General features: G+C 41.5%; 2 protein-coding genes across 8 annotated transcripts; one reads left to right on the top strand and one right to left on the bottom strand.

Annotated features, from left to right (window-relative positions):
* The first annotated feature begins 4,298 nt into the window (after positions 1-4,298).
* SLN (sarcolipin) lies at positions 4,299-6,105 on the top strand. The gene is made up of 2 exons (XM_038141418.1): positions 4,299-4,420; positions 5,446-6,105. Exon 2 carries the CDS (start codon positions 5,554-5,556, stop codon positions 5,647-5,649), a length of 96 nt encoding a protein of 31 aa, XP_037997346.1. The 5' UTR covers positions 4,299-4,420; positions 5,446-5,553; the 3' UTR covers positions 5,650-6,105.
* Positions 6,106-24,880: 18,775 nt separating this feature from the next.
* Positions 24,881-68,256, bottom strand: ELMOD1 (ELMO domain containing 1). Of its 7 annotated transcripts, XM_038143653.1 has the most exons (13): positions 67,687-67,925; positions 52,247-52,341; positions 46,315-46,437; positions 42,930-43,075; positions 42,753-42,781; positions 41,446-41,543; positions 35,807-35,936; positions 32,609-32,742; positions 31,322-31,390; positions 31,015-31,038; positions 28,934-28,984; positions 27,317-27,450; positions 24,881-26,474 (listed from the first exon to the last, which is right to left on the bottom strand). In XM_038143653.1, the coding sequence occupies exons 4-13, from the start codon at positions 43,072-43,074 to the stop codon at positions 26,302-26,304; spliced, it is 987 nt and encodes a 328-aa protein (XP_037999581.1). In that variant the 5' UTR covers position 43,075; positions 46,315-46,437; positions 52,247-52,341; positions 67,687-67,925; the 3' UTR covers positions 24,881-26,301. The 7 variants fall into 7 exon arrangements, with proteins under 7 accessions (XP_037999581.1, XP_037999570.1, XP_037999544.1 ...); XM_038143642.1 differs by lacking the exons at positions 46,315-46,437; positions 67,687-67,925 and adding an exon at positions 68,085-68,256; XM_038143616.1 differs by lacking the exon at positions 46,315-46,437 and having other exon boundaries at positions 67,687-67,924.
* Between the last annotated feature and the right edge of the window lie 3,833 nt (positions 68,257-72,089).

The raw sequence follows: 72,089 nt of genomic DNA, 5'->3' as shown, positions 1-72,089 counted from the left end.
TTTAAGGTGGTATGGAAGAGTGTGGCCTCAACTGCATGTCTGTGACCTTGATCCTTATTGCTGAAATTAGCTTTACAAGCATTTAAGCTCAAAACCCTCTCCATACTTCCATCAGCACTGTCTGGACAAGCAAGTGCAGAGATAGCATATCCCAGTGCATAGCCACGAATTCCCTACTAGCCTTTAGTTGTCTTCCTGGAGAAACTCATTAACTTCAAGGTCTGACATTTAGCATCATGGGGAGTAGTTGGCTTTTAATGGTTTTCTGTAAAGCCCTGTGAAAGACGAAGGCTGTGGCCAGAATTCAGCTCCATTCAGAACAAGTAAGATGTAAGAATATGGGAGCCAAGATGTAAAATACACCCATTTTTGTCTAACTTTCAATGTAATTTTTTTGTATAATTCCATCTGTGGTATTTAATCTCCTAAGGCTATTCAGTGCTTGATTGTCCCTGGAGTGACTGGGTCACCTCTGTTGAATGGGAATTGATGTTTTCCTCACTCATGACCTGACATTTAATTTTTTTGAGACAGCCAGCTATAAAAGTTTAAAATTTAGGCCTCCTTTGCTTTATACTTCTTATTTTGCCTCTCATTTCTGATGCTTTAGAAGTAACTTCAAGTTTTGTTCTTTCTTCTATGTGTTCAGGGTTGCACGTGGTCTTTTATTGGCCTAAGTACTTTGCCACAGAGGGTTGTAGTTTGTCTCACAGTATTGCAACATTTGTCCAGTTGAAAATGTTGTAGAGAAATAAAAGGAGTATCTTCTGAAGTCTAAAATTAATGAAACAACACCCAAAACCTAACAAAAATGTTGTAAGAAGAAAATATTATAAAAAGAAATGAGCTCTGACAGAGAATGAAGAATTATGCTGGCAACAATTCTAAACACCCGTGTGATTCATGGTCCATACTTATACATAGATATACTGCATTTGGTAAGAAAGGTAATGCTGAGAGAAAAAATCAGCACAATATCCTCTAACTGTGTAAGAATGGCTTTGAAAGATTATATGATACTTGATTAGTAGGCTGGGAAGAACGTGAGATAGTCACAGCAACTTTAAATATAGTCTGGAGCCTTAAGTTTGAGTATGCGAGGCATGAAAATGGAGTTTTGGCATGGCCACATGAAAGCTGAGAACATCCAGATCTGTCAGAAAAAGGAGAAAAAGTGACAATGAGAAAAAAATTCAACACTGTATCTAAACCTCTGGATTAGCATTTCAAGTAAAATCACTACATTCATTCTCTTCCTCTCCTTTCTGCTTTCCTAATCAGTACTAAATCACTTGGATAAATAGACCAACTTTTTAAAGAAACAGCCTTTAAGGTCTTTATGCTTTTTCATTAAGAGCAGGAATAAGTGTTTTGTTTTTTTTTTTTGGGGGGGAATTTGGGTGGAGGGGGCAGAAGTTTCAGCCTCTGGTCAATCACAAACTCTAATCTGTGGTGAGTTGAAGTCAGATGTTCAGACACTGGTTGGATTCACAGTTAGCACCCGGGGAAAATTCCACAGCTCAGGGGTGTTTATTGGACCTCCTGGTCAGTGCTAAGCCCCATTTTTTTTCACAAGTCTCTGTGTGTGTGTGTCTGTGTGTACATATGTAATATATAGGTAAAGCTCAACTATTAACAAGTTGGCTGATCTAGAATTATTCATGGAATGAACAAGAGGGAGCCATAAATGCAGCCTGTTTGTAGTGTCTATCTAACAATCCCCATAGACTGAATTCCAGATGTTTGAGCATATCTAGGCAAAGATCATGTTATATTTCCTTTGTTTCTATATACTTCCCCCAGCTACCAGTCAGTGTGTTGGGTTAGATGAACTTTATTCTGGTTCAACTATGAATAATTGTGATCCTGTGTGCCCATCCATGGTCTACGGCAAGATCCTTAGCACGAAAAATGAGAAACATCTATGCCTGTGGAGGTGAGTCAGAGTGTTTATTGTGTGTATTGTGATTAATGACATTTATAGTGCTGTTTCCCTGCTTTGAAGAAGGCAAATTTTCCAGATGTCATGCAGGACATTAAAGAAGAAGGAGATGAACTGGGACAGAGGAGAAGGAGCTCTCTGTCACTGTGGAAGCACAGGGGACTTGAGCATGGGGACCAGAGCTGATGGGTTCTAGGTTTAAAAATACACTTCTGAATTTTATGTTAGCAGGGAGTAAAATAAATCCTAAGGTTTCCATAGCCCAAGGGGAATATTTGGGCAGTGCTGTGTAACATTCAGTAATTAGGGTGAATGGCATTCAAATGTTTAACCTTTTCTCTGGTGAAGATTTATGTGATTCAGGGTGAAATAGATGAGGTATAGCATGAGAAATCCACAGATTTCTGTTTCAGAACATCCCAAGGGAGGAAATAGTCTCAGGTAGGCTCATGGTAGTCATAATCTTGCTTCCCTCTGGCTAAAAGAAGCATTTTCAACCTGGATTTCCCAAATCCCTCTAAGTGTGGCATGTTTGCCCAAGTCTTCCCTAAAAGGCTGGCTCAGCAGAGCAAGCATCGTAACAGGACCCTGCAAACCTACTTAGGCATGTAACTCCTGAATGAGGCAAGGGTTAAAGCCTTTGCTGTTTGATCTGTGCGCTTCAGCACAAGGCTCCCACGCAGCACACTGGCTTTTTTGAACATGCTGCCTGGCTGTGTAGGAGGGCAGTGGCAAGGCAGTCAAACCAATGAAAAGGAAATCTTCTACTGTTCCAATCCCCCTCCCACCTCCACTGATCCCGTGGGAAGACTATTTAGGGAGATCATCCAGCTAAGCCCAAGCAACACTCCCCTCCACCCCCCTGGTTACCCACAGCTATTTGTTTTGTTGTGTTTTCCACAGGGTAGATTTCCAGCCAGCTGGCCTTGCTCACCGGGCCATCGTCCCGTGATGTGAGTGCCAGTGATGATGCTCCCTGTGAGCTCAGGGAGGGGGAATGGTGACAAACAAGCTTGAATACTCTGAGCTAAAATATGTCCCAGCATGCCTGAATATAAATATACAAAAGGCATCAGAATCAATAAATTATCCGCATGCTATGTATGACACAGGTATTGGCAGTGAGAATAAGGTCAGTGTTGTGGCCAGCCTTACACACTTAAACCTGAGCAGGATCCCTCCACTCCTCTGGCAGCACTGTATTGCAGAAGTGACCCTCTGACTTCAGTGGAAATATTTGTATTTTCCAAGTAGGGGGAAACCCATGGCACTGTCTGCTCCCAGTCCATTCCAGCTCGCTCTGCTGTGTCAATTCAAAGGGAGCAAATAGCCACTTCTTGTTCATGTTTACAGCAACTTCTAGCAGTGCCTTGAGCAGAGATAAGGCAATGGGGAGGGGTACAGGCCACGGATCAGTGTCTTTCTGGGGTGAAACACTGCATGGTTGCAGAAATACTTCTCTGCATGCTCAGATAGTTGAAGCATTCACACCAGCACTGAAATTCATTGGGGGAAAAGTATACAAGACTGTCAACAGTTCTTTAAAGAAATGTTCTGTACTTTTCAGCACAAACCACTCCCAAACTTTCCTATCCAGGAAATTATCCTGTTTCAGTTTTTTTGTATTGAAATGAAAAGTACATTTTTCTCCTATTCACTGTCTTTTAAGTGCACATGAACTCAAGAAGCTGTGCAGACTATAGGTATGTGGAACAGCTGTACTGTACTCAAAAAGGTAGATATGTAGACAGGCTCTGTATCCTGGAAATGGTCTTGAGATCCTTAGCTCTACGCACAAAACTCTTCAAGTGGCTTTCTTTCCCTTTCTCCACACTGGGGAAGACACCAACAGGCCAAAGGAAAGAATGTAGTGACAAAACATGGGAGAATGGCTTCCAGCTCAAAGAGTAGGTTTAGATTAGATATTAGGAAGAAATTATTCACTGTGAGGGTGGTGAAACACTGGAACAGGTTGCCCATAGAAGCTGGGTGCCCCAATTCCCAGAAGACCAGGTTGGACGGGGCTCTGAGCAACCTGGTCTAGTGGAAGGTGTCCCTGTCCACAGCAGAGGAGTTGTAACTAGATAATTTTTAAGGCCCCTTCCAATCAAAACCATTCTATGATTGTATGAAATTCTCTGTCAGATCCAATTGACTCCCAAGAGATGCACACAGCTGTGCTGTTAGTACAGCACCGTGGCAAAAGAAGCAAATCTGCCCACAGAGCCCACTGCATAAACAGCCTTATAACCAAATTTGCAGCCCAGCTTAGCCCTTTAAAAATATTTGGGGGGGGTGATGTCAGCACCTGGATTGCCAATGCACTTGTTGGTCTCCACCCTCAGCCTACTTTAGTTCCCACACAGGGACAGAGCATCCAGACCGAGTGGGAGATAGGCAGAAGCTTGGAGGGAAAAATTATCTGCAGTGACCCAAAGTCCAGAGGCAGAACCACTGGGCTCCATTTACCTCCTCAAGGTAAAAGAACTGGCTTACTTATTAGGTCAGATTTTCTCATGCACAAGGACATAGAAGGCTTGCAAAACAACTTGAAAATGTAGGAATTTGTTAACTGCATGCACTAGGCTTTTAATATTTAATCTGCAAACTAAAGTAATTTCAATTGAAACTCTTTGTCTTCATGCTGGTATGGTCCCAAGGCTTCTCATTTGCACCAGAGATGTTACAGCCTAATCTGGCTGTGTAGTTGGAATTCTTTGTCTAGACTTAATGTTTCATTTGTTTAAAGGTTCTTATTTTATTTACATGGTATGCAGAGATTAGTGCATGATATTTGTGATAAAGTATTCTCTTTTCTCCGCATGAACTCCAAAATCATATAAAATCCAAAAATTGCTGTCATAAAGTAAATAAAAGCAATAACCAACAGAAAAGTTTATGAGTACAACTTGAATTTTTGAAATATGAGACTTTTAGCATTTTTCAATTAAATTTTTCCCTGAAATTTCAGGAAAGGCAGAAGTTTATTGAGAAAATACTATTTCATCTGTGGAAGTGACTCACAAAATATGCAAAGTTCTTCAGAAATTAAAATGTTTAACCTTACGTTCTCTTTGTACTTTTAGTAGTAACAAAAATTCATATTTATTAAGCTTTCTCTATAAAATAATAGTTTGCACCTATTTTTTTTTAAACAATGCACCTACAAATACAGGAATTTAAAAACTCTGAACAGTAGTCTATTTACAATGTATACTTGTTGAAATGGGACTTGGGCATTATTTATTTGAAAATACTTGCAGAAAGCAGCATCGATTTCCACAGACTGCTCACCCCTGTGTATTTTGGGGTGACACTGGGAACGTCCTTGCTGGAAATCAAAGAAGGTGATAAGCTGCCAAAGATGGCTTTTACTTCTTAGCACCCCAGTTCTTACTGACTCCTGGCCACTGAAACAACATTTATTTAGACTGACATAAAAAACTCTGTGGAATCTGCCACCTTCATGCATCTGTCCTTTACATATTTTTTTTTTTTTTAAGAGCCTGTGACCTGAAGGTTGAGCTCAAGGACACATCCAAGCAAGTCACTGGAGTTTTCCTTTTGCTCTGCCTGCTGACCTCTGCTCTCTCCTCATTACTCCCAAAAAAATGGAACGTTCCACCCGAGAAATTTGTCTCAACTTCATGGTTGTCCTGATTACTGTAATCCTTATGTGGCTCCTTGTGAAGTCTTACCAGGATTGAAAGACTCAGAAACTCTGGAGGTGATTTCAGTGTGTGCCTCCACAGACATCAGTAGCACCCACAGCATGCCACAACAATTAGCTTTCAGTCAATTGAGGATGTTGTGAATCTTTATTTTTCACTCTCTCCTCTCTGTTGCCTGCGCTAATGTTTGTGATGGGTCTGTGATGGTGTAATTCTTCCAGTCTGCAGTGATCCAGCTGTAAAGTGTAAGATGCTTAGGAACAGCTTGATGTGGCTGTCTCCTCTGGTAGTTTCTGTGAGTGCTGTACTCCCAGCTTGCCATGCTGGCTTGTTTGGCATCAGTGTTGGGTTCTGGAAGGTGTAAAACTGCAGTGTGTGATGTAAAAGTCTGTATTATCCAATGTAAAAGGCATAAACTTGCTTAGCAAAAAGGAATGTGAAACCTCTGCTTCCACTTGCACATTTTGTTTAAATAAAGACCATGTAAAACCATTTTATGGAGCATTCCTTATCCCTCTCCTGACCTGAGCCGATAATAGCTGTGGTACAGTGTGATATGAAAGTGGGGTGGTTTGCTTGTTCCTCCTACTTACATTTCAATTTGTATTTTTTAAAAAGTGCTGTAGAATGGAAACCCTCCAGCATAACAGACATGTAACCACATGTATCACCTGCTTGGGTGATTTTCTGTCCAGAGACAGAAATGGTGCCTGTGGACACGGACTTCAAAGAGAGCCTTTGTCCCACTGGGACATCGTCAATAATTGTGTTTTCTGAAGCTCGATTTCAGGCAGGGATTCCCACAGTTCTATTTTGGGCTGAGCTATTTTTGGAGCAGTGCCTGGAGCAATGAGCCGGGCCAATTGCAGGCATGGGTTCCTGCTGGCACCCCAGCCCAGCCATGAGCCTTGCCCAGAGCAGCATTCCCTCTGGGTGCAGTGTGGCGTGCCAGGTGTCACGGCACAGCCGTAGCCAGCCTCGGGAGGCTGAGGCGTGACTGTGTCTGGGTTGCTGTGATGGTGTCGTCGCCTGCTAAAACATCTTGAGCCAGCTTGAAGAGCCCACAGTTCCTGGGCTTGTGAAATCAGTAATCAAACTCCTCCTAGGAATTCCCCATCTGTCATTTTAATGGCTTCAGAGAATCAGCATCTTCTACAAAGTACAGCTTCCTGTAGGAAGGCAGTTAAGTATGTGTTGTGCTGCTGATACACGTCTCTTTCCCTTCCAGGAGCCTGGAAGGAGCAGGCAGCGTTGCAGGGCTCTGCTCAGCTACCCAGGTCTTCAATGGTGAGGCAGAGCTGGCCCTCACAGGTGGGATTTGGGCCTGGATTTTAGGGAAAGAGCAAATATTCTGTTAGCACCACTTATTGAGGGTTTGTGGTGCTTCGAGTTTGCTAATAAATGAGCTCTTGCTCTGTGTCATTTGTACTGTCCGTCTGGGTTTGCAGTCTTGCAGTTTGTGCCTCCCATTCTTCCAGTCAAGGAATCCCCACTACAGTGCAATGCTAAAAGGTCACCCCTTGTTTATTCTTGTCTGCAAATGAGCAAACTTCCCTCCAGAACTTCTGGGGATGGCAAATTTTCTGAAAAAAAAGCACTGAGACATTGAAATGAACTTCTGTCAGCAATGGACGCAGCCTTTCTCTGCAGCCCACCTTGCACCAGATGCTGCTCTTTTATCAGTATTGCATGTGGTCTGTTTGTGTTCATAAGCTTGGCTGAGACCTGCAAGCAATGGCTAGAGAAGGACATGGAAAATCTATTTTTAAATACCGTGAATACTTGATAATTCAGTACGAAAGATGAGAATCTTTCACTGCCTGTAACTCCCAGAAGAGAGCAATACCATGAGTGAATTGACATTTTTGGGTTTATCCCAGTCTAGCAAATGAAAAACCAGAGGTGTGGTCTTCACTGTCTGAACCAGCAGTGGTTCAGAAACAGTTCAAAGTGATCCTGGCAGTTCTCAGTGTGTAATGAAAACTGAATTCACAGAATGGCTTGGTTTGCAAGGGACCTTGAAGTTCATCTAGTTGCAACTCCCTCTGCCAAGGGCAGGGACACCTTCCACTAGAGCACTCTTTCACTTTACATCCATCTCCTATCATTACATGCCCCTGTAGAATGTTCCTCTCCAGCTCTCCTGCAGACCCCTTTAGGTACTGAAAGGCTGTAGAAGCCTTCTCCTCTCCAGGCTGAACAGCTCTCTCGGCTGGTCTTCATAGGAGAGGCGCTCCAGGCTACTGATCATCTTTGTAGCCTCCTCTGGACTCACTCCAACAGGTCCCTGTCCTCCCTGTGCTGGGACCCCAGAGCTAATGCAACCCTGCAGGAGGGGTCTGAGCAGAGCAGAGGGGCAGAATCCCCTCCCTGGCCCTGCTGCCCACACTATTTGGGATGGAGCCCAGGACACATTTGACTTTCTGGGATGTGAGTGCTCGTGGCTGGCTCGTGTTCAGTTCTTATTATCTGATGCCCCCAAGTCCTTCTCCCCAGAGCTGCTGTCAATCCATTCTCCACCCAGCCTGTATTTGTGTGAAAGATGCTAAGAAAATATTCTGGAGAGTTTGGGCCATCCACAACTTTTAGTCACCAATCTTTTTCAGAGTCAACATGCATCTGACTTTGACAATATGATTAAGGTAAATCACCTTGAACAAGTACCTATAAGTGAGAATACCAGCCTAAGTGGTTGCCTTTTCAGGCATTTCTAGTTTTCAAGCAGATTTTGAATGAGATAAATTACTTGCCTAGGTAATTTGCCTGAAACTGAGGAAAAAGACAATTCAACATTTAGTGCCAGATGCTGTGAAGAGCCAGAATTTTGCAGGTGCACAGGCACATTAATGTGTGTGTACACACAATTTCTACCAAATACAGATATATAAATACAAAATTTCCTAGATTGAGGGACGTTATTGTAGGTGTTTTGTGTGACCCTTAAGGCTCAAACTCTCTTCATTACCTTCTTGCTCATCAAAGAATCCCTGGATAAGAGATGGCTTTGTGGAGGTGCCTGTTGTCATGATTTTCCATCCTTTTGCAGTATAAAGGAGAACATCAAAGGACTTCTGGACTAACAGTGATTTTTCTGTAGTTTATCAGTCAAATTATTTCAGGTAAAATTTTCATTAGAACAATACTTTAGTGTAAGTAGCTGCTCTAGCCCTTGCAGCCTCCCTGGGTAAAGTGTTCCAGTGCTTGACTGTCCTCACAGTAAAAAAGGGTTTGCTTATGTTTAAATGTGTTTCCTGCCTTGGAGTTCGTTCCCATTTCCTCTTATCTTGTCGTTGGGCACCACTGAGGAGGGTCTGGCTCTGTCTTGTTCATGACCCTTTGCTTTGACCCTCTGCATGTCTCTCTTGTGCTGGGAAGTCCAGCTCTGGACACAGCATTCCAGACGTGTCTCCAGTGCTGAGCAGAAAAGAAGGACCACCTCCCTCAGTCTACTGCCAGTGTTCTGCCTGGTGCAGCCCAGGAGGCTCTTTGGCTTCTACTGCGAGGACCCATTTTTGGTTCATGGTGTCCTCAGTGAGCCTCGGGTCCTCTGCAGAGCTGCTTTCCGGCTGCTTGGCCCCTTGTATGCATTTGTATGTCAGCATTTGGCCCACGAGAAGTCTTACATAGCATGCCCAAGACTTCAGTCCTGCACAGTTCCTGCCCATGAGGAGGATTGCCCAGGTGACACTTTACTGCCCCATCCCTCTGCCATCCCACCTCCTTTGCTAAAGGCACTCTGTGCAGCAGGAACTGCTCACAACGAGCAAAACAGCGGCTGCTCAGGACTGACCTGGCCCAAAAGAGGTAATTTTCACTCTGCCACCTAAGCAAGGATGAATTAGCCACACACAGAACCAGAAGTCCAGCAGCAGTCTCTCCATTCACTTTACTGGGCTTTGGATCAGGCTGTAGCTACCTAATTCTAGATGTTCAGATTTCAGAAGCTTGACTCTAGGCCTGGTCATTTGGAATTGCTGAGCCTTTAGCACCTCACTCCAGAGAAACTCAAGACATAGGATGTTCAGCATGCTTTTGGGAAAAATCAGACCACTAGTTTATGGGCCTGGATACCAACCTAGAACAAATTTAGGCACCAAGATTTGAAACTTTGGCTAACCATTAGAAAATTGTTCAGAGGGGTTTACTAGAATGCTTTTACCAATCCAGTATGTTTTCAGTTGCAACCAGTTTCTCTATTTTTTTTTTTCAAGAAAATTGTTTCTATCAAGGAAAAATAACATTTGTCAAAGGCAAATGTCATGTATGAAAACCAACTGTGTCCATTTTGCTTTTGAATGATGTGTCAAAGCTGCTGTAGGCTGTGTGACCTGTGCCTCCTTCTCCATTATTGCCCAGGCTCCAGGCCAGGCAGGCTCTCTATCCCATGTGACATAACCAGCCACTCTCATGATGTGCTACCTCCAAGTCACAAGGTAGGAAATTGTCATGCAATGAGAGAGGTGAGCATGGGAAAAAGAAGTGGCTGACATCAAGGAACTGCATTTGCTGCTTCCTAAGTGGATTGATTACAAACATTTTCTTAGTGACATTTTTTAGTTTGCAAAGATTCACTAAAAATTCCATTTTCTGTGGGGGAAAAAAATGGCACACTGTGTAAGCTCTGTGTTCAGCAGATGGAAATATATAACATGAAATGTGTAAGTGCTGTGTACGTGTTCAGCAGATGACAAAGAAAAAGAAGAAGAAAATGCAAAACCCAGGGTTCTCAGCCTTATCGAGGCAGCGTTCCTGTGTATGCCCAGAATCTTTCTCTGGGTCATGCCAAAAAAAATGTGAAGCATAAATAACTTCCTCGCTATGTAGCAAGTCCAGCACAGTTCTATTTATACAACTGCATTTGGAAGCGTGCCAGAGGCAATAGATGCCCTTGCAATTCAAGAAGAACTTGGCACAATCATAATCTATATTTTGCTGGTGCAGCGAGCTAGAAGGGATCAAGAAGACTGACAGGTGCTGACTTGCTGGCTTGCCATTGCAGGGGCTCCTAAATCACTCTTCACCTGCACAGCTGAGCTGGTTTGCCCCCTGTGTGCTGGGTTTACCCACAGATTAACATCCCGCGGGTCTGAGCTGGAAAAGCCTTTGGCACGTTTCTCAGGGCCACATACAGCTGCCGCTCAAGCCAATCAGCTCTGACCTCCCAGCTTAACAGTTCAGCTGGCAGCTTCTGCAGAGAGATGACAGCATTTTCAAGCAGGCTCTGCTATGCTTATCAGCTAATGCCAATCTCTACTCACACTGGGCTGATCTGTGAGGGAGTGCAAAGAAGCATAAATTTGTAAATGGAACAAACAGAGGTGGTCATCTTGTCCCACTGTGTGTGCTGTGTTCCGCTGGTACTTTCCAGTTCTTGGCTGTAGTGGGTGGATGAAGGAGATGAGTAATAATTTGGTTTTGGCAGCAGTTGTTAGGTAAATGTAGACTCATGCTTCCTTCTTCTACAACTTCTATGGCAGGGCCCAGGAAGGTTTCCGTATGTGCCTGGATGTGCCTTAATCTTTTGGTTTTGCATTTATGCCTTTTGGTGTACCCAGATGAGCGGCCAGAGCTGTGCCTCTCTTCCAAATGACTGTTTTCCTTGTGTTTTAACTCTGCCCTCTTGGGAAGCAGGCAGTGGGTTTTGTAGGTTTTGACTCATCTCGTGGCCAGAGATGTACACAGTCTACCAGACTCATCTCGTGGCCAGAGATGTACACAGTCTACCAGAATAAGGTCCTGCCCTGTTCATGTCTGCTCCACCCTGCTGTCCCTGCCACGTGTATGAAGGCCTGAGCAAGGCTCAAGAATTTGATTCTTCTGAAGATCAAATTGATGGGGTCAGGATATTCATGGTGATCCAGGTATCTAAGTTGCTCAGGAGGAACTTAATCCCTTATGGATGTGTGCCTTGGGAGGAGGGCTCCTGGAGAAGATCCTACCTTGTGCTTATAGAAATCTGCATATTTTTGCATGCATATGGCATTTGTGTGGGTTTGCACATCACTGTGACAGCCTGGCCCAGATGCATCACCCAAAATATCTAGTGGGAGTGACCCAATTCCTTAATCAAAACTATGGGACACATTGAGCAATAAATAATCTAGGATGGATTTTGCATGTACTTCTTTTCCCTGCTGTATTCAACCCTTTTGCTGCTCAGCTTGTTGTTCTCAGGCATCTCTTGGCATAGCTAAAAGCAGGGACATAATTTTTTAATACTTGCAGCACAGTTTCACTGGTGCCTGCCAGTTCCAGTAGGATTGACCTTGTTACCATGTTAGGCAGGATCTGCTTTGGCTTGCTGCAAGCCATTTCCCCAGTGTGCCCCAGAGGAGCTGGGCCTGGCTATATCAGACAAGGATCGGCCCCTCTGTGTCCCTCTGGTTCTGATCTGCCCTCCACAGAGTTCTGTTTTAGCATCACCTGGAAGAGATATGCCAGAAGTAGCTTTAGATCTTCCACTTCAACACAATTCTCAATAGAAGAATTTCACTAAAAGCAGTATTAATTAACACTTTAATGAAGCTATGATTCAGAAACAGTAAGCCTCACACTTTAAATCTACACCTCTATTTCAAACTATGCTTTCAAATTGCTAGGTTCTGAAACTTATTTGGCTTGGAACAAAATAAGTAATGACAATTAATTGAGTTTAATAGACTTCTTTTGCAACAGATTTGTTTTTACAATATCGAACAGTATTTTACCCTATTCTAGTTAAAATAGAATTTTAAATCGAGCCTATTTTTTAAAGTGATTTTAATCTAAGTGAAGTCAGAAGATAGAAAACATTGAAAACAATATGCCTTGTTTTTTTTTCTTTTTTCAGTCTGGGATACTTCCTTACTTAATGATACCTCTGGGTGCTTCAGCCGCATTTTTACCTGTGTATCAAGAAAACTGTGAAACTGAAACTGTCTCATCAGATACAGTCAATTCCATGTCATAATGAGGCTAAATAAAGTCTCCTGTGAAATTAATAAGTGGGAACTTATACCTGTTGTCCCAGAATCGTACTCCTTTTTGCAGCCTTGATTGGGAGTTTTGGCTCTTCTCTATTCTGAGGCTGCACTCAGCTGAGTTCTGAAATTACTGAAAACTCCCTTTCGGGCTTGGGGAAAGCTTGTCTGAATAAACAACCAGCTCCAAATGTGTAGTGCTCAGCTTATAGATTTAAATCATACCATACTGCATTCCCTGACATAGAACAGAGTGAAAGTAAATGAAATTCAGATGGGAAAAAGAAAAAAACAATCAGAAATTTTAACAAGTAAAGGCCCATTTAGCCAGAAATAGAAAAAGACGGTAGGACATGGTGTTAATGCAAATATCAGAAAGACAAAGATGACAATATTAGTAAAGAAGGTGCAGTATGCATTAAGAAAATCTTTATCAAAATAAACTCGCTGTTAGAAAAAATATATAATAACCCTCCAGCCTGACATTTCAAAATCGGGAAAAGTGCAATTAGGACTAAAGTGTCAACCAGAATAAGACACCAGGGAGGCTGTAAGGCAGAAAGCACTGTGGCCATAGAAAACTCCAGCTTCACACCGCCTCCACAAAGTGGGAAAATGTCAAACTGGTCACTAATTCCTGCTAGATTTTTTAGCAACATAAATTATTTCCCCTTGGGCAGTCAGATGTCACAGAAGGAGAAGCCGTGCAGCCATGAACAGAGCACAGGATCACGATCAAATGTTAACTTTGTAGAATGATGGTGTGACAGTGACCACAATGTGCATGAGGGAAACTTCCTTATGGGACTAGGAAGGCTGAAGGAAGAATCAGCAAAGCACAGAGAGGAGTCATGAATAAAATACTACTATTCAAAACACAGAAAATGTATCTACATTGGCAAAACTGAAAAGAACTCAGAAAAGTTAAATAAAAGGTTGTAAGGAGGGCAAGAAAACTGTTGATTAACAGCACAGCAGATGCATTAAAAGCTAAAAATAAAGTACATCAGAAGCAGGCAACCTGCCAGGAGACTGCAGGGTTTGCAGATGATAGATACAGAGCAGGAGCACTCAGAAAATATGCTTGGTATGGGAAAGGTATATTAATTACCTGCAGCAGTGCTCTCTGTAGAAGGGATTAGGAGAGTTTTCATGCTAGAACTTTTATCTGCAGGTGATGAGTAATGGTCTCAACTGATGGGCTAGAAGCCAATAGCATGAGCAGTGATATATCAGCAGGACCAGATGATGTTCACCCGGTGATTTTCAAGGAGCTTGGATATGAAATTGCCTGCCAAGTCACTGTGGAGTGTAACTTATTGCTCACATCAGACTGGTACCAGAGAAATGGGAGGTGGCAGATGAAGTATCAGTTTTTAAGAGGACTGCAGAGGACAGCTGGGCAGTTACAGACCAGGAAGCTCCATTTCCAGTAAAAACCAAACCACAGAAAACCACACAGAGTTCAAAGGCACATAATTGCCTTGGGTTGTCAAGCATTGGAACAGGCTGCCCAGGGAAGTGGTGGAATCAACATCTCTGGAGGTATTTAAAAATGTGTAGATGCGGCACTCAGGGACATGTTTTAGTGGTGGACTTGGCAGTGCTGGGTTAATGGTTGGAGCTGATGATTTTAAAGGCTTTTTCCCATCTAAACAATTCTACAGTTCTATGAATCTAAGTGGAAAAGTCGGCAAGGCTTCTGCAAAGGGAAATCCTGCTCTTGGTATCTATTACAATTCTGAAACAGAAAAGTGAGCCAATCAATAAGTTTTAAAAACCACAAACTGTGATGGGAGAGAAAGGGGAGTTCTCCCTTTAACTGGGTGAAAAATGGAAAGACAGTGGCAGTGAACAGTGAAATTGCATAATAAAAGGAGGCCCGCAAGAGACTGCACTGTTTAACATATTTACAGGAAAAGCAGAAGGATTGCAAAATTTTCGGGTGGTATAAATGTCATAGATGAGGGGTTGCAGAAAGTCATCTGAATGTCAAATCATAAGTGATAAAATGGTAGATAAAGTTAACAAATGTTAGATAGAAGTCAATGAATATGAAGAAGGATACACAGGGAGAAAGAATGTTCCAACACAAAATAATGAGCTCAGCAGACACTGGAATACAGGAAAAAAATCTAGGAATTACTGCAGAGTTCCCTGAACACATCAGCTCCATGGTCAGTGTTGGAAAAATGGAAAGGACAATAAAATCATAAATAGCATTGTAACAGTTTTGATTTGAGGAGAAATTAAGTAAACATAGATCCCTTTACCTTGAAGAAAAAGGTAACTGAAGAAAAGGCATGAGTAATAGCAAATAAGAGCAAAAAGACTGGCTTTTTGCAGTCTCTCAGTCTATCAAATAAATAGCAAACATAATAGCAACATATAAAATGAAGAAAGGCAATTCACAAAGCAAAACTGAAGTGTAAAACTCGAAAGTACAAGATGTTTTGAAAGAAAGCAGAACAGATTCTTTTAAAATGTTTAGACAAATCTGCAGAAGGAGAATGAAAGACATTGAGACCTGACAAATATGAAGATAGGCTTGCTGGCTCCACAGGAAGCTTAGCCCACAGACTGCTAAATCTCAGTAGGTATTCTGAAGAGTTATTGCACCTTGCTTCAGCCAACATCAGGGCACCAATGTGACCAGCCCCAGCAGCAAACCCCAGGCACCTCACTGGGAATGGGGATGAGCCAAACATGACAAAGGAAATTTGTTAACAGCCTTCAAATGCATAAAACATAACAGCAAAGAAGAAAGAAAAAACTTTTCCTTGCACACACAAAGTAATGGGTTTGGATGGTAGCAACAGAGAATTTGGAGCAGTTTTCTTAGTCTAACTAATGGCTGGTTGATTACTATGGTTGATTACTATGCTACATTGCTGAGAGGTGTGGGGCTACCAATGTCAAGAGATGCTGCCAGAGGTCCCAGGGAATGGGTTCAAAAATCCATCAGAAATACTATACAACCACTGTCCTAGCTTGGAGAGGGATGTTACCTCTTAAGGAGTTCCTATGAAAGCAAATGTCAAAGGCTTCTTTCAGAGTTTAAGAGGCCTCAGCCTTCCCAGCCTGGCTCAATGAAGAGGAGGACATTTTACAATGGAGAGAAGTGCTAATAGAAAGTTGCTGTAATTTGCTTACAGGAATGAACAAGGATATGTGAATAGGCCTATCTGCACTTGCCTTTATGGAATTTAGGAGTTGTTTAGGTGACTCAGACAGTGTTTCACAGCACAGCAAATGCTTGCCTCAGGGAAGACAAATGCTGCACTGATTTTATTTCCTCCAGGCTGCTCCTGTCTCTTTGGGATCTCTCAGGTCTGAAGTGCAGGGTCCTTGGCAGAATATCCCCAAGGTGAGAGAATTCATGACAGCCAATTCCTATTCAAGAAACTCTTGATAGAATAGAATCATGAATTATTTCAAGTTGGAAGGGGACCCATAAGGATCATCAAGTCCAACACCCTGCTGCTTGCAGCAATATGTAAAACTAAACCACATGGCCAAGAGCATTGTCCAGCCTCTCAGTGAACTCTGACAGGCAAACTGAGCAAAAAATTACCCTGTACAGATCCAAAGCCCTGAAGGGCATGGCCTCAACATGACTGCCAAGCTCTGAATTCCATCAGAAACTCAACTAAAATTTACCTCATTTGGTTAACAGGGCTTCCTTGGAGACACCCACCAAGCATCCCCACTGCTGTTGTTCCAGCACCCAGCGGCAGCAAAGGGCTGTAACACGGGGACTACCAGCAGCTCGGAGAGGGCTGTTGGGTCTGCCCCGGAGGCCCAATGCCCCAGTCGGTGGCACGGGCAGCGCTGCCGGCCCGGGCGCTGTCCAGGGTGCTGAAGCGGCGGCGCTTCACCCTCTGCGCCTGCCGGGGCGGCTCCGCCCGGCGGGAGGCGGTGGCGGCGCCGGGGTTGGGAGGGACCCTGGCCCCGGGAGAAGGGGGCTGTCCACAACCTCTAGTTGCTTTTTAGAACAAGAAGAGAAACCTCGTGCTTATACCCCAGAACGGTCCTTGGTTGTAACGCAGAGGGATCAACTGGAAGGCAATTAACAATAGAATCAACTGAGTTGAAAGGGATCCACAAAGGTCACTGAAGACCAACTTCTGTCCCTGCACAGGACCACCCCAAGAATCATACCATGTGTCTCAGAGCGTTTTACAAGTCCTTCATGAACTCTGTCAGGCTTGGTGTTGTGACAACCTCCCTGGGGAGCCTGTTCCAGTGCCCAAACACCCTCTGGTTAAAAATATCCAACCTAAACCTCCCTGACACAACTTCAGGCCATTCCCTCATGTCCTGTCACTGGTCACCACAGAGAAGAGATCAGTGCCTGCCTCTCCTCATTGCCTCATGAGGAATCTGCAACTGCAATGAGGTGTCCCCTCAGTCTCCTCTTCCCCAGACTGAACAGACCAGGTGACCTCCACGGCTCCTCATATGGCTTCCTCTCTAGACCTTTCACCATCATGATGGCCTTTCACTCACCATAATGTGAGGCTGTTCATAAAAATGTTGGTTCTTATGGCTTTGAAGTGGTCTTTTGTGGTTTTGGGGTTTTTCCCCCCCTTATTATTCATTGTGTAGTCAGACATCAGTGGTGAAGACTTCGGTTGTGGGGGCCTTGCAAGAAGAAAAGTTTTGAAGGGGGAGTGAGACTTTGTCTTTGAGGAAATAAGAATGCAGGTGAAAAAAAAAACAAGGAGGCAAAACCCAAAGGTGTCAATGGTATGATGGTTAACTCATTCGAAACTAGAAAAAGTGCTGGGCATTAAACAGAGCTGCCCCCCTGCCAGGGGTATCTGACTATCTGCATTTAGGTGTTGTTGTGGTTTAGCCCCAGATGGCGACTCAGCACCCCCAGTGACTCCTTCCCCCCCCACCCCGCCCGCAACAGTGGGATGGAGGAGGGAATCAGAAGGGTAAAAGCAAGAAAAGTCATGGGCTGAGATAAAGACAGTTTGATAGGAAAAGCAGAACCCTTGCATGCAAACAAAACAAAGTAAGGAATTAATTCACCACTTCCCGTGGGCACGTAGGAGTTTAGTCATCTCCAAGGAAGGGATCCATCACATTTAATGGTTATTTGGGGAGACAAACACTATCACTCCAAGCATCTCCATTTCCTCCTTCTTCTCCCAGCTTTATATGCTGATTATGATTCCATATGGTCTGGAATACCTTGTTGGTCCCAACTCTGCCCCCTTCCAACTTCTTGTGCACCCCCAGCCTACTCACTGCTGGCTTGATACAAGCCCTTCTCAGAAATAACAAAAATACCTCTGTATTATCAACACTGTTTCCAGCACAGATCCAAAGCATAGCCCTGTAGTAGCTAATATGAAGAAAATTAACTCTACCTCAGCCAAAACTGGCACAGATGTTGCTTAAAGGTCAGATTTCAAGTGGTGCAGGAAGATGGTGATGTGATAGCTTTAAGCCAGATGAGACACTGTGTTCCATATTCAGTGTCTATATACAGAAAACCACAAAATGCAGCCATGCCAGAGAAGGGGCTGCTTCAGCAGCTGAGACAAAACAATGAGATCATACCCAAAATTTGTGTTTGCCAGCTATAAACCAAGGCATTTCATTCTCAGATGGTATTCTACTTGTCTTTTGGTGAAAGCATCCTCATGGCTGAAGCAGGAAAGGAGAGCATGGGAATTCAGGCCTCTCCCATGCACTGGCATCTCTGAAACCTACATTATTTTGCATGGCACCTCCTTTTCCTCAAATGTGACAGGTAGATGTTATTTGCCCATGTACAGGGATTTTGTGAATTGGGCAAAGCATTGTTTGTCCTTGCTGGAGCATGGCTACTGGGACTCAGTCATACGACAGCAGGCAGCTGAGATGCACTGAGATTATGTAGGCTTGTTAACAAAAAAATTGCTCTCTCTAAACCACAATATTTTTCCCACTGCAGTGTTTGTTACAGACAGTTTATTATGAAGAAAATAAAGATACTGTAACTGCTTTGATCCCAAGAGCAGCAGTGAGCTAAGGTGTCCTGGGATTAACTCCTGGCACAGTGCAAGACTGATGTAGAAGTCCCACTGCTTGTGCAGGTTATTCATCACTCTGCAGCCCCCAACTGCAGTGGGTATTTCAGGCTTACCTTTTTCCTAGATAGTTACATGTCTTATGAATGCTTTCACCTGTGCTGATATCCCTCTCTGAAGTTTAGGCACTTGATATTAGGGTTATATTGATAAAATTTTCAGTAGCATCACAGATGACCTAACCTAAATGACATAGGCAGCATTGCCTCCCACAGTGATCTACCCCAAAGGCAGTTCTCTCTCTTTGGGGAAGAGAGTTTCTAATTCTCATCACTCAGATGTCTAGGAGCTGTCATTACTGTGCCTAAAAAAATAATGGAACAGAACAGTGACATAGATGTTAATCACTGTCGTGTATAAGACTCAAAGGCAGTGATTATAGGCATCCATAATAAATTGAAGAGGATCACAAAAGATACTGTTTCTAGACAGTAATGTTTAATACTTTATTCTCTATTCTTAACTTGCACCTATACATGCAAAATGAAGTGCCAGTATCTCTCTTTGATTTGCAGTTCAGACAGCTCCAAAAGCAGGTTCCCACCATCTCTCTGTATCTTTTGGATCTCTAGCGGAATTAGAAATTAGTTTAGTGCTCCAAAAGCACTGATATTTCACACAAGGAGAAAGTCACTGGCAAGATTTTCAAATAGTCTCTAAGGATATGAATGCTTAGTCCACCCATTAACACAAGAGCACTCACACCAATGATCAAGGAAGGCTTTCTGACCCCCTCTCATGCTGCCAGATGAAAAATCATCTACACCTGGAGACCTAAAACAATGCTTATTCTTTAAAACCCACTGGCCTATGGAACTGCACAATGCCCATTGTGTAAGAAGGAGACCTGGAAAGCAACCAGCCCCAGTTCTGCCAACTTTTACTAGTTCACTGATCATTCAGGTGTGACTTTGTGCTGACCACCAGGGACCGTCAAAGAGACCCCCAGCACAGAAGAACACATGTGTAAAGGGGAGGGAAAATATGTCAATGATTTCAGGGAAATGACCATAATATATATGTTTATTCTGGGGCAATCACTGAATATGTATGTGAAATACAGTATAAAATCAGGAGTTTTCCTGTCCTTGTACTTCCATCCACGGCATTTCGAAGGAAATATTCCTTCATGCCTTCGGACAAATAAAGAATGCCTGATTCTTAATATTACATTGGTGTTAAGGAGTTTATTTTATTTTTACTGATATTTGATTACAGCTTCATAGCTGATGTTCACATCTCCCTCCAATCTGTCTTTTTATCCAGCAAATGAAGGAGAGTAGTGTGCTGGGATTATAACTTCTTACCATGGCTCAGGATCCCCTGTTCTTTGCTGTTGCTGGATTAATTTCTTCCAGTCAGATTTGGAACCAGTGTAAATTTGCTGAGTTTCCCAGCAGGCAGGCATGAATTATACTAACTGAGGCCAGTCTCAGGCATGGACAAAATAACTCCTGAAAACCCCTGTTCTATTCTGCAAGACAGAAAAAGCTGATTCCCCCTGGAGAGAACCTGGTGGGAGGCTGAGGGTGCTTGAGGGGCAGAACAACTCCATGCACTGTCAGCAGCTAACTAGAGAAGCCCTGGGTTGTCCATGCAGCCACATGCTCCTGTCCCTTTCCCACAGCCCTCAAGACAGACACAAAACACTTGGAGACAGCAGCCTTGGCACAGCCGAGCTTAGAGCAGCTTTCCTACCCCTGGTGTCACAGTGGCCTCCTGCAAGCTGGGCCAGGGCATGGCAGGAGGAGGAGGCTCAACAGGTCAGGACATTCCAGAGCAGCCTGCTCGGAGCAGCCTGCCACCGCTGTTCTTTTTTTGCTCTTTTTTTGGCCACAGAGCTATGGAGAAGTGACACTCATATCCTCTGCAAAATGGCTTGCTGACCTCCCACTTTGGCCCTTAGCCTCCCCTCAGCATTTTATATCAAGGCTATGTCTATATCTTAGTGATACTTCCTGACTAGTCTCTTTTGAGAATCACAGACTTTCTTCTCATCTGTGTAGTAGGCACCAGGGATCACAGAATAATAGAATGGCCTGGATTGGAAGGGACACTAAAGTTCATCTGGTTCTAATCATCTCCCATGGGTAGAGACATCTTTCTCTAGACCAAGTTGCTCAGAGCTGCATCTAACCCATCCTTAAACACTTCCAGGGATGGGGCATCCACAAATTCTCTGGGCAATCTGTTCCAGTGCCTCACTACCCTCACAGTATTCCTAATATTTAATCTAAATCTTCCCTCTTTTACCTGGAAGCCATTCCCCCTTGTCCTTTTACTCTTGTGAATAGCCTCTCTATCCTGTAGACCCCTTCAGGTACTGAACAGCTGCAATTAGGTCACCCCAAGGCTACCCTGCCAGGCTGAAAAATCCCAATTCTCTCAGCCTTTCTTTGTAGGGGAGGAGCTCCATGTCTTTAATCAATCATCCTGGAGTCCCTCCTATGAACTCACTCCAACAGTTCCACGTCCTACCTGTGTTGAGGACCCCAGAGCTCAGTGCAGGGCTCAAGCTGGGGTCTCCTATGTCTGCCCTTATTTCCAGTGTCACAGTGCCATGCCCTGTTGTCCTCGGGTTAGGTTTTCCACAGTCACCTGCACGTGTGTTCCTTGGTTACTCTATTAATTGGGCAATATTGCCTGTAAACATACAACAGGCAATCTCATGTCTCTTTTTTCCAGCTCCTCTTGTGCTGCTCTGCTTTGCTGAGCTGCCAGCTGTGCTGGTGTGTGTTGGCCTCATGCTTCCCCATCCTGCTACCCTCCCTCATTCCAAGCTGTAAGCTCTTTGGGGAATACACCACCTATAGTTTTGGCAGTCCTTCAGCACAGTGGAGCCCAGGCCTAGTAACCAGCCCTCTGCCCTTCCTCATAGCTCCTTTGGAGTTTAGCTGCTGACTCCAGTTCTTGCTTGGAGGTTTTAGAGCTAAACCTCTTTTCTAATTATAGTTCTATGTAGAGTAGAACAGTTTCCTTTGCTAGAATAAGTAATGACCTGATTTCTATGTACACTGCTCACAGGGGAAAGCACAAAGCCTGTCCTACTGTATTCCTACAGGATCTGTTAGGAAGAGTCCTGTCTAATCATTGGCAAGTCTTACAGAAAACCTGCTCTGCTGCAAACCAAGGAAAACAATGAATAATTCATTTCCTTATCCATTTCAGGATTGTTTTCTGCAAAACATCTATTTTAATAATTTATGTGATTTTTAGCTGCACCATGCTGCAAACGCAAGAGTACAGAGGGGAACCCTACTGTTTGTCTCAGGGTAGCCTAGAGGATTCATTAATGCAAAATTTGAGCTCCCATTGGAACAACTTCCAAGTGAGGACTGAAAGGTGGAAATCAGGGTAGTGAACAAGATTCAAAGTAGAACAATTCTCTGAAAATCACAGCTCCAGAGGAGTCTTCCTGTGCTGCCAAAATGGTCATGGTGATGTCAAAATGTTGATGATGTCAAGCTTGTTAAGAGCCATCTGGGGGACAGAAGTAAATATAATCAGAGTTACCATATTTTCCAAAGTGTATACATGGTTTCCCTATATCCCCAACAGCACTTGCCAAAGACATGAACTTAACAGTTACAGAATTGCTCTCCAGTTACTATTCCAGGCTGTAACTGGCTCCTACCTTGGTCAGATCCATCCAAGTGCTGGAGCTGTGGATTGAGGTTTCTCCTAGATCTCGGGCAGGACTGACAACAATCTGCAATACCACACTAGGGGACAACCCTGCAATGCTGGTCACTCCTGTGGGAGGGTCAAAAATCTCTGGTTGCATTCTGACAAAAAGGGACAGGTCAGCAAATGACATGTTAAAAGCTAATCACAATCCATGAAGGGAGGGATAAAGAAAGAAATTATGATCCCTTCTAATGGAAGCCAATGTACTATGATGCTACCAATGATTCTTTGGTCCAGTAGAGGCATATCTGGGTTCATTAACCTGAGCATCAGCACTCTGTTCACATGCATCCTGTTCCACCTAACAGCATGTATTTCAGCTGAAGATGTGCTGAAAATGCCCTGCTTGCAGCAAAGTGTTTCAGCCTGCTAAGTCATCACCAGCTGTCTGTGCCCCACAGGGCACACAGTGGGCACAGGTGCTTTTAAAGATTGCTCTTTCATTAAAAAAGACAATAAATTAATCTCCTTTAATGACAGTAAATTTTTCAACTGAGCTTCAGTGCTGCTGCAGGAAACAGTCAGGAGATAAAATTGTCCAAGACAAATCATAGGTAAGGTAGACCTTGTTTGCTTCTAAAAACAGCACGTAGAAACACCACCAGCACCAGAATTTGAAAAACTACCTTCCAAAAGAGCCAATCAGAAGTGCAGCAAAAATATTTCTCCTTCCCTCAAAGGAAAAAAAAAAAGCTACAAGAGTGTCAAGAAGCTGGAGTAGCACTTGCTCTCCTCCCCCTGGCTGCAATCAACCCCCCAGGCACAGATCCGGTCAGCTCTCACAGCCCCTGCTCCACAGATGCTGGCCGAGCACCAAGGTTACTGAAGACAAGTCCATGTCCACCCGTGTTGTTGAAGGAGCCCTGGTAACAATTTAAATACACATTAGCTGGGATAAGAAAATGCTATGTGCTATGTGCTTGAATCTGTAACAGAGAGGAATATAGGCACCATTATGAAAGGATGAATACAGAATTAAAGATCTCCAACACTACACAGCCCTTTTTTCCCTCTGCCTTTAAACAGATCAGGGTACATATTTCTGCATTTTAACACATTCAGTCTCCCAGTATTTCACTTTCATCAGTTATATTTTCCCCTGCTGACCCAAAGCAATACATACTCTAAGCAATGCATGTTCTGCATAGCTTCAGCAGGCTGTCTTGAATTTTATACAACACAGTATCAGCTTTGTCTTACAACATGGCTGTGTCTTTTTAAAACAGCACCTGGGCTGCATGGCATCGCCACTGTGAATTATTTGCCTGAGAAAAATTTGCTGTTAAGAAAGAAAGCGACCATTTACTTTACAGCCTGGGCAGGAAGCACTTGCTGCCTGAGATGAACATGGCCAAGCATGAGCCTGAGACAGGGATAGTTGGTGAAATGCAACAACCATGAAGCTGTGGAAGGTTTTTGGAAAGATCCAACCTAAACCTTCTCTATACTTAATTAAACCAAATTCTGCACCCTGCAGTGAGTATAAATATTGATTCTTCTTTATTGAAAAAACTATTTAATGCTTCACACACCTCCCCCCCCACCATTTCTTTAATTTTCTCCTCTCTAGGGAAAGGAGCATCCAGTTGCTCACAGGTCAGTTTAGATCTGTACTTGTGATAGCGTAAATTCTAACTTTTTTAAAAAAAATGCTTAGGTTTGTATCATGGTAAGAGGTCAGTCTTGGAGAGGAAGGAAGGCAGTGCCCCACACACACCCTCCCTCAGCAGTGCCCAGCCAGTTTTAGGCACCCACCAGGGATATTCTCCGCTCCATGTTTGACGTTGATTTTGAGAACAAAAACACAGGACAAAGCTGAAGCACAAGCGGGCAGCATGATAGGATTTGAAGGCACCAGCATGCAAGGGCTCCACAGGAGAAGGAATTTCACACTTTCATTCCATTAAATCTATCTTCCCACAAGACAGAAAAAATAATCACCCAAACTAGTTGGATTATACTGATACAATCTGACACAGAGCCAGATGACATTTTCTGGTTTTATTTGAAGTTGACACCTTGAGACAAGGCACAACTGAGAGGATCAGAGCAGTAAGAAGGTAGCAGGAACCTTCCATCCTTCCCCCACAACTTCATGAACTCCACTGCAGAGTATTAAAAATAAACCAGAGTAACCTAATAAATTACAGAAGATATTTAAGTCAGAGTGGGGCAAGGAAAGAGAGAGCCTAAAATTTGAAACAATGAAAACTGCTACTAGAAACCTATTTTAGAAGCTTCAAGAGTCACACAGAAAAGTCCTCGAGACCTAACGGCTATAAATAACCACTTTCCAAAATCAATGGTATTAAGCTGAACACGCATAGTTTTTATTCCTTGTATTCTCATGCAAAATATGCAAATGTTAATATTTCCAGTTCCATATTTCCAGATTCATTGGAGAAGACTAATTATTGCAACACCCATAAAATTCTGCTGATTAACTCCATGAGGGCAAGTTTCCAGCCGTGTAGAGAAGTCCTGACCCCCAGCTTACATTTTAGCAAAGAAATGAGACAACTTAAACCCAAGGAGTTTCCTAGGAAGTTGAAGTACTTCCATTTATTTATTTTTATTTTTGTTAGATAAAGTGATGGCCCAAGCAGTAACTAAAATGATATAAAGCACCTTATCTGAAGAAGTTGCAATCACACTTCGTCCTCGGGAATACCACAGAGCTGTTTCAACCCATTTGACCTGATCCATTAGGTAAAACACTTTTCCTCTGTATTTACTGCATATCTCAAAAATAAAACCCACAGTGCTTCAGTTTAGAATGATGTATAATTTATTCATATATTCACAAGTAGTTGGACACTACTCAATTTAATCTCCATATGCAAGTGATTTACACAAACATATAATACTAAAATTGATTGCTTAGAAGGTAAAAAATACCATGGGTATGAAATGCCATGGTAGATGTTGTTCAGTATACTACACAATCTCAGTGTCAAACACTTTTATTCATTTATGGTTTTAGAAAAAAGGCAGTTTGCCATTTTGAATTTTTTTTATAAGTAGTCTGGGAAAAACAAGCAGTTTTGTTCTAAACCTTCTAACCAATTATTTCTCCCAGCTCGTAGGAACTGAATTAACAACCAAAGCAACATTTTCAGTAGTTCAAAGAAAAGATACATAGTTTTGCCTCCCTGAATTCACCAAGCACCACGTGACCAAATCACGTTGCCTTCCAACGTGTGACACAAAGCACTAACCTCTGTGTATGCAAAGGAATGTGCAGGAATCTAGACCATGCTTCAGCACGGTGGTGTTGGTGACAACAGCCTGATGGTATAATTTTTGGCCCCTGCCAGTATCTGTTAGTTGTGAATGTATTCACAGCCCACTGTGTTAGCATCACCAGACCATTTGGTATTCATGCATTTGATCGTAATTCTGCATAAACTCTTCTCACTGAAAGTTGTATCTCATAAGCCTCATTAATTTTGCATTAAGCATATAATGGTTGCATGGAGAAAACTGGACTTAAATGTGTTTGTCTGAAGTAGATTAAATTACATTATCTTCTAGATGAGGTCCAAACATATATTTTGCTTGAAATGCCAGTAGTTATCTTAAAACATACCGAGAAGTTAAAAAGCTTTCACAATACAAGATCCAGCTACTTATTCCACATATACAAAAACACTGCTAGAGAAATACAATTCAATTTTCAATGCTGAATTATGAGGAAAGTCTAAAAAAATAGAAAAACTCTGATATCTGGACATCAATTCAGAAGGTAACACTGCATAATGAGGCAATATGAGCACCCATTTAAAATGAAAAATCCCCAGCAAGAGAAGCATAAGGGGATCGTGTGACAAAAACAGATGAACACTGCGCCAAAAACATGCACACGATTGCCATGGTCATTCAGTATGCTAGTGATGGTCTAACAGTGATCTAAACCAAGAGTGAGACGGTGCTTCCAAATTAAATCAACTGAGTAACTACATATTGATTAAACTTTCTGATGCAGCAAAATGAGGACACAGAGCCATCTCGGGGTTCTGGAGCTGTCTCAAGATTCGCTTGTAAAACTTCTCTCTGACGCGATTGAATTCCATTATGTCCAGTGGATCCTCATCAATCCAGAATTTGTGGAATTCATGCATTAAGTAGCCTACAGAACAAAACGAAGGAAGAAAAGATAAATACTGCATGTAAAGACAACATATAAAATTAGAAACTAGCCTGGAATTAATAATTATGATCTGCACAGAGAATCCTGGTCACTGAGATCTGACACCTCAAGACACTGGGCAGGAACAAGACTAAACCTACTCTGGACAAGGCCAAAATTGGATGAATATTACACACACTGGCAGAATCTCTCACAATAAACACAATAAGTCACTAGTCATCTTGACATATGGATTCACAAATTGAAACATAAAACCAGGGAGTATAAAAAGAGGGAAAGATGCTGCAGGTGCTCATTATCAGTTCCTTGCCTACACATTGAAAAATATTAGAAGTGTTACTCCCACTGTGCAAAGATGAACAGCAGGCCTCTGCTGTAACAGGGATGCTCAAATACAGGGGAAAGAGCTGTCAAAACATTATTTTGGTGGTGGAGCTGCAACTCTGCTGAAGGGTGGGGAGTAACACTAGAGTGTAGATGCAAGTATCACATGACAGCTGGATTTAAGGGGAAACAATATTCAGACACTCCTTAAAGCACATTTGCTTTCTTACTATTATTTGAAAAATAGGAAGGTCACTTGGTAAGATGTTTAGTGCATTTTTTTTTGTTTGTGTTTCTTTATTTGTTTTACACCTAGCTTGGTAGTGGCCTCCATCACAGCCGAAGAGTTGAATCCAAGCATCCTAGACAGGAGAGCACAGTCTCCGTGCTGTGTCAGAAGACTTTATTTCTTTTTTTAAACTTTGGGCAGTAGTATGTTAGCAGAGTTCCAATTATGCATTTCCACCCCTTGCCCCACACTCCCACCCAGCACTTACAGAACGTTTGCTGAAAGTGGGTGAGCGTTGGTGCTTCTGGAGCAACATTGTAGAAATGGGTCTTCAGAGCCCCACTCACGAGCAGGTTGTATGCAAGGTCTGTTATGTTAATGCCCACGATGGCAAAAGAGTAGCTGTAAGGAAAAGCAGCAACTTTTGTTGAGTGTTCACCTTCTTTCATCACAAGGAACACTGATGACCCTGACATTGCAGATTTCATTTTACTGAGATGTATTAATCCTCTCCTTTGTGAGTTTCCAAGGTGTGTGTGGGGTGGAAAGCAAGGAAAACATTTATTCTGCATGCTTTGTACAGCATTTCCCTTGGGAAATACATGGTCACAGTAAAACCAGGAGTTTCATCACTGTGCCAGACTTTTCAGTGGAACAGTACTGATTAATTCCTACAAAATAAGAACAAGCACAGACGTCCCCTTGCTCCTGCACTTGAAACAGGGCAAGGACTCCACATGGTGGCCACGGCTGCAGGGTGACCCATCATTTGTTATTTTTAACTGCTGGAGTTCCCACTGGAACTCATTACCCATAGTTAGGAACATCATGCTTCAACAACCTGTCCTATAAAGACATTCATATGGCTAAAAAGCTTGTGAAAAAGATCCAGTCGAGTCACCTCTAATTTCTCCCTAAAAGAGAACTAGAGACCAAGGCCAGAAAACAGGCAAAATCCTAAATCAAAGCATGCTGGAAACAGAAACAAGAAAATCAGACTCATTAGGCAAACTCTGTCCTGCTAGGAGATATCAGCAAGTGAAGTATATTTAAGCACAACAAAACTCAGAAACAGGAAGTTAACTTGTAAGGCTGGTGCATAAAGAACCTGATATTTCTAGCAGTGACTATTTGCCAAGGAAGCACATAAAGACTCACACAGACATTTAGTCATAAAAGCAAACATGTTTGGATAGTCAGTGATTGAATTTTTTTCTCAGCTAAAGACAGCTGTCTTCTCTAGACTGTCTTAGGTATTTTTTCAACTACCTCTATCAAACAAACAGAAATATTTTCTTTTCTTTTAACCTTTTTTTTACATTTCAGGAGGGAAAAAAACAAACCAGAAGTCCAGAAGTTAACTTCAGCATGAAGTTAACTTGCCTAAGTTTCACAGAAAAATTAAATCCAGGCAGTAAAATCTTGTATTACAGATTTTTAGATACATTCAGAAGGAACATCCTGTTCCATTTCCATGAATAATGCAGTTATAGCAAACCCACTGTTAAAACAGAAAAAAACCCTTAGTACTATTTCTTCGCTATTATGTTTTCCTAAAAGCAGTTCTGAACCTGGCTTTGACAGCAAGAATTGAAATTTGATCATGTCATGTGCTAAGAAGAATTAAACAGATATTAATCACCACACTATATATAGCACACAGAGAAAGCTTCTCCTTGCTACAAAATTTTTGGGTTATTTTTTTCTGAACATAACTGGCATTGTTTCTCCTGTAATCTTTGATCAAAACCAAGGTTGGCAGATGTACATATGCTCACAGAAATTTCCTTTGAAAATAACTAGGAAACACCTTTTCTCCCTCAAATATACAGCACCATTGTTACCTGCTGTGTTTGTAGCAAATTAAAAAGGTCTTTAAACTTACCCAATTGCCTTATCAAACTTTTTCTTCTCCCATTCAGCTTTGCTAAGTTGGCTGAGGAAGAAAAAATAGTTAAAATACAGATATTGCCAAACATTACTAATTGATAAATATTTTCTTTCAACTTCTCTGATGTTATAACATTGACTGAACATGATATTTTACCTTATTTTACATGGCTAATCCCATTTAACACTCCTTCTGGCTGAATGGATTGATATAAACAGACTTGAAATGGGTAACTGGTTTAGAGCACTGCCAACAAACTTGCCTCACCATTACAAAATGTACCTATGTCAATGCTCTTAGCAAAAACTCAAGGTTTTCTAAATTGACCACAAAGGTGATCCACTTCAGTAAAGCTTGAGCTGTACCAGAAGTTGAAATTACATTTAACTAATCAAAGATGGTTTTAACTTTTTTGTGTTTTCAGAGATATTTGTGATACTCATCACTGATGATGAGGCATGATTCACCTGAGGCAGCAAACATGAGAATACTCCTCTGACAGTGAGCTTTTATGACTGGCAAAATTAGCAATCACTCAACAGCCAAAGACAAGGAACAGAGTTTCCTATTATTTTGCACAATAATGCAGTGCTTTTCAAGGACACAGAAGACGCCTCCCTTAAAATAAAATTAGCCAGAGAACAGATTGTTTTTAAACTAAATTTCTGCTCTTCAATTATTTAAAAGAGCTGTGTGATCCAACCAGTCAGCCAACATCCCACTAACCAGGTTTGAGTCCACTGAAATGAGCAAGTTTAGCAGAAATTATTGCCTGCACTTAAAACCAGCTAAAGGCAGGCGCAGAACTGACCCTAACCAGGGGCCTACAACCTTACATGGCACTGGGAGTTTTGCCCTAGTAAGGCAAATCCCAGTTTGCAAGCTTTAGGTCCCAAATTAGAGACAGGCATGTGTGAAAGCATAGTTTTTAGAATATTCTTGAACTTCTGTAAGTATATATTACACTAAAAATAATTCCCTGAGCTTCATGTAAATACAGTATATAAAAATTAAATATTTAAGATGCTAATAGGTTCATACCCATTGTGACCTGAGGGTTACAAGCTGGCATGCATGAGGACAAAACTTCAGCGCCTAAACAGCTTTGCATACAGGACTACACTATTATTTGCTCATCCTCTAAAATCTGAACCAGCTTTGTAGGCTGTGGAATAACACCAGTTAGAAAACCCCAGGTAAAGACTGAATAATAAAGGTGGCACACATAGGATGTGGGCAAGCGAAACAGTTCAACTGAGATAGAAAATCCATCGATGACGATCCCATCAGAAAACAGCACAGCTGCTAAACAACCACATCAGGAGGACACCATGGGCACCACCTGCAGCATCTATCTTCTACTGAATGCTCTGTCAAGGCACGGAAATTGCACATGCTCACACTGCACTCCAAGACTGCCCTTGGTAATCAAACATGCAAATGAAGCACACTAATATGTTCCAAAGGCTTTTTGTCACAGAATTACCATTAGGAACTCAACAAAAAAAAAACCAAGAACCCTGAGGAGATCAAAAGCTTCAGGATTTAGGTGTGAACCAGCTTTATGGATATCTAACATTCCTGGCAGAAGAAAAATGTCTTTTAAGGCAACTGATTTCTATGCAACCAGCTAAGAGGTCTCCACTCCCCAATAATTATGGAGTCTCTAATTGACAAATTACCTACAGCACAGTTTGTGACACTTGAAGGTACCTGATCTCTCAACAGTCAGGGCAATGGAGTAACCACACTGGAACCATCATTACTCAAGGTAGACAGAGTGTGTGAATATAAACAAAGAGGCTTTTCAGCTCTGCTAACAAATATTTGGTCTAGACTACTTATGATTATCAAGTTAGTCACTTTAACCAAGCAAGGTGGTATTCATTTTCAATATATAAGCATGTTCATATCTACCCAGTGTTTCACTGCCCAGTTTGGATCAACTCTAAAAGAAAGAATATGGATCTCTAAGTGTTGCAACAAAGACTTTAAGCTTAAAACACACCAAATTGTTGTTCAGTCTTTATTTACATGTAGTGTCTCACAAAACTTAGAAAAAAGAAAAAAAATACCTTAGTTCCTTCTTAGTGACTTCCCTTTATTATGAAAAAACACAAACAAATTAAAATAAAGGTAAATAAAAACACAAAAAATCACTTGAAATTAGAAGTGAAAACATTTAACACTAAATTTAACTATTTCCAAGATTCAGAATACAAATTTGCCTCTGACCAGCTTTCAGGATCAGTACTTTACAACAGACAGCATGTGGCAATACACAAGGATATGCCCAACAAAGAGGAAAAACCCCAGCCCCCTTCCTCAAAGAGAGCTAGCAGAGTGCTCACTCAAGTTATTGTTTCTGGTCAAAAGCATTACCTGTATTTAGGGTGAAGAGAATCAGTGAGAACTTGCTGAGCTATCTCAGTGTCCCATTCAGCAAAATACCTGCAGACATATATATTTAGGGTGAATTGTTTAAAAAAAAAAAAAAAAACAGAAACAAAAAAAAAGCATCTGAAGTCATACTAAGCTGTCTATACACACCTTTCTAATGGCAGGTACATGTGCTACACAGTATGAGTAGCATCTGACGTGTTAAACTCATTAAACTGCCACTCAGACCCACAAACTGAAAGATTAAAGCAGCCTCCAACTCCAAGTGCACTCCTATATGAGTTTAGTGAATGTGCATTACCAGAGTCTCCTCTCTACCCACCCTACAGAAAGTCAGTTGTTTATGTCTGGAGCATGCCGGGTGCTGAGGTCAAGAGAAAGCAGTCAGGCTTCTTGATCTGGCGGATTCATTAAGCAAGAGTCATCAGAGAAGACTAAGAAATTAAATACATGGTAGGGATTAATTTCAAATGGAATGGAAGTTCAAAGCCAGAGTCAAGAGTCCAGATCCTCAACTGAGATTTACTAGGGAACAACATACGGGCAGAGGATGATTTATGTCCTGCAATCTGTAAAAGCAGAAAATACTTATTTTTTGCCTCGTAAGGATAAGTTATTTTAAGTTATATTAAAACCAAATGTTTCTAAGTTATGTAACTGCATGCAGCAAATACAAGGGCTGGAGAAAATAACAGGCATTAGTCAATTCCCAAATTACAAAGCACAGCTATGGCTGGTGCATGAGTTGGAAGAAAAAAGTGATGTAAACTCACTGCTTAATTTTGAGTATCAAAAGAAATTGAAGTAGTAGTCAAACTACCTAAATCTGACATCAGCGACTTCATATCAAGTGTTTTGCTTAAGAATACAGCATGAAATTCCCGAAGACGCCAGCTGAGCAGTAACATAACTCTACCACCTACATACTTCCAGGGCATTTTGTTTAAGGAGATCTAGATACTGGTGAAAATATACTTTACACTTCCATTCTGGTAGGGAGTGCTAACTCACTGTGTCACAGAGAAATTAAAAAAAGGGCTTAGCAAGTGGTATTCCAAAGTTGAATTAGGAATACTGAAAGAAAGGAGACCCCTTTGAGAAGATAAACACTCCAAAATTTAGGCTAGCAAATAAATTCTTTCATTTGCTTAATATGAAGTCTCTAGCACTTTTATAAATTATTCCCACAGATTTGCTAAAATCTGCAAGCAATACTGATTTTCATGACTTCAAACACACATAAACCCATCTGCAGAGGGACATACTTACACCAAGTTATATAAGCCCAGGAGACCCATTCCTCTAAAGTCTGTTTTAGGATCGTCACCTTGGAAACCAATTTCACACCACTGCTTCGAAATCCGAGCTTTCAGTGGTGAATTCGGCTTCAAGCATTTCCACAACTAGGAAGATTACAGGTAAAACATAATTAAGATTCCACACAGTAAAGATTTTTTTTCTCTCTTCTTAAACCAAGATAAGTTCTGATCACTGAACAGACGACTGCAGTAACATCCCTGCACTGCTATTCCAGCAACCCAAACACAAAATCAAAAGACGTTCCTCTGGATGTGTGTATGTGGGGGGAAATCCCAAACCACTCTGAAGTACTGCAGACATTTCAGCCCTTCTGACCTTATCACAGCTGCTCTAACATCTCACAAAAAGACCTGTTTCGCTCATGCATTGTGCATCAAGGTGGTGTCTGCCTCCATAAGCACAGAGACAGGAATGGGTTGGAATTTGGTTGTAAATCATAGACAGAGCATCAGAGCAGCTTTAAGTCTCTGAGGCTCTGCAGCAATATTTTCTCTGGCATCTTTTGCAAGTCTCTGGAAAGGTTATAAATCAAGAGAGCTGACTTGGCTACCACAGTGTTGAAAAGCAAATTGGACAAGATAAAAAAAAAAAAATCCATACAAGGATGGCATGTTCACCATCATATTTAACTAAGGGAAGAATCATTCATTGATCTCACATAAAAAAATGTCCGAAGTGATTTAACAAGCCAGATCATCAGCTGGAATAAATCCATTTAACTGCACTGGTCGAGCAACTTTAGTGCCTAAATATCATGTTGCTATGCACCTAAAAGCAGCCTCAATTGACATATGACAAATGCATACCTTTATGCACACCTCATAACTCACCTTTTTTGAAGTGTATTAAGAAATCAGAATTTAGAATTAAGAAAGTGTATTAATCACCAGTCACGAATTGGTGAGTACATCCTCAAAAAAAAACACTAAAAGCCTACCCAAGGAAAAGAGCTGTGCGCACATTTCCCAAATAAAAACAGAAATTGTTTTAATTTTAGCAACAGCATTTAAAATTAAGTGCCCTGGGAAGGTTAAAATCTTAATGATTTCACTTTGTAATGACTGCATAAAGCATCATTGTTTAAACCAATGTTCATCCATCAACAGTAAATACAGTATTAATCATTAGTACAATCACATTAAGTTAATCTTTCTCTCATTCATAAAGTGCTCTCCTGGTAAACATGAATAAATGATAGCCATTAGGAACCTGAATTACCCATTGCAGAGATCACTTAGCAGAGTATCTAGAAGGAATGAAAACCAACCAGACTATTCTTACACAGCAAGGATTATATAATGAATTTAAACCCTTGGACATATTTCCATTTGACATTTGCAAAAGTAGAACATCTGCTGTAAACAAGTGCTAATACTTAGGTGAAACTGATACTTTTTTCAACATTTTGACTTAGCATAATGTTGCATAAACTACACTGTTTAATCTCTCTTCAGACAAATGCTCAGTTTCCATTCTGCTTTTATGCTCGTGTAATTATGTTTTTAAAGCATTTACATGACTACACAGCATTGCTGACATGATTCTCAGGACCTTGCCCTCACAGGCTCGATGGCAGGGAGAGACTAAATCCAGCTCCTTGGTCCCTCTCACCTATGATCCCATCCCCAGACCATACTTGCTCTCTGGGCAATGTAGATGCTTGTATTTAGGGAATTTAGGGATGCTTTCCTGGAGCCCAAGGCCCTCTTTAATGTGCAGTGAGGTTCCTGGTATTTTCAGCAACCAGCACGGTAGGCTGCCACCTGGATCTCTCACCTGCAAGACACAGGCTTCCTCAATGGGTAAATCTGTGTGTCTCTTCAGTTAAAACTCCCTCTACTCCCATAAATCTGTGCATTTGGATGCACAGGGGCAGGACTTGAACAGGAAAAGTCCACCTGCCCAAGTCTAACTGATGGTTAGAACACTCCTTCAGGGCAGCTCTGGATTTGGACCACTTCTTGGTGAGACTCCCACCTCCCATCAGCAGGCAAACCTTAAAGGCTTTCCAGACTCCAACAGGAACCCTGACTATCTGAGGCATTTTTAGAAGCAGTTACTTGCATCTGATAGTGCTTGTATAATATGCCTAATGGGATTTTTGGAAGATCAAGTTACTATGGTAAAATTTCCAGAAGCTCTCTCTGTAACTTGTGCAAAGCCTTGAACTGCCAGCTACATCATGGAAGGCATCTTTGTCATGGTCTGGTATTGTTAAAGTCTTCAGTATTTTTGTCTTAAATTGAAAATGAAAACCCCCCACAAGCAAACAGGTAGTATGTTTTTATAAGAACTCTAAAAATTCTCTAAGAAGGCATTTTGCTTATAGCCAATAAGCTCCCTATCACTTATTCTATGTTTCTTGGCATTTCTCTGGAGCATCTTGCAATAGCTACAGTTAAACCAGGATCAGGACCAGGGCTTGCTATTAGGCTGTTTTCCAGAACCTTTTTTTTTTTAACAATTTCTTTCCAGTATAAGAACTCTCTAGCTCCTCCTCTGCTTATGGCTTCAAGACAGAAAAATTGCTTTTATTGTCTGCTCCAGTGCAAGGCTTTCCTGAAAGCATGAAGGAAGTAAAACCCAATTGTTATGGTTTTCCTGACTCTGCATATATTATCGAAAGAATAGTTTCATTTTGTTTTCGCTTGAATAAACATTTGGTAGCTATAAATGTGGAAGTCATCAACTCTCACTCTTCCATTCCACACAATAAAAACCAGAAGTTTGCCATTGGTATATACAGACACTGCCCTCAAAAATACAGGAAATTGAAGAAATAAATTTGTAATTTGGTTAATAGAGAAAAATACCCTTCTTGTGTTGGAGAAGGTGTACTGAAGTAGGACATAAAGCTACTGTTCCAGAGCTCATTGCAGATAACATCTCTGTGCTCTAAGACCTGTGTTATCCAGAGCCTAGACATAGTCCTGCCAAGGGAAATGCATTTATCAGCCAGGGAGTGAGCTGCTTGCTTGGCAGATGTTACAGCCAGACCAGATTATAATGCTGTGTAGACTTATCTTGAAACAGGTGCACGATGGAGGAAAGTGACAACAGCTCTCAATATTTCAAAGAGGTTTATGAAGCAGGCTTGGGAGCTGCCATGAATAAAGGATGCCCTCTAAGCACCTCTTCAGCACCTACCTTCAGCAGCATTTCCTCGTGCTGCGGATTCTCCGAATCGTACGGCTCTCGGCGCAGCTTCTCGACCTCTGCAATGAGGTTTCTGTAGCCCACAATCTGCAGCAGGCATGCCTGAAGAGACACTCCCAACCTGAGGGTGGGGGAGCAACAAACTCCAGCTCAATCATGTATAGCCGTGAAACAGCGCTGCCGTGTACACACACAGCTAATACACATGACGAGTGTTACATCCATTAATTGATAGTCTAACACCTCAGTTGCAACAGGAAAATTTCCAAGAGATCAATATTACATTAAACAAGGGCATAGTCTCATTTAGTGCCTTCCTTAGATGATATTTGGGATATTTCAAAACCGTGAACTGTGATTTTTCACACTGAAATCACATTATAACTATACACAGCAGCATTGAATGCCTATAACAAGCACATTACTGAATCCTTCTCATTCCAATGACAGCTTCTCAAACAATTCCCTGGGATCAGAGAAGTGAACTTGAAAAAGGCTGAGGGGGCAAAGAAAACTCAGCAAAAAAGCTAAAAATAATTGTTTTGCTTCTCTGCCACTAAAGCTAGCATAAAGAAGCCAAAACCCTGAAGTAATATAGTTTCAAAGATCTGCCTCCAGGCAGATTTGGCTTTTGTCTCTTGTTAAGAATCATCACAATGGTTCTCTTTTCATTATAACACAGATTTTTGTGTTTCCTTTTTACATTTTCTGATGCACCATCAAAAAAACCAAACCCAACACACATGAAATAACTACCCTCAAAAAACTGTAAACCAAACTTATAAAAACCCACCAGAAAACTCTGCACCAAACAACAGCTTTACTTTAAGATTTTATAATACAAAATGTAAGTCATGCAGTATGCAACGGCCATGCCCATAGAAGTATTTGCTTATGTATGGGAATAAGACCTTTAATATTTTAGTAGTGTGTAAGATTATTTGAACACCTGGTATGAATTTGGAGGGCAAGCTAAGTGTGCACCCTTATTCCTCTGTGGAACACAGGCTGCACTGATATTAAGCTGCACAGGTTCCTTGCCTGTGGTGCTTGATACACTGAAACATTTTGTTTATTTTGTAATACTCTTACATTTTCTGAACATAAGGATTTTCACTGCTTATCTTTTGAGGCAGGTCCTGCTTGTCTAAATTGATCTCCCTCTATGGCAAGGTGACCTGCCTAGGATGAGAGAAAGGACACGGATATTTTGTACCTCAACTTTACTAAGGCATTTGACACTTTTTTCCTCAGCATTCTGCTGGAGCTGGCCGCTCGTGGTTTGGGTGGGTGCACTGTTCAATGGGTAAAAAATTGTCTGAGGGTGGTAGGGAATGGAGTTACATCCAGCTGGGGGCTGGTCACTAGTGGCATTCCCCAGGGATCAGTCTGGGACCAGTTCTGTTTAATATCTTTTTTGATGATCTGGATCAAGTGCACTCTCAGTCAGCTGGCAGCTGCTACCAAGTTGGATGGGAGTGTTCATCTGCTGGAGGGCAGGAAGGCCCTGCAGGGAAATCTGGGCTGGCTGGATCCATGGACCAAGGCCAATTGTAGGAGGTTCAGCAAGGCAAAGCACTGGGCCCCCCACTACAAGAGAGACCTTAGGGGCTGGAGCGTGTCCAGAGAAGGGCAGCGGAGCTGGGGAAGGGTCTGGAGCACAAGTGCTGTGAGGAGCAGCTGAGGAAGCTGGGGGTGCTCAGCCTGGAGACAAGGAGGTTCAGGGGGACCGCATCACTCTCCACATCTCCCTGCCAGGAAGGTGTAGCCTGGTGTGGGTCGGTCTCTTCTCCCAGGTAACAAGTGATAGGACAGAAGGAAACGGCCTCAAGTTGCCCCAGAAAAAGTTTAAATTGGATATTAGGGAGAATTTACTTCACCAAAAAGTGTTGTCAAGCCCTGAAACAGCCTGCAGGGAAGTAATAGAGTCACCATCCCTGGAGGTATCTAAAAGATGTGTAGATGTGGCACTTATGGAAATGGATTAGCGGTGCATTTGGCAGTGCTGGGTTAACTGTTGGACTTCAGAATTTTAAATCTTTTCTAACCTAAATGATTCCACAGTTAATCTACAGAATCAGAGATGTCAGCATTAGTCCATTTCTCATGCTTCAATTTTATCTCATTTGAAGCTATAACCCTTTCAGACAGAAAAGCCTCCACAGTATTTTCCATCCTTCACTGTTTCTTTTTTGGGTTTTTTTTTTGCTTTTTCTTTTTTTTTTAACATGCTTCACTTGCTATAGCCTCCAGTTTTACAGAAAGGCTGCATTTCAAAGAAAGCTGAAAAGCCTGACAGACTGTGAATTGCTGTGGAGTATCACTAAATCACAGCCATAATGTTTTTAACTTCTTTATAGCCTCAGTTTAGAGCAGCAGAACACAGGCTGTGCCAAAGCAGAGCAATTTTATATTAAAAAATACACGTTTTTAAGATACAAGGGGCACAACACATTCAAAGTAAACCATTTTTGCATTTTATGTAAAGGCAGTCAAAAGCTCCACACAATGTTATTTGGGTGAGGGGGTGGGGGTTGAATTAGATTCCCACCTTTCCTTTTCATTAATGCTTTGATATTCTTGCCAAACACAGGATGTGGGTGAGGTGCTGACGTTCCACACCTCCTCCTTGTGATCCTGGTGCTGACTGTGGCTGTCCTCAGAGCCCAGGAGCAACGTACCTGGCCTTGCACTCCCACTGTACTCAGCTCCAGGTGCTCCACCAGATGGAGGCAAGTCCAAAACTGGAGCAGGGGAACTAGATCATCATTAAGTTCTCTCCCAACCCAAACCTTTCTGTGATTCTATGTCTGCTTCCATAATTAGTGTAGACTGCACGTCACCACCAGGTTATTCAACCTGCTTGCTCTTACTGCTAAATATACACACTTATCTGAGAGGCACTGATAAAGGAAAATTACTGTGGGATGCCCTCTTCTCTTTAGATTACAACAGCCCACAGCCTTCAAGAACAGCCAGTGCAAGCACCCCTGGGATGCTAATTCAGCTCTGCAAAGATGCCACATTAACAAAAATGACTGCATACAGATTTGCAGAAACACATACAGTACGACACGTCCCCTTGTCCTTACCCCAGGAAATTTCAAGTCTCTGCTATCCAACACAAGGCCAGAGCTTCTAAAGAAGATTGTTTGGATACAGGTGTTTTATGTTCAAGAGAAGGCAAGGCATTGGATTTTCCTTAATCATGTCTAAAAAAGCAGCTGACCTGCTTTTGCTCAAATTTCTGTTGAAAACATCAGGATAAAATCAATGGCTGCATGTAAAACTTCAGTGCGGATGTCTAAAATTTAGCAGAAATATGATTAATTTAATATAAGGACAATTTAGTGGCAGAGCATGTATCTATGTATGTGACCTCATCTTGCACATTTCAGGCCCCCATTCCTCACTGCTTTAAGAAGATATTTTACCAAATGGGAGGAAATGCAAGGGGGAAAGGGGATGAGAGACTCAAAGGCATTAAAACACTGAATGCAAGCATTCTAGTCTAAAAACAATCTAGCATTTGTCCTGTGCTAAGCATATGAACACCAGCTGGATCAAAAAAAGATAATTCAGGTGATATTTTGTTTGGGTTATTTTTTCCCTCTGTGTGGTATTTTTAGAAAATATTATCATAGATTCACAGAATGGTTTGGGTTGGAAGGGACCTTAAAGTTTGTCTCGTCCTAACCCCACTGCCATGGGCAGGGACATCTTCCACTAGATCAGGTTGTTCAGAGCCCCACTTAACCTGGCCTTGAACACTCCCAAGGATGAGTCATCCAAAACTTTTCTGGGCAACCTGTTCCAGTGCCTCACCACCCTCACCATAAAGAATTTCGTCCTAACATCTAATCTAAGCCTACTCTCTTTCAATTTGAATCCATTCCCTCTTGTCCTGTCACTACATGCTCTCCAGCTCTCTTGCATGGTCTCTTCATGGGCTAGACAGACCAGATCACTAAAAATGTAACCTTAATGTTCAGGGTCCTGGTTTCAAGCAAGTTGAAGTCATTTGCACATCTGCTCTCTCTCTCTTCTGGAGGAGAACATTTCTTCAGAGGCCAAAGGCATGCCATGAGAGGAATCAGAGGGTGATCTCTGGTGTTATACAAAATAATAATTAATTTATTGTTTTCTTCTGAAATTATTCTGCCCAGTTGCCCGTGGGTCCAACACAGAGAAGCGAGTACTTGGATCACCCTGGTTGCTAAACATTGCAGTTACTGATGTCCACAGGCCAGGCTCTGAGCTGTTTACATCCTGCAGTTTTTTCCTCATTGCTGGGTTTTTTTCCTGAATTTCAGCAAACAGCATGCTGTGCAACACAAGAGTACCAGGGCTATGATGCCCTCCTCAGATGGCAGCCTTTCAGGAAGGCCTCACATCTGCTTGAAGCGGCTGGTCTTTCATCACCCTCCCTTTGAAGAGCATGTGGGCTGGGTCAGGACACACCCCTGGAAAAGCTCTGTGCTCACATAAAAAAAAAAAATTCACAGGGCTTCTCACCTATGAGAATGAGGGGTTCTCTTTGTTTTTGTGTTTTTGTTTTTTGGGGGTTTTTTGTTTGTTTGTTTGTTTTTGTTTATTTTTTCCCTCTTATTTTCTTCCTTTCTTTAATGGTTGGGTCACCATTTTTTCAATTCTTGGGGCTGTGGTCACCACCACAAGAGTTGTCTCTCAAGTTAGAGAGATGCAGTGTATTCTATTTCCTTTATGATCAGTGAAGCCTCATTTTAAGACTACCCAGTTACTTGTCTTTTTAATGGGGGGTGGGCTGGGAGGGAGATTCCTGTAATGAGACAAAAAAAATTATAATTTTCCAACTTAGCTCTTGGGCTTTGTTGTTGCAGCAAGACCATGGGACCACCTTACCTGTTGATAGTGCTGACCAATTAAAAGAAAAGCAGCTATCAATTTTTGGATGCCCATTTTTAATTATGTATACCAACTTCAAGCCTGGGAAGAGGAGTGAACCTCAGACAGATCACCTGGATAATACAGCCCTCAACTTTCCTCCTACTGATTCCTGACCTAGACATTTTGTGCCTTAAGCTAGGAACTGAAAGTTAAGGCAACCATAAAAGTGTTATCATCACCTACTCTTGAAACAGACATTTGTAAATTTAATGCGTGGTTATCAATCTCTTCTTACAATAATAAATATTAGCTGTATTATTAAAACTTCTGTTTGGATAATTAAAGGCAGTTTTAAAATGCAAAACCAGCATACATCTGTATCAGCTAAAACAAGATGGTTTCTTCCCTACTCAAAAGACAGCATACATCTTTTCCAAGAAGCCATCACTGTCCCTGCCAGGACCTGTGGTTTGGTGGCGTTTTATCCCTGGGGAAGTGACCCCCATAAATCCATGCATCAACAATCTACTAAGACAGAATCTGGTTGATAAAAGACTCAGGACTTGCTTATTAAGTCACCATAAAAAAATCATTTTTACATCAGTTTTTTGACATCAAAGCTAAAATTAGAATTTTATGCTGAGAGACAGAATTAATCTTCAACTCCTCTACCACTATAACTCTAGAGAACCAGTTCTCCATGGACCCAGGAACTGAGAAAATCAGTAATTCCCACTTTCTCTGTAAGGAAACTATGAACTTACTGTGGATTTATATCTGGATTAATCCTTTTCAGCTCCATGATGTCATCTATCGTTTTTTCAATAGCATCAGGGTGAACATTTACTGATGTTTGCAGCCGCTAAAAAGAGGTTTTAAACACATATTAATTCCTACAGAAGCTATTACTCAACAGAAGTTAACAGTGATGAATTTGGTATCTGAAAGCTTCTGCATTAAGAGCCCAGAAGACCCAACTCAACATCTGTATATATCTTTCCAAATTATTCAACCCCACTGACTCATTTCAGAGCACTTGCCCTGTAAGAACTTGAGTCCCTTCGCCCTCATAGTCACTTTATTGCATTTCTGTGGTGGCTGTCAGTGAAGATGATCAAAGGCCTCAGTGCAAACAAGAAGCAGCTTCAGACCATCCACCTAATTACACTGGAATTGACAGCCTTCATTTGACATTCCCTCTCCCAACATGCTGCAGTAACACAGCAAAATGTTCTATCCTTTCTTTCATATGTAATTGCTATTTGTAGAAATGCCCCTAGTATTCAGTATTCAGTATTCAGTATTCAAAAACCTCAGTATTCAAAAACCAAAATGCCATCTGAAAATTTAAGAGGCTGAATTTTCTTGTGCTTTGTCTCAAAACTTCACAACTACTTAAACCCAAATTTTTAAACAAGATTTTGTCTTTCTGTTTGTGCTAGAAATACATTTGGAACTACTATGGTGAACTAAGAGCTGAATGACTTCCTTTTTTGGTAATGCTGAGGCCAGGTTTTCAATATCACTGACTCTTGTGACAGAAAATTTAAAGGCTGAAGGATGTTCTTTAACATGCACACAAATGCCTTAGGGAACAACTCAGGTTAGCACAACCACTGGTACAGTAAAAGGATGAAATGAAAGAGGCTTTTCTCCATCAATGTATTTAAAAGGAAAAGAGGGAACAAAGTTAGGAAAGTTGCTTTCCAGACAAAAACCCTGACATTCTAAATCTGCAAGCAACTGACTGCAGATTACAGATGCTCTAAGACAGTATGAGGAATCAAACCAAGAACCCCTAAATTACAACACTTCACTCTCATGAGCTCCACCATGGCAAATTGTTCCCTTGATTCCATCATTGCCACAGTGGGCCTGTCCCTGGAACACAGGACACTCTACGCAACTTTACAAGATCACCTGCTATTGCAGACACAAGACCCTCTTCAGGGGAAAATGTAAAATCATATCAAAACTTAAGGTGACTTTTTGGGGTAAGCAAACACCAGATTGAACAAACCAACAGCACAGGACATCATAGAAAAGGTGAATAATGAGATCTTTCACTCACCTTACTTTTAGAACCTTTCAGGGATGCCTCTGTAAGGGAACAGTATTCAAAAGCATCATGTCAGACAAGCATGTTTACATTGGATCAATTTAAACATTTCTTTCTAGTAACAATATACAATTTTGAGCACATGCAGAAGGTTACAAAGGCATGCAGAACTAAGTATATTGCAGTTACCTATTTTCATAGTTCTGGCAGCTCCTGGTTTGGTATTGTAACAGATCCTTTGCAATTCACATTGACCTGTTAGTTTCCTGACCACGAACTTCAGGCAGCGCCACAAGCATTTGCAGTAGAAGTACAGGCATACCTGGACAAACATCCTGGCAAAAGAAGAAGCTTGAAAATAAGAGTCTGGAGCAGAGTTTGTTTCAACATGTTCACCAGCCAAACAGAAAGTACTTCCTCACCCCAAATTCCCGTTGCCTAAGGGCACCTTCAGAGCAAAAGCAGCAATCACACTACAAACATTTATGCCAGCAAATGTTAAATTGGGTTTTTTAGTATTAGCCAACAAAACACTCCCCCACCCTCCAGACTATATAGTTCCTACCAATGCTTTGGGGAAGCAGGACTACATGAGAAGGGAGTACAGCTCACCCTGATATAATGGATGCTGAGAATCCAGGAAGACATTACACCCGGGCTTAGTTTTGCCTCAGCAACCACCTGCTCCAAGCAGAATGCTTGGTTATCCTGACAAACTTGAAATCCTAACAGCATTCATGTCATGTCCCTAAGAAGGAAAATTAAGGCAATCAAAGTTTCTCCCCTTACAGAAGAAAACATGTTTAAGAACCTGTCTTGAGGACTGCCAGTTCTTCCCAAGACCAGCTGTTACATAGCAGTGATGCCACACAATTTCTCAAAGTACAGAACTGACAATAAGCCCTTATGTAGCTACTGCAACTGGTTTTGAGTCCCAGCAACAGAAGAAAGAGATGGACAAACTGGAAGTATTTCAGTGAAGATGGTAGGGTTGGAGCACAAACCCTGCAAGAGAGGCTGGGAGAGCTGGGCTTGTTCCACCTGAAGCAAAGATTCATGGGGATCTAACAGCAGCCCCCAGTGCTTGTGGGAAGATCTTGAAGGAAATAGATCTGGGCTCTCGACGGTTCGGCACGGCCAGCAGACAAGGGACAACAGCCATAAGCTGAAACACAAGAGAACCAGCCTTGCAAGGAGAAGCTTTTTCCCTCGAGGACTGTGAGGTTCTGGCACAGGTTGCCCAGAGAGGCTGTGCAGTCTCCTTTCTCAGTTTTTTAATCTTTGACTGGAATAAGCCCTGAGCAGCCCAGTCTGACCTCGGTGCTAACCCTGCTGGGAGAGGGAGGTTGAACTGGAGACCTGCTAAGGTCCCCCCCAGGCTCAACTGGGATCCTACAAAAGCCTGAAAAAGCCTGCATACATGACAAACACTCAATTTTAAACTTGGTTAGCATTGAAACTGCTACCAAAGCCCACATATTGCTACCACAATTACATTACACAACCCAAACCCATATTTTAATAGGAAACAACTTTTTTTGAAATAATTTATCTTTCTTGTTTCTATGGGTATGATGGCACAGATCCTGCCACATCACCCAACTATCTGTCAACCTCCTGGGATGAAGAGGATGGATCCACCACATGGATCCACCCACAATCCCTGGGTTCAGAAACACATCTCATAAAAGACAAATTGCAAAGAACTAGCAGTAGGAACATTGCCATTTGGACGTGGTCCTTGGCTACAGGTGGTTCTGCTAGAACAGGGGGATGGATTAGATGGCATCTACAGGTGTCTTCCAATCTCAACCTCTCTGTGATCATATTCTGTGATTATATTATATGAAAACATCAATGCAACTTTGATATACTAGCTTGCCAATAAATATTCACAAATAATTTGGTCCATTATGTTGTAAGCCTGTGTGTATGCATATTCATCATTAGCCCATTATTTTCTGCTGTTGATGCTTTCAAAGGACAGTTATTTCTTAGGAGACCCTATTATCCTTTTCAATAGACTGCAGTGATTATTTCAAAACACTGAATTCCAGATACTCAAATCAGTTATAAATATGCATATGTATGTATGTAAAGCTTGAAGAGCTCCATCACTTCCTAAAAAACTTCCTGAAGGGCATGGTATAGAAGGATGTTCAAGGAAGGGAAGATGAATTAAGGTGTGTTAAGGTCATAAGCAGAGTTTAATCTGCTTTATGTTGGCTTCAGCTTAATCACCTTTGAAGGAGGATTAGGCTATGTGAACTAAAGACCTTTTATGTCTAAATGGAAAGCATTCACACAAGTATTTAAAATGCTTTAAAAGCATCCACTTTATCTGCAGACTTTCAGTTTATTCACTTAGTACTCCCAAATGCCTGCATGCAGAAAATCTCCTTGCTTTTATTCACCAGGAAGCCTCTGTTTTAGAAACAAATTGACACCTAAAGAATGAGGAATCAGTCCCATGACGGAACCAAGTTTTAGACAAGAAAATAGTTTCAGGTGCTGACATCAAAGTGTTTGGGTACTCCCTCATCCCTGGCTCAAGACATACCAGAACACACTACTGTGAGGAGTTAATTTATGCTTCACAGCAGGTTATCACCTTCAGTATTAAGAAAAACACCAGTTATGAGGAGGCAAGGCCATCATGAGTCAAGTAGCCATTCTTTAAGTTTCCAACAGTCAGAAGTAGAATAATAAAATCAACACAGAATGATTTGGACCTTAAAGACCATCTTGTTCCAAACCCGCCTGACATGGGCAGGGACACCTTCCACTAGACCAAGAGGAATTCAAATAAAACCTATAGCCATTCCTTAGTGTTAACAGCACAACTCAGCTCTGTAGTTGGACTAAAAGCACAGGAAAACACCAATCTGGAAGGCTGAGTATGGTAAAACAAAGTCCTGAATTTTCATCATATATTTGTAGTAGAAATTAGAGTTGCTTTCTTCTGGCCTGCTTTGTTTCCAAATGTTAGGTCTTTTAAAGGAAAAAATACATAAAGTTCATTTATATGGAAGATGAAAGACTCATTTAACTTCATGTTAACAGTCCATGTAAGACTTGCTTTTAATGAGCAAGATAGCTCCTGTAAAAACCACACATCCTTTAAGAAAGTTCATGCCTATACTTAGTTGCCTCCAATGCTAAAACACAACAATCCATTCCATTAAAAACAGTTTTGAGTACTATATTGTGGATAATTGAATAGTGTGTGTTGCGGATAAGTTTTGGGGACTTAGAGGAGGGAAGGTGTCAGGTGCATTTGAATTACATATTTTTGCCTTAGGCTCAATGACAGATATGCAAATTGAAGGAAAAACTCCAAATGGGATAGACCTGTGACCACATAATTGCAACCACTTTCTCTACCAAAGTTCTGCTTTGGCTGTGGTTTGCACAAAGACTAATAAAAATGCATATACTAAAAACAAGACAGTGCAGCACACAAACACTACTTCTGTGATTCACTAAAATATGCTTAGCAGCTATTACTAATAAACCAAACACACACTAATTTTGACTAGGCAGCTTGTAGAAGAAAGTCAACTTTTGTGGGTACCTTCAGTTTTTTACCACTCATCCATCTCAAGCTTACAATAGTTGAAACCTTCCATTTGTAACATGAAAGACAAAAAAAGTATCACAAGCTGTTTATGAAAGGGAATTCTTGCTTGCAGAAATCCTGTAATAAAAGCACACTAGTGATTATGCAAGGCAAGTTTTATGCTAGCCCCTATGCACTGTAAAACAAAACACAGTGTACCATGAAAGGGAACCCCCCAAAAGCATAGCCATGAGCTTTGGCTGTGGCACAGTGGCATTTATTTCTGGTTTGTTTTAGAGTTAAATTCCAAATCTCCTCTCCATTCAATATCCTCTGTGCTCTGTTTTTTTTTTTTTTTTCTTCTTTTTTTTTCTTTAGTTTGTTATTTGTTAGTTTTGTGGGTTTTTCCCCCACCTGCTTGCCTTTGCAGGTTTCTCAGCACAGAAAACAGTTCATGTGGTCATGTACAGCATTATTTCAGATCCTCAAAGGTGAGGTCTAAGAACAGAAGTATGACAGAAATGAAGGTGTTCCTCAGGGACTCACTCTATTCTTTCCTATTTTAATCCAACTTCCTTTCCCCTCCTGTATTCCAAGCAACTGTATAGACCTGCATATATGTGTTTATACATGCATTAAAAAAGTTCATATGAACTTTTATTCAAGTAAAATAAAGAAAAAACTGCGTAATAAGATGTCAAATCAACATTCAGTCCCCTTGCCAAGGATGCTGCATGGCAAAACCGATCAAACAACCAATCTCTATCAGCAATAATGGGGCTCAAGAGATTCTGGTGTGCTCTCTTCCGTGACAAAGAAGACAAAGAAAGGGGTTTCTATAATTGCTCAGATCCTTGCAAGATAGGGAGAAATGCAGAGCAAAGCCAGCACAAAGAGTAAGAGTACTGCGGCAGCAGAGACAGTGCTTCTATTTTCCACAGCATGTGCTGCTCTGCCTGGGGAAAGAAAGCAAGTGGCCAGAGCACAGAGCAAGTTACTTCACACCCCAGCACGGCACAGGGAAGGACGTAAGTGGTTTTCAACAAGGGGTTTCCAGGTTTGCCCTCGACTAGCCCAGCTGATGCTGGGACAGTGTGATTAAAATGGCAAATGCAATGGCTATTAGAATTTACATCTCTCTCCAGTGACACTATGACATCACATTTTCATGAAATATGGCTTTTTATTTAAAGGTGACTGCCTCTAGGAGATAAGCACAGCCTTCTCCATGAGAAACTGTCAGAAGCAAAATTAAGCAAAATTTTCTGAAGTTGCCTAATATTTCTGTGAAGCTCCTTCCTGTGTAATCTGCTCACCTAAATATCAAGATGTATGTCTGATGCAACATGAAGTACTTCCTGAAGGGAAGTAGAGATTAATTATTGTGCAACATTTATGAAACTAATTAAATAGACAGTGTTTATTCCCTCTTTCAGTAATTTCAGAACCTTTGTATTTTCAGAGCTAGTAACAAACACAGGTATTCTGGGTAAAGAAACCTTCATCTAGATACTCAGTGTTAGTTGCTGGACTTAAAACTGGGGGGAAAGCTAGCAAACTCCTGAAACATGAAAAAAAACCAGACCAAACCAAACTAAAAACCAAACCAAACTCAACCAAACCCAAAGAAAACCACACAAACAAATAAACAAAAAAACCCAAACAAGCCAAAATGCCCAGCCCTACCAAGAAACCCCCAAACACAAAATAAATCCAAAACCCAAAACCCAAACCTAAAACAAAAAATCCCTCACTGCCCCAAACCCACTAGTTTAAGAATGAAATAAAAGTTACTGAGCATACTTACACATAATTTTCTTTCCTGTGTGTCGTGTTTTAGGTCCTATGGATACTGAAGATTTTTACACAACTATTTTTCCTGAAGGATATGTTAATCTCAGATAAGAGTGCATTACACATCAGTGTTTCCTTTCTGAGAATTCTAATTACTGTTTGAGAAGTCAAGGACACACTAGTCATGGCTGATCAGCTGTCCAAATGGCTGAGCAAGCAAGTGATACAACCCCTTTAGGAGCTCATTAACTTGACTATCTTTGGTTTATGTGCATATATACACAGTGTATATACAAGGTCAACCAAGAAGTGAGGTACCAATCACCATTTCTGCCATAGGCAGACTGGCTACTAGCTCCTTTAAAACACAAGAAATTGCTTTCATTCTGTGCCTTTGCAGACATGACAACTGAAATCCACCTTATCTCCCCATTTAGAGATAGGAGCAACTCACTGTGGCAACCAGGGAAGACATAGGAATAGTTTTTAACAGCAGCTTTCCACACATTCACTGCTGTTGCTGTTTGCTGATTTGATTTTCATTTTATCTGATGACTCCAGTACATTTAAAATCTGCTAGAGCTTACAGTTTGCTTTGCAGTAGAGCAAGAGAAGATGTCAGATTTCTAGGATTTACTAAAAAACCTGTCTACTACAGTTGGTTCTCCAAGTTGTTATTATTTCAGATGTTTAAGATAAATTACAGTCAAAGTAGAAGTGTTGCTGACAGACTTCTCAGAACCCCTTTACAACAAAACGAGAAAGCCCTGAAAGATTGAGTATTCAACTGAGAAACATTTTTATTTTTTCATAAATAATATTTCAGGTGTCAGAAATAATTCATATCAGAGCAAGCTAAAAAAGAAAAAAACAAACTATTTTAAGTTGGACATTGCCTTGAACTAGAAACATGAGCATAAGAGCCTAAATTTAGAGATTTAGGATTATTCCAACCACTGGACTGTTTAATAGACAGACTCTTCCCCAACCAAGTTGTGTGGGAGTGGTGAACTACTAGAAGTAGATCAGAGAGGTAGGAAGGCCCTGCATAGGGATCTAGATCAAAGGGCCAGGGCCAGTTGTATGATGTTCAACAAGGCCAAGTGCCAAGTCCTGCCTTGGGTCACAACAACCCTGGGCAGTGCTGCAGGCTGGGGGCAGTGGCTGGGAAGCTGCCTGATTGAAAAGGACCTGGGGGTGCTGCTCAACAGCAGCTGAACATGATCCAGTGTGTGCCCAGGTGGCCAAGAAGGCCGATGGCATCCTGGCCTGGATCAGCCAGGGTGTGGCCAGCAGGAGCAGGGCAGTGACCGTCCCCCTGTACTCAGCACTGCTGAGGCCACACCTGCAATCCTGTGCTCAGTTCTGGGCCCCTCAGTGCAAGAGAGACATTGAGGGGCTGGAGCGTGTCCAGAGAAGGGCAACGGAGCTGGGGAAGGGTCTGGAGCACAAGTGCTGTGAGGAGCAGCTGAGGGAGCTGGGGGTGCTCAGCCTGGAGACAAGGAGGCTCAGGGGGCACCTCATCACTCTTTACAACTGCCTGAAAGGAGGGTGCAGCCAGGTCGAGGTCATTCTCTTCTCCCAACACAAGAGAAAACAGCTTCATTCTGTGCCAGGAAAGGATTAGATCGGAAATAATTAAAAAATTTCTTCACAAAAATAACTGTCAAGCATTGAAACAGGCTGCCCAAGGGAGGCGGTGAATTCGCCATCCCTGGAGATATTTAAAGGAAACATAGATGTGGCATTCAGGTGACATGGTTTATTGGTACACTTAACTATGCTGACCTAATGCTTGGATTGAATGATCTTAAAAGGATCTAAGGAATTCTATGACTCCAAAGAAACGGAATTTTCTGCAATCAGAATTCCACATTTCAACCCTGCATTGATCTTCACAAACAGCTAAGGATGATTTAAGCTCCCAGGTGGTGCTGCAATTGGTAACAGACAAACATGGGGACACAATATATATTAACTTATTTTCCAACCTATTTCCAAGTTGGAAGGCTTAATAACCTTGTCTTGCATGTATATGTCCCTGCAGTTCCACACTTCACTTATTCCCCATCACACAAACCTGCAACTGCAGGTTGCAACACATAGAGCAGAACTCATTATGCCCAGTAAGTGCTTTCCTTGGAGGATTTTTGCTTCTTAATCTCTCTGGCTTTCTTCTACATTTACAGAATATGGGAGGGTAGTGCTCTTATCAGTTCATGTCACAGGTTTAACATAAAATATTCCAGATGCTTGTAAGTAAATAAAAATTGCTTTCCTATTTCAACACTGTTTTCATATTTTTGGTGCTCTGTACTCTCCTCTCCCCCATCCCTTAATCCATTTTTTTTTGTTCAGCATTTGGAATACTGGACTTTCCATAGCAAAGTCCTAGACTGTCCTGTTTAGATACACAATGGTTTTTCAGAAGATCTACCTTGGCTACTTAAGAGAATCTGGCACCACTGAGACTTTTCAAGTCTTTTAGGATTCACGGACTTCAGGAAACACATGAAGAGAAGTAGAAGGTAGTTTCTCCATGATAGCTTCAGGAACCCACATGTTCAAAACAGCACTCTTTCTCCAACATGGAGAAAATCATCAAGGGGCCAGGAAAGCAAAGGTGAGCAGAACAGATAGTTTAACAGGAAGACAGCTGGCAGCTTAGAAGTTGTCAACAGCTCAGCTTCTCCATCAAGAGGGAGAAAAATTACTTTATGCTCAGAAAATACTAGACCATTATGGGGGCAAGTGTAACACCCTCTGCGATCCCAGCCAGAGGCTCCCACCCTTCTCACAGGACAGCAGAGCTCGTTATGAGGAACTCATGAACCAAATCCCATATGACATCAACTTGTGACCTTGGGTCAGGCTGCTGAACAAGTCTGTATAGAGAAAAAAGGTAAAAATTATAGAGACAGGACTGTTGAGAAGGAAATAATTAGCAGGATTCCAGAACAAGGGCTCTGACATGAGGTGTTACAAAATTGTAAAGGGAAAAAGCATTGCAGGGATGTTAGTCAGGCTAGTTGTGAACTTTTAGGTCACTGGACCAGTACAAATGAAATTGGTGGCAGACTTGTGACCACCCAGGACCTGGGCCACAGAGCTGCAAGGGTTAATTCCTTCCCTCCTGGCTGGTGCCCATCAGGTGGTGAGCACACTAATGCTTAAATGAAGGCTCAATTCAGCCTTTGGCTTTGTTTGTTAGCGAACAAATAGTTGCTTTATACTTTCGATCTGTCTATGTCCTTCTTAAGGAGCCCCTTTGCAGCTGGTTCAAGATATATGAGGAAGCTGGCCCAAACACTCCACAAAAATGCTTAAGTTATTTCTGTCTTGGCAGCAAAATCATTACAGATGATCAACCTAGAGGTAATGATGCTGATATCCATAGTGTGTAAGCTTCTTTGCTATAAACAGTCTAAAAAGGGAGAAAAATATAGTGACAGATGCTCTATACAGAAGCATATGTTTCAGTCCTCTTGAAAAGGTTCCTCCCATACAGACAGAATATGATTTCTTTGATTTATACACAAATGAGCTCTTGATCTGTATTCGTTTTGAGAAGTGCTCAACTCCCTGCACCGACTCCAGAACAAATAAAACATGGGCTTTCTGCACCTACATCTGTTGCCTGCAAGTCCCCCATTCTATAATTAGTTTATAGAGGAACAACTGCAAGTCATATGTGGGAGCAAGCAATTGACATTTCTGCTGCAAACTGGGCATGATCCGCTTCAAAAACACTTGCACATCTTCAGCAAGCATCTCTGCTTTCACAAACAACACTCCAAAAACCCAGACAGTGGACAAGAACAGGAAGGAAAAAACCTGACATTTTCCAAGCACTGTTCTATGGTACTATTTCTTTTCTTTTCCCCTGACATATCAGGCACTACTTATTTGATACCTCACTGCTCCAATCCCACAAGACAGTTCCCACATTCTTTGCTTCTATAAAGAACAGCAAAAGAAAATTTAAATTAAAATAGCTTTAATTAAATAGTGAAATCTAGGTGAACAGAAAGCAGTCTAGCATAAACTAGTTTACACCTTCTGTAATACTTGCAACAGTTAAACCACTTAGCTCACTGCAGCATAAAAGTAATTAGAATAATTCAACACTTTTGAGAAAATACAGAACATTTACCTCAGGAAGTGCTTCATGGTGATGGTTTGGTCTGTGCTGCTAGAGCCGTAATATATCGACCACTGATGACCTCTTCTTCACAGGTGATATTAGCGCTGTAGAAATAGAATTGAGATTTATTTACAGGCAGAAAAAAAAAAAAGGATACTCAGTTTTTTAAAATTGCTCTTGAAACAAACATCTATGGAAATACAAGGGAAATATATCAAGAAAAAATCTCATGTCAATAAAAACAAAATGAAAAATCATAAAGTGTTCACACTTCAGCTTGAGAACATCCTTTGACCGGACTATGCCACCCATGTCTTTTTTCAGAGAAGTAAAAAACTTGAATGAGAATACAGAAATAAGTGAGAAAGCTTGAAGAAGTATCTAGGCATTTCCAAATGATTCTTGTGTCTTCTTGAGCTCTTCAAACACCTATCTGGTTCACAGCAACTCCCAAACAGCAGCTTCAAGAGACACTCTCAGTTCACTCTGCTGTTGAAGTCCTCTCTTCACCAAAATTTGCATAATACATATCATAGAATAATAAAATATACTGAGTTGGAAGGGACCAACAAGGATTATCAGGTCCAACTCCTGGTCCTGTGCACGACACCCCAAGAGTCACACCATGTGCCTGAGAGCATTGCCCAAACACTTCTTGAATTCAGAGTTCCTGTAATACACTTGAACAGGCTGCCCATTGGTTCTGTGATCTTGTGTCCTACGGTTAATGCTCATTATGATTACCACATAGTTCCAGCAGAGGAGAACAGGAAGAATTAATGAAGAAACTTAATAAATATAACCCTGCCTATGTACTGTAGACTCTCCCCAGTCATCACCTCTTTACTTTGGGTTTCTAAAATTAAGTATTCATATACAAGTGATACTTGACTAAAAGATGCAGACTTCTCAAATTACTGTACTTCATGTTCTGTAAAAGCCCGTAAAGCATTTTTATTTGCTGCCAGAAAACGGGACACTGCTACACAGGGACAACTGCTATTGGGACAACTTAATCCAACACTTAGAGGGAACAAGATCGCGGTTTCAAGCTCTGTACTGGTACAAACCACACACAGAGGCCTGAATGAAAGTTCTGTTGTTAAAAATCATTTAAGAACCCATTCTTCCTTAGCACTGCATGCTGAAAAGTACTGAAGGCCTTAAGAAATCTGACTTCTTTTGTCACCAATTTAGAAATCTAGAGAATTTCAAATCTATTTTCTTCTGCAAGACCTATCAGCAATGACGGGATAAAAATCTTCTTGCCCTACCATGTTCTCATATTCTTTTCCACTGTGTGACTTTCAAGTTTTATATTGTGCTATTGCCTGCTGACAGAACAGAACAAGTATTTAAGTTCAGAAAAATGCAGCTATCTTGTTGGATTATATCACATACAGCTTGCTAAAAATATATAATCCCTGAACTGTGAAAGCTTCTTTCATTTATATTGTTTTTGACTGGCTGAATCATGTTGCTGTCCCCTGAATACAGCTGTAATTGGTGCTGGCTGCAGTGACACCTGCTTGCAAGGGCAGAGAGATGCTAACTCTGGCTCATTAATGAACACAAGAGGCAGGCTCCAAACACTTCCTGCTGCAGCTTTTGATAGGTCTTCTACGGCAGTGAGCACAGGAGACAGGCAAAAAACTGGAGGGGATGTAACCTGCTCCCCTCCTCCTGTCTAATAATTTGCTGTTTAAAAGATATCATTTGTGAAAGATTCTCACAGCTGAGTCTCAGCATTTTAACATCAACTTGAACAAAGGAAGCTCCACCACAAAATTTGACCCATAAGGGCATCAGTGTAAGGAACACACCAGAAGTGCCAGAAGCTGTCAAATCAACCCCCTCTAAAAGTGCGTGCTAGTCTCAGCCTCTGAGGTCAGCTCCTTCTTGATTCTGACCAAGGTCCTTGCTGAAAATTATGCTGTTTCATTATTACTGCTTTAAAGTGAAGAGAAATTGCACTTGTCCCAACTCCAGAAATGGCTCATACAAGCATGGCATGGTAGGAGCTTCAAGATACTCTCTCTTCAAGAATACTTACCAGCTCCAGCCAATTAAAAATTACAAATCTGTTTTCAATGCTCATTAAAAATTAGAGCATTATTGTAGCTGTTCAGAGACCTGTCTTCTACGCAGAAAGCTAAACTGCAATAAAAGTAGTTGATTAAAAAAAAAGTAAAATAAAAACTAAATGACACAACTAGCGTGACAAGTGGTTAAAATTGCCTATTTTGGATGTCTTCAAAAGCCCTTGAAATTACAAAAATAAATTTTCCTTGCTCTCTCCTTTTTTATTAAAATGTATGTGGGGAAGTCTACGGAAAGAAATTTTACAGCTGAAGACCTGATGCCAGAGAAGTCAATATCAAAGCCCTTCAGCATGGAGAGAAAGAGTTCATGCACAAGTTCAACAGCCAGTTCCCTACACTACAAGCCCAGCCAATAACTGGGTCCATAGGAAGGCCATGGCCTCAAAAGCAGTTTCCTCCACAGGGGCACAAAGCAATCAAATCCCACCTGACTCTATTAACAAGAGGACTCTAATATCTAGAGGCAAGACTTCCAGCTCAAACAAAAGTACAGGGAATCTATGCTGCTGTCTTGGTTCATAAGGTAAAAAGTTTAATTTTTGTGTATGGCAGACAACCTTTCTAAATGGTGTCATCTGCTAAGTACAGGGATAGAAATCAACACTATGCTCTGTGTTTCTTGCAACAATTCACTTCTGTGAACACACACACACAGATGGCATTGAACTATTTACACCCAGGGTAAACTGAGAAGCTGAATCAGGTGAGATTTTACAGTCATCTTTAAACAAGTAGGACTGGAAGGCAGCATTTTCTGTTTCCATATGCCTCCATAAGTGATCCTCTCGAGGAGTTCAGTAAAGATTTTCTGTGAAGAAAACAGTATTTAAACTCTTAAAAAAGATTATTACCACAATTTACAGCTAAGTTCAACTATTCCTAAACCTGTAGAGCCAGAAGACCTAATTTTTGCCAATCTGTTTTTATCTCAAAATGTAATAGATTTCTCATAAGTGAAACTTTACTTCCAGTGAGGTTGTTATAGCATCTCAGTGAACAGGAAGAACAGCCCTAGCTTAGAATGATATGTTCTATCAACAATTCAGAATTTACAAAAAGACTCATTTGCAGTTAGTTGTGCTTAGGAAAAAATCCAACCCCAAAAAAAGGTCACATATTCATTTTTATTTAGGGAGAAGAACTTGACTTCCAGCCTTCTGTTGTCTTTAGGAAAGACCTTCCTCACCAAGCTGGATGTCTGCTGATCAGGAAGGACTTCAAGGTCCACTTGTAGGACAGAAAGACATGAGAAAAAGATTCTCATCTACAAGTGATAATCTTGTTAATAAATGTTTATGAATTTGTTGAAAGAAAGAGCACAACAATTATACAGTTCAGTTGAGAAGTTGACAGCAGTTACGGATTGGATAGACTGAAATACAAAATTCTGAAGATTTGACAGCAGGACACCCAGAGCCAGCAGGTGCTGGGGAGCAGCCAGTTGGCCACAGCATCCACCCACTGCTCAGAGCCTGAGTTTGTGCTTTTACATGGTTTCACTCATCTGAACCTGTAGCTGTGGGCTTTTTTATGGCTGAAGAAAATGTTCCAGCTTCATGCCATATACACTTTTCCTTACTAAGGAATCCTCAAGATACTTTTCTTCTGCAGTCAGTTTTTCAGCTTTTCCTGATTTTAAGTCATGCAGCTGATAAAAGTCTAAAGACGAACATATTTGACTTTGTTAGCTATCTTCCATTAACTCCCTAGAAGTAGCTTGAACCTACAACTACAGAAAGCCTCTAGACTCAATGTTTGAAGTTTGCTTTTTGACATGAAGGGACTCATACATGTTCTAAGGCTCTGTATTGAGAATGATGGGGTGAGGATGAAGTTAGGATTTCCCACACGTTCATGTTCTCAGCTTGCACAATTTTATCCCATGCCACATCACTTCCACAAAGCAGATTCCTATTCCCTCCAACAACACACCCACATACCCATTCATCGCCAATTGTTTCATCCAGCTTATTTTAAACTAGACAGCAGCCTCCCCTCCTAAAACTAACCACAGCTTTTATTGGAAGAGAAGCAGTACTACTATAATGACATACAGCAGCAAAACTATTGCAAGATCTGTCTCAAAATATAAATGAAGCTTTCCTTAAATAAACATCAACTATTTGAATTTCTTGTGACTCTTTTTAGTTGTATAGCAAAACATGCATCAATCTGAAAGGTTAGCAGTTGCTGGAGGCGTAAAGAAATCAAGAGTAAGCCTAAACGTCACCTCTTTATCTAAAGCTTAGGGTTTGCTTTGTTTGTCTTCAATAAAGCTGCAGATACAGCTGCTGGGAAAAGTTGTGTTATTTAATATAAATCACCATAGTTTCAGAGTAAAATATAAAGCCAAAGCAGTTCCTTTCATAATCTCTGTTTTGCAAGCTAGTGGGTATTTGCAACCTGGTATATTGCATACACTTTTAAATGTACATTGCAATTATAAAAAAAGAATGGGTGTGCTGAACAAAAAAAAAAAAATCAGAAACATTAATGTGAGCAGGCTGGACATAATACTTTGTTTATGTGGATCATTAGATTACCACAAAAAAAAACCCAAAAAAAAAAAAAAAAAAAAAAAAAAAAAACAAAACCAAAAAAACCATACCAAGCAATTTATTTTTAAGTTTAGTTGTTACAGTTTAAAGTACATTTTAAAGTATGTTCTTCTGAATGCCACCACCATGACGTTGATTTCAGGTTGCCACTTTTCTTCCCAGTGGTATCCTGGGTTGGCATCTACTCCTCATTTGTCTCGAAAGCCTACATTTATTTATTTCTGAGGGACAACAGGCTTGAGCCTTATGTCACAAAAAGTATTTTGCTACTGTACATTCATTTTTCTTTTGCTGATGGGAATGTTAGTGCTTCTGTATCTCAAACACCAATGTGAGATAACTAGAATTGGAAAAGGGAAGAATAGCTGATACACATTATGAAACATCCCTTGAGGTCCGGGAGGACAGCAAGCTGGCTGGAAGCCAGCAGGATGCAAAGACAGACTACAGCACTCTGGGCTGCACAAACACAAGCAGAGCCAGTAAGTAGATTGAGGGAAGAGATTATCTTCCTCTACTCAGCACTCTGGGCCATATTTAGACACTGCCTAGTTTGGGGCCCCAGCAATACACAAAAGACACCAACAAATTTAAGAGAGTTAAGCAGAGGCTGGTGATGGGGGTGAGGCTGGGGGAGGTGAGCTTGTTCAGCTCCAGGCAGGGACAGCATTGGAGGGACATAACAGCACCTCCAGTGCCTGTGGGGATGCCATTGAAAAGTCAAGAGATGGAGTCTTTACAGCAGTGCAGGACAGGACGGGGAAAAAAACCAGGCAAAAACTTAAACATGAGAGGTTCTGCCTGGATATGAGGCAAATTTTTTTTCCTAAGAGCACAGTCAGGCAGTGGCACAGGTTGTTCAGAGACACTTTGAGGTTTCAAGTCCCAACCAAATGAAGCCCTGAGAAGCCTGACCTCAAAGCTGACCCTGCTGTGGGCAGGAGGTTGGGCTGGAGATAGTCTGAGGTCCCTTCCAGCCTTTGATTCTCTGCACCCCCCACAGTCATTCTCACAGGGTGATCTCAAATATCCTGCATTATACCCAAATACTCTTTAATACTATAGTGCTATAGAGATTCCACTCACAGGGTGCCCAAGTGCCTGCTATTTTATCAGTAAAAGCTATCCACCTCTCAGTATACTTTGCAATGCTTCCCAAGAAACAAGCTTACGTTTAGGATGGAACAAAATAACTTCCTCTCTCATCTCTCCCCATCACTCCCACCAAAAGCCTCCACCATGACATTTGACCATAAACAAGTCATATTATGGTCCTACAATTCAAGAATGAGAGTCTACAAGAGTCATGCCAATGACAAACACACAACACTCAAAAAATCCAAATACAAATAAAACCCCAAGAACTCTAGGACCCCAGTTTGGTAAGCCATTCTAATTCTAAGCAAGTATTGTTTATCCAGCTATCCCACTGAATAGACACATACCTTCTTGCATTCATGCCCAAAGGTGGCAGAGAAATCACTTCAAGTGTATTAAACAAACTAGTAAAAACAGAGTATCTTAATCTCAATTACAGCATAATCACTTATGGGTTTTTGAATGTTATAGCAACAACACTGCTCAACCTCTCCAACTCAGAGGACATCCTGGGAAACGGCTCCATTGCTAGAAAAGCTCTCAAGAACAGGTCACCTGTTCCATGTAGTTCAAAAGTTTTATGTTGGCTCAGAAGTGGCTTTGACTGTCTCCAATGAATGTAGCCATTGGAAGGACTTACAGATCAAAAGTGGATGCCTGTTTTGTGTGAGCTTAGTTCCCCATCTCAGTACAGAGGGTATTTTCATTTCCATGTGCCCAAGATCAGGCTGTATTCAATGCCACTCATTCTTTAGAGGAAAATCTTAGAACAAAATGTCACACTTGATTGTTGACCCTAATAAGCAAGACTTGACTTCAGTCACACTGTCACAGGTAATAAATTTTTTTTCCACTTCTAATCTCCATCACACATTGACATTTTACATTTCTGTATTTCACTAGGAGAGTGAGGGCAAGGCTACATATGAAGAACAATTTAACTGAATTTTAGTTCTGTGAGCATAAGCACATACCACACAATTAAGCAATAAAAAGAAGCCTGAATAAAAGGTTAAAATCGCAACAGAGTTGGGGAGTCAGAGGACACAAAACCCCCAGCTTCTCTCAAGCTACAGAAGAGTGCTTTGAAAGCCTCTAATTTTGTAGCTCTAACTTAGCATTTCAGTCCACTACTGCCTCTTCAAAGCATTGCAAATATAAGGAAGGATCAAGAGGGTCCTAAAGTTCTCATAAGAGAGAGTCATGTAGGATTGTATTTGGGTTCATGAGAACTTGTCAAATCTCACAGGGTAGGTTACCTCTAACACCACTCAATTCAGCCTACCTGCTGTAATTCCCCTGCAGATTTTGGCTCAGTGACAACCCACAGTTTGATGAAGGCAACATAAACCAGAACTCAGCACTGTAGAGGCATCTCCACCTTTCATTGTAGATCTCTGCCCTTTAAAAGAAAAAGGCTGGGGTTCTCTACCTGACAACTTGTTCAAAGCAAACTAAATCTCAGAAATCCAGCAAAGGAAATGTTCATGCATACAGATGCACTTTACAACCAGAACTGTGACAATAATCTGCTTTTTTCCAATTACTATTAGCTCTGCTCTACTACAATGTTGAAAGAGGGAAAGAAAGGATAAAACTATATGAAGTCACTTCAGGTCACTGGTGAAGACTTTGCTGGATACTAATAATTCTACTTCTAACAATAAGTCTATTTCTAATAAATACAAAGGTAGAAAATACAGGAAGCTCTCCACAACCCAGAATACCATAAGCTTCTAGAAATGTAATCAGATGCCTAAATTCAACAGGAATTAAAGTATTGTCTTGTGTTCTCTCTGTCTATAGTGTGTCCATTCTTAACAAGCTCACTTTACATATGGAGGAAAGTGTATTTTATCCAGAAGGGCACCGAATAAATTACATATCAGCTAAAAAATGAGTTCTCATGCTTGAAAACAGTCTTCAAAGCACAGCAACTTCCTCTGCCCTCCTCCTTCATACATTATAAAAAGGTATAATTTTAGTCACTTCTCATAAACTTTCACTTGACCACTAATGAGTTCACCCAGGAGAACAACAGCATCATCTGGGTGCCTCACATGTGTACATGGTTTGCAGTGGAATGTTTCTGGCCAACTTGCTGTGTTGCCAGACACGCTGTACGACAGCTTGTATTGCAAGGAAGTGTGTTCTAAATAAAACATCACACTTTGTAGCAAAAATCCTTCAAGTTTAAAATAAATCCTACAAGGCTGGGTACATAAAATCCAAAGAGGCTGCCTGGCTACCTCCCAGACTAATTACTGAAGAAGTTTCAGGAAAAAAACCCAAAATTACTATTTCTTAAAATGAATGACTAATGTGCTTTTACTCTCCCTCCCTTCCTTGCTACCACTCCATTGCCCAGAGATGAGTGGAGGGTACAAGTTAAAATGCAAACATGAAGTATTCCCTTGCCACCAAAATTAACTGAGGTCTAGATTTGCTTTAGAGCCCTATTAATTCCTAACAAACAGTAGTTTGTGAGGAAGAAACATCATCCTATCAACAGGCTACATACAGATCGGCAATGTCAATACATTTACACCAGAGATTCTTGTTCTATCCATGTCCCCACCTTTCCAACATCTGCTATATTTTCTTGGATCAAGCAGAGTTAACTCAGCCATCAGACTAATACAACCTCGCCCCAAGTATCAGCCTGAAAGCATGTAAAACTAAGAACTGAGATTTAGTTTGTTAACTGACCCTTCCTCCCAAAAAACATTAAGGATACCAGAGGTGTCAAGACAAAAGCCAAACTCAGCTTTTGAGCTAGAGGAGTATAAATCAATTCATTTACACAGGAATCTGGTGAAGATCAGACACAATTCATACTGATCTAACAGAAAATTGTTCCATGTGGTGCCATTTTCCCATCATTTCACCAGATTACTTTGGTATGGAAGTGGCAACTATTCCACAGAGCTCTGAGAGACAGACATGCAGGAGCAAAGCAAGTAGGATCCATGAGAGTTTCTGCATTTCATTCTGCAATTTTACTAAGACAGCATTCAAGAATCAAGACCTCCCATGCCAGTCAGCCAGTTAGATGACATCATGAAGCACCGCACTTGTGAAACCATAAGCATCCTATAATAAGTGTTAGGCACCAGATGTTTGCTGCCTGCGGTCCTGCAGCCTGCAAGGGGACCACAATAAAAGAGGAAAAAACTTGTTCACCAGACAGGAGAATCTAAAATCCCACTGCAGTTATTTTGCAAACTCATGGCCTACAATTTAATCTCCCAGTTGCTGCTCAGTAAGATGTTCTGCGTCCCAGGAGGTAGGAAATCAGGACAACTCCAAGTACATGACCTTGTTGGAAGCTCTGGTTATGCATTTGCTGTCCAGAAGGACATGTGCAGGGTAGATTGCTCTGGTTTTACCAATGTCTGAAGTGAGGAGAAGTGGAAGAAATAATCTCTTTTATGACAGAAACTAGAAACTTTTCTAAAGTTTCTCTAATATATATTGCAAGCTCCATGCTCTGGTTGAACCAGGTTTAAGCCCTTCTTTAGGGAAAAATTTTAACCTAACCTAACAAAACCAAACCAAACCAAACCAAACCAAACCAAACCAAACCAAACCAAACCAAACCATAACACATATATATATATATATATATATATATATATATATATATATATATATACATATATATATATATATTGCTCCAGGGCATCTATCCAATCTGTTGTGCAGACAGGCCTATGTACCAGCACATCAGCTCAACTTGGAAGAGTCACAAGTATCTTATCAAATTTTTATTTCTATTAACAAGAGCTGTGAATAACTGTAAAAATGACCGCACTAAGACTCCCTTCCTTCACCTTTCTGTAGCTTAAGATACCTCCAAGTGGCATCAAAGTCAAACACTGCTTCTATAAGCAGTGGAGAAAGAAAGCTATGATGGAGTTTGGAGACAGAGACATTCATAAAAATGAGGGACAACTCAACACAAACACCACACTGACATGACAAAGTAACAAGAAAAGGCGATGAAGATCTGCAAAAGGTCAAGATGGAAAGAATGGTTTGAAGGGCAATGAACTTACACCAGCTGTTAAGCAAGATGTATGAAACATGCATGGCGTAGGAACCATTCTTATGTGGTAATTGCACAAAATGTATTTTCTCAACCAAGAAGGAAAACAAAGTGAGTGACAAGGGAAGAGCAAGGTGCTGTACTGCTCTTCTTCTGTCTGCTGCTTCCTGCATAGTTGAACCAGACCTTTACTTTCTTTTAGGTGCCCACTCTCAGACAGAAAAGGATGCTGGCAAAGATTTGGTAGCAGAAAACTGTAAAGAGGGGAGAAGACCATGTGGAGAAGAAAAGAGAAAGAAGAAACATGAAGACAATTGAAAACTGTTCCTGCAACATTACTGAGGGGGAAGAGGAACAAAGTGGAGCCAACAGACTAGGACAGGATGATTGACAGGATTGCCATAAAGCATTTATTCATGACACACTGAAAATTTAACTTAACACTGAAAATCTTCCTCCTTCAGTGTCTCTTTTTTCTTAGAAAAGTAGGCATCCTTTTATTTCTTATAGTCTTACTCTTAACCTACTAAGTGTAAAGTGATAGGAAAACTTCTAAAATGAAATACATTAAACAAGTTTCCAGAACCCTTGCAGTAGATACACCCATAATAATTCAGTAGCATGAACTGATCTTATCCTTGAGACAGTAACCTGTACAACACAGCACACGTTGGTCAGGACAAACGAGGTTCAAAGAAGAACATGACTATCTCAGACCACTGGAGATATTACTGTAGTCCTACTTGTAAAAGTGGGGAGTAGGCTGTGTGGCCTTTTCCTAATTTGTGCTTATGGTATGTCCTGTTTTCCATGTCATCGTCTGGGAGCACCACCATTTCTTTCCCTTCCTCACTCAGTTCAGCAAGAACTCCTTTTTTCCTCCTTCAACCCATCTGTTCTCCTCAGGCTGCTTTAACACTGACAGCGTGAGGGCCTAGCAAGCCCAAAATTAACAAACCCCACATTGATTTTAGTGTTTCAGAGGAACAACCTGCTTGATGGCACACATCCAAGCCAATGTTGATATGGATATGGCTTTGTGATAGCAGAGTGGGAGAAGGAATAAGAGACTTGCTCTTATAACTGCCTATCAGAAGAGGACTGTAGTTTCCATGACCACAGGACAGCTTTGTACTAAGGGGCTCAACTTTTATCACCTACACACCCACATGACTGTGCAAGTATTATCAGTGTAGTAACAAATTGTTGATAGGCCATGGACAAGTCTCAACATCTAAGTCATGGAAAGATAATGAAAGGTAGAGATTTAATTCTATTTTTCAAATATATGAATAAGACTACTAAAAAAATAAAGAAGAAATAAACATTTAGAAAACTTATTTTCATCATTAGTGCAATCTGTATCTAGCCACAGAAGCCCTTGCTCAGTTGGGAAAGTATAATAGTATCAGTTTTGGGGTCCTAGGAAACTTACTGATTTACTTTTGGTGGACACAGGCATGGGCACAGGCATACAATAGGTACATATATATATATGTGTATGTATATATACATAGATATCAAGGAATAACTCCTATATCTGTGAAGTTGATAGCCAGCTGTACACAGCCCCAAACAAGCCTTCTTTGCAGAAACCACCCTTCTTTCTTACGCACCATCAGAAAACATGAGTTAACCATAGCCAAGGTACAGGGATGATACAGAGAGCTGTGGAGACAGGACTATGTGTAACTAATTCTTTTGGGTTTGGTCTTCCCCTTTAATTTACCTGAGTATCCTTCCCTGGAAAAGCAAAATACATAGCTACTACAGAAGCTACAGCTACATCAATGCAAAGCACAGACCAAGAGAAATGCGGCTGCCAAGCACTTGAAATTGAAACTGCACAGGATGAGGGAAGGCAGGTTGTTTTTAAACAAAACACCCTATACAGATGCTGGAGTAGCTCCAACCAGGTCCCTCGGGCTGAATATCAACTTGCAGTTGGTGTGCTCCCAAAACATTTTCACCTATTTATTTTCAGGTGCTCCAAGACTAGTCCACAAAGAAAGGTAAAGAACAAAAGCCAGGAGATTTGCTTGAGAAACATTAGTGTAGGCATCTGTATTTAGACTAAAAATGCCTGTGAAGTTTTTCTTACCAGAGAGGGAAGAACTCACAGGTACACAGTTTCCTATAGACACAGTCCTGAGGACTACACCTCCTAACTTTGCTCTAACAAGTTGCAATTTCACCTGCTTATATTGTCAATTGTTTTCAATTCCAGTCTTTGTAGCTCCTATATTTCTCCTGTTCCCCAGGCTCCTTTTGACGTCTGTAGCTGTATCTGTCTGAACTAGATTGGAGTGCTCAGCCTGCAGATCTGTAGACAGATGAGGATGAGGCAAAAACACTATAGACAGATTAGGATTTGGTTAAAACCCTATGCCAAATTTCTCTCAGGTACTTTACTGGGAGGGCTAGAAACTATCTTCTTGAAAGGCCTCTCAGCTGTAACAAAAAGCTGAGAAGTGTTTGCTCACATTTTGCTGAGGAGAAGGATACTGCACTCCAGAACAAAGTGCCAGAAACACTTGAAGCTGATGAAGTTTGTGTGGGGATTTTCATCAGTTTTATGCCTAAGTGGATGAGAACTGCTCACTAGACTGCAGCTAGGAGGTGCTTTAAAAAAACCAATATCTCTCATGAAAGGCTCAGTAACTGAATGGGAACACTCCCAAAGCAGAACTCCTGGTGTAGTTTCAATGGGAGAGTTCAGATCTCTTGCAGCCAGACTGTTCTGAGACCTGAACCACTGCAAGGCAACCGGAGAAGGTCTTTGGAGGATGCGTCAGATACTTAAGCCAGATGCAAGCCAAATCACTAGTAAATATATCCATAATGTGTCTCAAGGCAAAGTCAGACAGGTCAGTTGTCACCAAAATGCTTGCTTTGCCTTGAAAAGAAGTGCTCACTCAGTCCCACGTACCACTAAGTAGTAACTCGGGAAGCTGCTCCCACAGCTTCTGCTGTCATACTTCCCTTTCCACTGCCTGGCAGGAACAAGCAAAATTTCCACTTCCAGCTCAGGCTCGGCAAATCCTACAGTACAGCACAGCTCAGCACTCGAGCTCAGTTAGGTGGCTGAGCCTGTATCATGTTAGATGGATGCTGAGGATGCTAAGCCTGAACCATAGCCACAGTCCTGCATGACCACAAACATTCTCCACATCTCATCTTTCATTTTATTTTTCCTTACTTTATCTTTCTCGCATGTTTGGCATCTCACCACCTGGTTTCCTTCTCAATATTCCAGTAAGCTCTCTTCTAGAGTTTACTTTTCAGGCCCCCTTCCCAAAGCGTGTATTCAAAGAGTAATGTATTTCATGAAGTCCTTTGCCCTGCATTACCAAGCAAAGGATTTAAAAGGAATGTCAAATGAAAGAAGCTTTCCAATCAAGAAAGCTGAGCAGATGTTCATAAAAAAAATTTAAATGTAGTCTTATGAGCCGGAGAGCATTAAATCCAACAAGATTTGATCTCCAGGCAATTCAGGCTTGTTCTTCTTGCAATTTTCTGCTAACACTTCAAGTGACCCCTTGGGAAAAATAAAGCTTGCCTGGCTCTGTATAGTTATAATGCCCTGACTGTACAACTGAACATAATTTTTGTTTAAATTGGTTTATAGCTGATCACAGCTTAACTTTAAAATACAAGATTATTTAAATACTAGCAGCAGTCTGAAGCCCTACAGATGCCAGCATTTGTGCAACAGCATTTTCCCTGCAGCCAGCAGCAAGTCTGTGCAGGGAAGATGACAGATAACAAAATAATCACTTAATGCAACATAGCCCAAAAGTTTATCACTTAAGTATAGCTTAGCTCAGGGGGCTGCAATTCTCTGTCAAGAGTGACAGGAAGATGTTTGATCACAGGAAATTCTTGGGTTCACACATGTCAGTGAAACTAATGTGATGCTGTCCCATGGTTAACAAAGCCCTGTCTCAAAACTTGAGCAGGCTAAGGATTCACAGGCACCGTGGTTATGTGCTCAGCCATAGCAGGTTTTTATATTAGCAGGACATGTTTCACTGTGTATCAGTGAGCCAGCAGGAAAGTTAACGAATACATTCCATTGCATGATCTTCCCATTGTTTGCTGCTTTCCTGGAATCATCTTCTGCCCATTTTCTGTTTAGAGTGATACATACAGCATCTGATGCTGTCACATGATTTCACCCTTGAAAATCACAGGCTTCCTGTCTCCAAGGTTCTATTAGCCTTGATGGTAAGTCATTTGCTACAGCAATGTAGTTTTGCATTAGTTTCAGTTGAAATATTGCTTAAAATGATATGCAGATTATGAGAACTGAACAAGTCAAAGGGTATTTCTAGATGTAACTCCAACTGTTCAGTTTGGCAACACAGTGGCCCACATTTTTAAAGATAGTCAGAAAAAAGCAGGCTCTCCTAAGAATCAATAAGTCTCATCTGAACCTGCACTTTGCTAAATAGATATAAGTATGCAACACCTACCAAATTACTATACATAATGAGGCTTTTGCTGTTCTGTTCCTGGGGAGATGAGATGTTCTTATCACACTCAACTGATTCAACTATTCATTGATCTACGAGTACAAAATAACATTCTTTAAAAATGTGCAATGAGACGTTCGGAACAGAAGGCAATCAGTATGCTTATTGAAAAGCACAGGGATGATGCAGGATTTTAGAGATGCTGTTTTTTCTATTCTATTTCATTTTAGGATAAATTAGAATAACGTAGAGTGGAGGAAGGGGGCAGGGGGGAACAGAAGAGAAAAGAAAGAAAACCTGGATTGGCTAAAGCATGCAAACCACAAAATAAATTTCTTTCAGTTTCTAAAATGGCTTCTTTGTTTCAAATGCCTTTGTCACACACACAAAAAAAAAAAAAAAACAAAAACCCAAAAAAACCACCAGCTTGTTGTGATCTGACTGTTGAGTTGACTGAATTGGGACAAAGGTGTTGTTCTTCCCTCTCCCTCACCGCCCCCATTCTGACATACACTTTTGCCATGCTCTTTTAGCCATTTTAAAGGAAATGGTAAGAAAAGCAGAAACGGTGAGGACAAAGGGAAACATCAAAGACATCAATCCTGGAATAAACTCGGAGCAAGTGTAACTTCAATACACAATGACCATGTGGGGGGATGAAGGGGAGGCGGGGAAGAAGAGAGTGCCATGGAAAAAAGATGTCATCACTATCATATGCACACGTTGGTGTAACTGAGGTGCAGAGAGCCCAGGGCAGGTGCGGAGGGGCAAGCCAGGCCAGCGGCCCCGCGCAGGGCGGGCTGCGGGGCAGGGCAGGGCGCGCAGCCCACTGCGGAGCCGCAGAGCCGTGCGCCTGGCGGCCGCCCAGTGCCGGCCTCCTCCTGTACAGTTATAAAGGATGGGGCCGTTAGGAAAAAAAAAAAAATTAAAAATCAACTACAAATACCCCAAATGTGCAAATCACTCAACGCCTCCAAATTTCCTTACGCCGCAAGGTCTTTCCATAAAGCGTCCCGCATTCAGAGGGGCAAAACTTCTCTCCCACCGCCGGGCGGTGAACGGAGGAGGGAAGCGGCGCAGGGAGCTGCGATGCGATGCCCGGAGCCGCCTCCCGTCGCTAAGCGACCCGCGGGGCCGCCGCCGGGGCCCGCCGCCGCCGCGCACTCACCGCTCCGCGCCGCTCCATCCCCGCGGCGCAGCGCAGCGCAGCCGCCGTCCCGAGCCGTCCTTCCTCGCCGGGAGGGACACGGAGCTGCCGCCGCCGACGCGATCTGGGTCACCCGGCGCGGCGCCCGGCGAAGGTGAGGAGGAGGAGGAGGCGGAGGAAGGCGGGCGGCGGTGCCGCCTACCGGCGAGCGCGGGGGGAGGCTGCGGCGGGGCCCGAACCCGCCCCACAGGGAGGGGAAGGGGCCGGGGACCGACGGCAGCCAACGCGCCCGTGGGCGCTCCCTGCGCGCCGCCCGCCCTCGGTCCCCAGCCCCCAGAGCAGGATGCACCTCTCATCCCTGGACTTCGAGACTTTCCCCCACACCTCGTCCTCCCCGCGCTTGCCAAGGAAAGCGATACCTGTCTGCGTTCAGGGGAGTCCAGCCACAGTGGTACGGTTTAAGGTCCTACGGGAAAGCGGGGAACATCTCTCCGCCGTTAAGGTCCCGGCTAGCTGGGGTAGTACTCAGCGAGCCAGTATCCTTCCTCCATATCCCATCCCACCGACCTGTCAAGCAGCGTCCTTTCTCCCCCAGCAGTATATCCTGAAGGCTTTTGATCTTCAAAGTTTCAAGTCAGCTAATTGGGATCATAGGCATGTCATATTATTTATATAGCTCTCCCCTCTAGGAGAATAACAACTGTTGTCTGCAGCATCCACAGAATCATTTAAAGTTGCCCAGTGCAGTATCTACTGCCAGTAGGCAAGGACTCTGTGTTTCATTCATCCTTACTGCTGCATGCATCTGTCCAGATGTTCCTTTGAAGCTGTAAGCAGCCTGTCAGGCCACATTGGCATCCCAGCTTTAGCCAACAGTCTCATGTTTCAGAAGTCCTTTGAAAATGCTAATTAACCTATTTTTCTAAGTGTTCTCTATGCCTAATTTGAAAATAGCTTTCAGCATGCCTGTTTCAGGGACATGGTTTAATTTCTTCTGATTCTCCCTTTTCAGTTATTTTGATCCCATAATCAACTGTCACATTCAAGAAGTATGGTGAAAACACTTGGGCTGTTGTGTTAAACATTTAACTACTAGGAAACACTGTTCATGTCTTAAGGCAAAGCAGGCTGGTATTTAATTCTGCTCCTGGCTAGAGCTATGTAGTCTGTCTTTCACCTGCCATCAGCAAGCCTGGTGCACCTGGCTGCCAGGTGCTGTGTCCTGCGGGGCTGATCGAGTGGCAGGGAGGGAGGGGGTCCCAGCAGCCTCCACCTCAGCGGTGTGGTCCATCAGCAAATGAGGTCTGATGCTCAATGGAACAGCTCAATGGTCAGTATCAGACTACAGCTTTACCACCTCATCTCTTACTTGCATCATGCTTTGCACATTGAAGTAATCTTTCAAGCTTAATATCATGCATCGATGCAACTAGAAAAGCAGTTCTTTCTCCTGTCTCCTGCATTAGGGCAGTGTTTCTAGTTACCGTATCACAACAATGTCCACCCCCACCTCATCAGATACTTGCTCTTAATTCCTGTACCTGTCAGAAACTTCTTTTGCACTAGGCCAGCAGATCCACTGCAGGTCTGTAGATGTCTGAACGGAATAAACTCTAAATTGGGGGACTTTTCAGGGGCTTCAGGAGCAGACTTCAATTATGCTTCCCAAAACAAATCTAGAGAGGAATTTGTAAGACAATTCATTCATATTATGCAAGATGAATCATGAGCATGAAAAGCCAGATCCTTGCTACAGAAGTAGCCTTACTTTCCCAGATGACATGCTCTTGTTCACAAATATTAAGGAATTCAAAATGTGAGATAGAAAGCCTTATTGACTTGTTCCCCTACTGTTGTGGCAAATTTGGGGGATCAACATATTTGGAGTTTCCAAATGGCCTCCTGCCCATTCTCTGGAATCATGCAGTGGTACATAGCTGTACTGTAGTCATGAAGTGCCATTTCAGACTTGCCTGGATTTTTTTGAGACCCTTGTTGTCAAATTTCAGTTTGATGTACCCATTCACTCAATATGTTGGTATGGAAGCTACTCAGGTTACTATGACTCCTGCGTTCAGCATCATTGTTTCATGGAAAGTTGAGGCAAACCAGCATATTATAAAAAGTTCTTCTGTTTATAAGTAGTTATGCTGTATTATTAAGTTATGCTGTATTAATAATTATGCTGTATTAAGTTATTCCTTTTAACAGCATAATTATTTTTAATTGATAGCAAATGAAAGAAACTGTGCATGACAGCAGAAATATAGCCTGTACTTAGAAGTGGCAGTGAAACCATATTAGAAAAAAACGGATGTAGGACCCCACTAGTTGAGCAATGTCATGCTTTTCCAGCAATAGCTCATACAGCCTGCTGTGCTTAATAAAACCAGCAAGGTCATCTGCATGATTAATTTAGCTTTGGAAAGAAGGTGACAGAAGCAGCAGAAAAACCAGATAGCAGCATACCTCGCTCAGATATTGGTGAAAAATCAAAAGCTCAAGTCCCTTCTATTTTGGATAGACACTCTTGCTGTTACAGAAATTACTGATGAAGACAAAATTGATAACAAGGACATGTGCTGTGTCCTTGTGAAGAACCTAACTAACACCACCCAGCACTTTTCTCAGACAATGTGCCATCCAAGCATTATTAACTGCACCATAAGAAGTTATATTTTAGTTAATGGTTTTATAGTATTATTTTGTTTCCTTTTTAACAAGTAGCATTTTTCGTTTTGTGACAATACAGAGATGTCAGAAATACTTTAGCTACACTTGCACGCTTTGACTTAAAATCGACAAGAGAAAGAAGGTATTTTACCTAACAATCCTAGTACAGCTGGAAAAATCTTAAAAGTTGTAGGAAGAAAGGACAAGGAAGGAATAGGAAAACCCTCCTTATTTACATAAGGAACTTTCTTACCTCAGTTTCCAAAATCTGCAGTTCAGATTACCAATCCCTCTAGTTTTCACTCAGTATGAGACAGGCTACTCTCCATAAATTACAAGCTTCTCAGGCTGTTCTCAAATTTCCTCACTTGCCCCTTTTGAGGGGATTCTTGTCAGCTGGCATTTCTTTGTGCCTGGCTTAGGACAAGCATCAAGTACAGATTGTCCTGTGATGGTGAATTATATGGCTCTCATGCACTGATGTTAAGCAACTAGCAACTTGTGTGCACACAAGCTTCAGGATAATTTTTTAAACCAATCTTCTAGATGTTTTATTCATTTCCAGTCCCACACTTTGCCTCACTTGTATTTCTTTGACTGAAGATGCCATAAAGTTTAACATGGGAGACACTAACAGAAGCCTGTAGATGATGGTAACGTGAGAGATGAAATGTGTCAGGCTTACTCATAGAGTCTTTAGAGAGATGACAGCTAAGTGAAGCAGCCAGTATGCTCATTTAGTTTACCCATTTCTTGAAGCAAAGAATTTTTCCAGAAAAGACTGTCTACAAATAAATTGAGAGCATTTAATGTTATAATATTTTAATTTGAATCATTTTGGTGGATATTTCTACATAGAAATAATAAAATTAAGTGATGTAGACATGAGTTTCAAATACAATAGACTAGCAATACTTGATTTTTTCTCTTAATGAAATTGAACAAACTCCAGTATGCTGAAGCTGTATCCTAATCATCACCAAGGTATGTACCAACCATATTATGTCTGTGTGAAAGAGAATTATTTGCATTTATAAGAGAAAAATTTTAAATCAATTTTGAACAAGGGAAAAAAAGGTGATGTGGGGTTTTTTTCCAATCTATTCTTTTCATTCATCTTCTGCCATTAATTAGATCCATACTCTGAATGCATGTGTTACACTTCATGCAAAGATTATGAAGTGTTTCACCAACAATGATTCATGAAGATTCACAACCCCTGGTGATCTGGGTAAATATTTATGTAAATGTCATACAGATCAGCAAACTGACTCACACACAAGTGGTGTTTATAAAAAAAATTTAAAAAAATCACAAAGTTTGGATGCATCTTCTTTTTTCTCTTCTTTTGCCTATTCAGCTTAAAAGCTTACAATTCCTGTTTTCCAGATATGTCCAGTGTGCACATAGATCTAGAGAAGTAATGAAAACTAGATTACAAGAGCAGCAAATGGGGTGACCCAAGCATCTGACCATGTTTTTTGTTTCGAAAATTTTAACTTATGGTTGAACAGCTATTCTTCTTACAAAGAAAGTAAATGTGTTGCATGAGCAAGAGCTAATGAGGTCTCCTGACATGATTAAGAGGAGATGAAAGGAGATGAAAGAATGGAGTCCCAGTCCAAGGAATACATTGCAATATTCTCTCCAGTCAGTGGGGGCACCAAGGATCTCACTCAGGATGGAAATGTAACATTTAGTTCTCTTATGTAAACAGTACTATGTCTTTAAAAATTAACTTCACAGATTGT

The sequence above is a fragment of the Motacilla alba genome, chromosome 1, assembly GCF_015832195.1.
Source record: "Motacilla alba alba isolate MOTALB_02 chromosome 1, Motacilla_alba_V1.0_pri, whole genome shotgun sequence".
NCBI lineage: Eukaryota > Metazoa > Chordata > Aves > Passeriformes > Motacillidae > Motacilla > Motacilla alba.
The sequence above is the reverse complement of the archived record's forward strand: the minus strand, read 5'-3'. Positions and strand labels throughout refer to the sequence as shown.

Coding starts and splice junctions, on each gene's coding strand:
- SLN (XM_038141418.1), top strand. CDS start 5,554: ATGGAACGTTCCACCCGAGAAATTTGTCTCAACTTCATGGTTGTCCTG.
- ELMOD1 (XM_038143642.1), bottom strand. Junction 42,782..42,929: donor TGCCAGAACTATGAAAATAG/GTAACTGCAATA, acceptor GTTCCCTTACAG/AGGCATCCCTGAAAGGTTCT. Junction 31,391..32,608: donor CTGGGCTTATATAACTTGGT/GTAAGTATGTCC, acceptor ATATGTCTGCAG/GTATTTTGCTGAATGGGACA.